Below are 72,089 nucleotides of genomic sequence, written 5' to 3'. Positions count from 1 at the left end.
TCGTGCAGGCTCTACAATCTCTATCTTTCGATTATAGCTTACCTACTATAAAATGTTTATTTATTTTACACTTCACTATGACCTACCCGATTGTCAGCCAATACCCCAGAGTGGCTACGTACTAGTAGATCACAAGGATTTACATCTACATAAACTGAGCATGACGCATCGTTCAGCACTGTATACAAATTATTGCAGCATAGTGCTAAGGCGAAAGCTTTATATGCCCCATGAAGCGGAAAATCCGGCGTCCGGCGTTAACATCGGATGGAAAGAAAGCTCACTTGACCAAGTTATGATGTCACGTTCCCGGCGCTGAACTTGCTGCGGCTCGCACTGAAATTCCTCGGCGAACAACCACGGCGTCGGCCGGAAGCCGTGGCTTGTACCCTGCTCCCCCTCCCCCCCCCCCCCCCCCCAAAAAAAAATTATGGCCCACTCCCAAAATTGGATTAAAGTGAATTAAGGGGAACTACAATGGATTAATGTGGAGTTTAAATTTAAGATGATAACTTAGACAAGTCCTCATGATTTCGCCTTCAAATCACGTAAGGATACTTAAGTGACTGTCAACTTCTTGTTGGGTGGCCCCCATCGCAAAACAGTTATGAAGTTTTGCTACTGTGCCGAACCGGCATGTTCATTATCTTTCACCGCTTGCTGGTCACCACGTAGGGCCCTTGTTGAATAGGCTACATCGATGTCCTCCTCGCCAGCGGTGGGGGAGGACTTCGAGGCGCCCTGTGTCGACTGCTTTTGATTGCACTTGTATTCTCGGTGGCCAGCCACTGTTGTAGCTTATCGCGTCAGCTGGCACGACCAGTTTGGGCCACATTCAGGACATGCTGCATGACGCGGTAGGGACCGTAATACTTCGCGAGGAGTTTGAAGGAAAGACCTGGGTTGGTCGAAGGTATCCAGAGCCAAACTAAAGAGTCCAGCTGATACGCGCTGGTGCGTCGGTCGTCATCACGACGGAACTTTTGCTGCCATTGGTCTTCAGTCATAAAAGAACGGGCGAGCTGGTCGCATTCCTCGGCGTATCTGGAGGCCTCAGACAGCGGCGTGCACTCGGATGAACCAGGTCTGTAAAGGAGAATCGTGTCAGCCTACAGGAAGGTTCACGGCCATATACGAGGAATAATGGGAATAACCCCGTCGTGGCCTGTGAGCAGACACAGCCAACAGCCAACATAGGGCCAACATAGACAGCCAACATAGGGCGTGAGCGTCGGTAACGACATCGAAGAGACGGCCGTACAGGTGTGGTATAAATTTCCAAGCGCCAAAATAATAGCTAAGCACTCGTTTTCAGTGAGGGAGTAAGTCGATTCGGCCTTGGTTAGTGTCCTGCTCGCGTAGGCTACTACGTATTCGCCGTATCTATTTTTGCGTTGAGCGAGCAAAGCAGCAAGTCCTACGCCGCTGGCGTCCATGTGGACTTCTGTGGGAGCCATGGGGTTGAAATGACGCAGTATGGGCGACGATGTGAGCAGACGGCACAATGTTGTAAACGCGTCGTCGCAATCTGGGGACCAGGTAGAAAGGCCAGTGACGCCTCGCAAGAGTTGGGTCAACGGAGCAATGATAGTAGGAAAATTCCTTATGAAACGGCGAAAATATGAGCAGAGCCTGCTGAAGCTTCGGAGTTCCTTCAGAGACGTGAGTTTCGGGAAATCGGTGACGGCGCGAAGTTTCGAAACGTCGGGTAAAATGTCGTCTTTAGAAACCGCATGTCCGAGTATTGTTAATTGCTTGGCTCCAAAGCGACATTTCTTCATACTGAGTTCGAGGCAAGCGTTAGTTAAGCATTGCAAGACCTGCTCGAGGCGACACAAATGAGTGGTGAAGTCAGGAGAAAAGACAACCATGTCATCAAGGTAGCATAAGCACGTTTTTCATTTTTAGCCCACAGTGGAGATTATCAATCATCCGTTCAAATGTAGCAGGGACATTGCAAAGACCAAAGGGCACCACGTTAAATTCTTACAGGCCATCTGGTGTGACGAAAGCTGTTTTTGGGCGATCGACCGGAGCCATGGGCACTTGCCAATAGTCAGAACGTAAGTCGAGTGGGGAAAAATACTCAGCACCTTGCAAAGAATCGAGGGCGTCGTCGATGCGCGGCAAATGATACACATTTCTACGCGTTATCTTGTTAAGACGGCGGTAGCTCCACGCAAAACCGGATGGATCCATCTTTCTTTCTTTACAAGGACTACAGGGGATGCCCAGGGTCTGTTAGAAGACTGAACAAATCTGTGCTGAAGCATACCGCTGAGTTTGTATTCAGTAACTGCCCTGCGGGTGATGCGCGATAAGGTGCAGCGGAGCGTGGGTGCCGGTATAGATCTCGTGATGGACCGTCGATGTGCGGCCCAAAGTCGCTTGTTGATAGTCGAAGAAGATGAGTACTAGTGAAGCAGGTTGAGGAGCTTGGAACCTTGAATAGGGCTCAGCAGGGCATCCATAGAGCGGTCGAAGACGACCGGCGTAGACAGGGAGCAAGTAGGCCAACAAGCCAGTTCGCTGATTTTGGAACAGGTGCCATCGAGAGACGCGTCGAAGATGTACACCGAGTCGATGGGCTCAAGACGTCCAAGGCACTCGCCGCGACGCAAAGTGAGGGGCGAGGCACAACCGTTGGAGACGAGCATATGAGTGAAGCCTCGAAACGAAGAGGACATCGTCGACGAGCAAAAATAGGCGACAGTGTAAAAAGGGTTATGACGTCTGTAGCACAGTTGGAGTAGGCAGGCTCAATCATACAAGAGTGCGGAGGTATCGTAGTGTCATCAGCAACGAGCAGTTTTTCTACAGAATCATTAGGATCATTTGAATGGGCGTCAGGAAATGGCAAAAATTCGACTTCGGCGCGAGAACAGTCAATAACGGCCTTGCGATCGGAAAGGAAGTCTCATCCCCAGATGATGTAAGAACATACAGAAAGAATAACAAGTTCAACTGCGTACGTGAGTCCTTGAATGGTGATGCGAACAGTGCATGCAGCAACAGGGGTAATGTGCTGTGCGCTTGCTGTACACGCTTGCTGACAGCGCAGACAATCGTGTCAATACTTTCTTGAGCGAGCGACAAAGTTTTTCGGTAATTAGAGTAACGGCGGCTCCTGTGTCGACTAGTGCAAGTGCAACAATTCCGTCTACACATAGTTCGACAACGTTCGTCGGGAACGAGCGACGCCTTGTGCTATTCGACACAGAGGCAGAATTCTTGCCTCGGGAACTGCGGCGACTAGTTTTCCTGTTCGGTAGGAGTGGAACGACGACACATTGTAGAAAGCGAACGTCGTCGATGAGATGGCGAGCGGCGATCATGAGCAGAGGCTATGCGGCGCGGTTCGACCTTGTGTGAAGTCGGATGCGATTCAGGAAGCGACGAGAAGAACGGAACTGGAGAGGCGTAGTAGTGTGTAGGTTGGTTAGCTCGGGGAAGCCATGAGCGACGTCTACAGAAGCGTGCCACATGACCAGGGATGCCACAATTGAAACATATTAGCAGATTGCCGGGCGCACGCCATGGTCCAGTGTTGGCTGGTAACCGGGTGGGAAATGCGAGAGGAAATCGACGTGATGGTACAGGGGGCGGCATGGGTGGCGAGAACGTCGGCGGCAGGGTCCGCGATACAACTGCGGCGTTGGAGATAGGTGCAAGTACCGGCGGCGGTGTAGGCGGGGAGGGAATAGCCTCAGATACTTGCTGCTGTATTATTTGTCGCAGGGTTGGAGTCAACGATGGCGTAGAGCTTGGAACGACAGTGAGTAGATACAGCTGCCGAGCAACTTCCGCTCGAATGAACTATCTCGCAAAGCAGAGGGCCGCAGTCGGCACTGAAGTTGAGCTCGTAATCAAGGCATCCTGCGTGGAAGAACGTCTGATCAAAAGACGTTGTCTGCTGAGTTCATCATAACTCTGACAAAGGTCAGCGACCTCGACGACGGTTTGTGGGATTTTCAATAGGAGCATTTGAAAAGCGTCGTATTCGATGCCCTTCACGATATGGCGGATCTTGTCGTGTTCTGTCATTGATGCATTGACGCGGTTACAAAGGTCGACGACGTCTTCTATGTAGTTGTCGAAGTTCCCACCGGGCTGTTGGGAACGGTTGCGCAAGCTCTGTTCGGCACGAAGCTTGTGCACCACGGGGCGATCAAAAACTTGTGTAGAGCTCGTCTTGAAGTCGAATCAGTTGCGAAGGCCAGAATCGTGGTACCGGAACCACACGTTCGCGATGCCCGTGAGGTAGAAGACCGCATTGCCCAGTTTATGAGTATCGCCCCATTTGTTATGGGTACTCACACGTTCGTAGGATGAAAGCCAATCTCCGACGTCGTTTTCGTCGGAGCCGCTGAAGATTGCTGGATCCCGCTGACGCAGCGAGCCGTGACACAGAAGGGTGGGCAATGCCGGCGGTGATATTTGGCTTGCGTCGTCAGGCATGATGGGCGGCAACTTCCGACTGCAGAGTTCCAGGGTTGGGGAAAGTCTACCCTACTAGAAAATCCTATTTGTTTTCAAACGGGTTTCATCAAATAGGGTTATGGAACGGGACCCCGTTTGATCCTGTTCAGTCCTGACCTGTTTAAATCCTGTTTATTCCTGTTTAAACCTGACCCGTTTAAATCCTGTTTAAACCTGACCCGTTTAAATCCTGTTTGATCCTGACCCGTTTAAATCCTGTTTAATCCTGACCCGTTTAATCCCGTCCTATCTAACCCAGACCTGTTTGCCCCTGTTCAGACCTATATTTTGCTGCATTCATACCTGGTCCTTTCAGAATGGATTGATGTTGCTTAATATAATTTACTCTTAAACCTATTTTGTACATTTGTGTATTTGCGATCAGCATTGAAGAGAAGTAGATCTGCATTATGTTTGCAACAAGAATGCCACTTTCACATGTAGGTTTGCCTGGTACATTGCTTGATACGAAGATAAACACAATTTTCGGCATAAATTGATTAGCACTACCAACACTGATGTGATACATCATGAACAAGTTTTGTATGACCCACGAGTACGTTCTCTATGTATGACCTACAAGAAAATGCACCCTGAAGAAGACTGTACCTCATTTTCATATTTACTACTAGTATGCAAATGTAATTCTTGCAGATTTAGTATTTGTTCGATTACTTGTACTCGTTTTAATGCAGTGCTTTTTGTTGTAATGGTTTGTTCACAAATCCACAGTAAAGCGTAATTTTGGGGTGAAAAATGTCAGGCAAAGTATTGGCATGTACTTGTAAGTGAAAAAGACAAGTATACTTTACGTAGGTATTTCTGTACACCAACTTGAGCTTTCATTAAGCCTGAAGTCATCCGGCTTAAAAAAAAGCATGTCATAAATGTCCCAAGCACTGTTTATTGGACCTTCTAACGGTATTTCGATGCATCCAGTCTGCCGAGAGAAGACCGCTGGAGTGGGTTGCTTGGGTGAGAGCGAGCAGGGCACCTGAAAAAGTAAAGCCAATAATTTATCTTGACTCATGCAACAGGTTGGCACATAGGCAAATTCGCCTATGTTCCCACAGATAAGAAAGGTTCAGCATTCCGGTCATAGGAGATAATGAATAAATCTTATTGAAAAATATGTGGTTTCATGCAATGCCTATGTTTCAAGGGAACATGGAGTACTGTGGGAGAATAAGCTGTCATAATTAGCAGGCGATTGAAGCAAGTGTTATAGGAAAAAGATGGACACATCGTTTGATTAGCAATAATTACTAGTATTGAAGCAACAGAATACAAACATGAAATACCTTTAAAAACAACACCGACAGGTTGAGATAATAAATTATTCAGAAACTAAACCCTTCTGCCAGCAAAATACCGTAGTGTACTGGCTTTGACATTGCGCTGCTCAGGCAGAGGGCGTGGGATTGAATCCCGGCCACAATGGCTGCATTTAGATGGCAGGGAAATGCCAAAACCCCTATGTAAGGTCTATTGGGTACACGTTAAAGGAGACTAGGGATCCCGCCAACTTGAAGTTATAAAAACCGGGGTAAATTTCGAGATAAGCAAACTCACAAAAGTAGAAGGCCCTGGCCATGCGAAGACCATATAAAGCCTTTTAAGGTAGGTGCCAGCAGCCGCAAAATTTCTTCCAAAGCGAAATATAGCAGAAGCGGTATTTTTCCGTAGATCACTTTTGCAAGGTATTTTACAACTTGACACCCGACATGTTGGGCATCTACGGGCAACAGCAATTCTTGCACAGATCATAGCAAACACTGTTGCACCTAGGTATACATAGACACATAGGTATAGGTACAGTCGCCGACTGATTTTCCGGACTCCGAAAATTCGGACTTGATTACTCGGTCTGCTTCACGGCACCGCCATTCTCCCCATGGACCATATTGTATAACAACTTCCGAAAGTTCGGTCGCCTTGCAACCTCTCGTCTGATTTTTCGGACACTCCTTGAGCCAACTTGATCGAGAGCACCATGCACCGACTCTGACAGTTGCATGGTTCTACTTGCTGAACGACATTTTTGTTTTGAACGGAGCCTCCTTGCTGCCCCACGAAGTGGCGCTACTGCAAATCCCTGCTCATCATCATCGTCTCTGCCTGGTTTGTAGCTACAGCAGTTCCGGTCTCAGCTTAGTATGCCATGTCAAGACAATCCAGCAGCTGATTTGTTTGTTTCTTCGTGCACGACGCTGCGAGTAGGCCAGGTTTTTTGTTTGTGCAACTGATGTCGGCGTGACGATGTTTGATGAAGCAAGATGGGCCAATTCATTCCACTAATATCTAGAATAGCTACCTGTAAGCACCACCTACCTTTCAACAACATTTGCAAAGCAAAAAACCTCATCCTGAAAAGTCTGCACATGACGACATCGGTAGCATCATCAGCGTGGGGCCTCAAGACAATTCGGCAAGCCAAGAAATTACTGACAGCACGAGTGCAAGCATGCCAACAGGAAATCAGCGGCTGAATAATGCACCTTCTACCAATTGGTAGACAGTGCATTTTCGCAAAGCCCTAACTATAGCAGATCATTGTTCAGGAGTTCCCGAATGCACAACTCTATGCCATTTTCACACAGACTCTAGGGAAGCACCTCTGCACAGTTGCAAGAAAAAAAGCTAGATGCCCCAAGAGAAATGAGCCCACTCAAGCCATGGAAGTTGTGTTTACCTTGTCTTCCTACAACTACTCAAAACCTAGGACTGCTGTTTTGCACAAGGGAACAAACGTCAACATTGGTGCCTCGCCCAACACAAGTGGTCTGCGCTGTAGAAGGTGCCATAAGTCAGCCCACAGATGAGGCCCACACCAGTGCTGTCAGTGTGCTGTACAAATTGCAGAAGCACAGCCTACAAGCTTGTCTGCCTTAGTGTGATCGCACCAATGAACGAAAACTAACGAATCAAGTTTGTTTCGTGCCGAGAACAGTTGCCTCATGCTGACTTGGTTTGTTGTGTAGGCATGTAAATAATGAAAAGGCCTGCATCACGTACAGTACACAGGTGCAGTGTCTATCACATACCGTTTCGTGCAGTAGAGGCTACATCGGATAAACCGGCCAATGTATAAATGACTGGCAGCGTGACCAAGCAAACTTGATGCATGGGTCAGTTAGCAGTGGTAGTGCACTGCTCTCGGCGCACATGCACCTATGTTTGAAAGCTGCTTGATCGTGACAAAATATAAAGACAAAAGCGCTGGAGAGATATCTGAGGCTTTTCTTATATGTATGACGAGGAACCTAGCGCTAGCTCCCCATGCAGAGAATTACTAGACAGTGAGACTGCTTCTTATCATTGTAAAACAAGTGTCACGCTCACCATGTTTCTGTGCGAACAGCATGTATTCAGATCTATTCTCCCCCTTTCACCTTTTGCACAATATCACTGTGCGAGCAATAATACTGAACTGTTAGTAGCACTCTGTCCTGTTGCCTCCTTTCTTTCCTTGTGAATTGTGTGCTAAATAAGGCTTTTTTTGGTGAAAGAGTGCTAGTTTAACGCATAAACTAGCGCCATGGCACTTTGCAATAAAGGACTGTTATAATTCTCTAAAAATTTGTCCATGCAGAACAGTGTCAAAAGAACACCTTAAAGAAAGAACATGAGTGTATCTATCATAAAGACCAATCCTTGTCTTTTTTCCTTAACATAATTTTCAATACCGATATTGAAGTACAAGCTCACCATATTATATCACCTTGTCAATGAAGCAAGGCACAATGGTGCCCAACTGTCGCGGGACCAACTTGGATGTGGAGATCAGCGCAGATCAGCAACATAGCATGGTCTGCTTACACTTCTTCTCCAGGTCCAGCCATACCTACAGCAGCTATAAAACAAGTGAGCTTAGAATCACAAGCGAAACAATATAAAAAGTGACACTGAACAAAGCAACTTTCGTTAAGCATAAATAGGATTGAAATGCTGACATTATGCCCATAAGTAACTTCACTTTGAGCAACAAAGCATCCAATTTAAGAAAGATTATATGTATCAGCTATCTATGTGAGAAAGATTAATCGAACGCCCTCTATTTGCCATACCCCTCCCCTTATGCATGGATGTCTCCCTGACTGAGTGAGCTGATCCCAGGTATAGTGTAATTAAAGGTTGTCACTTGGTGGGCCAATCCCGATACCATTGCATGACTTGTACAATAATTTTAATGTGTTGTAATGCTGGCCATCCTGCAGGCACTGCAACATTATAGCACCCATAAGGCTAATGGTATTACCTGATAAGGTTAACTAATAGGTGTCCCCAGAAGCATAACTCGGCATGTATACTCGGAGGCCATTATTATAAGAGAAGCAATGGCAGAGGTGAAGCTTTATCCTGTGCCATATGCAAAATGGCCGAGCACGCCCAGCTTCTGGTTACATTCTCACTTGTGACCACTGCAACAGGCTGACTGACATGCGTAACCAGCAGTTTGTAGGACCACATTTTCATACCCTGCAATTTGTTTTACATCTGAAGAGATCAGCCTCAAGCTCCATGATGCGCTGCACTCAAGAAGCATTATAAACTGGCAACATTTAAATGCTATGCTGCATGGTTTGTTGCATGCTTTAGGAATTTACTTATTTATTATACACATAGCTCATAGGCTCCAGTTGGAGTATTGCATGAGGTGGCAAGAAAACAAATTCTGAACAAGGAGAACATTCAACAAAACAAGTCAGACCAAAGAAGAAAAAATAACATACTCTCCTAATGGGACTATGTATCTGGCAGCTAGCTTCTAAAAAAGACAATTAGGAATCTTTTACTACTGGTAGCGCTTTAGGGGATGGAATGTAGAATTCCAAGCTTCATACACTTTTAAGCCACCTTTCGTGGCTTATTGTTTTGAACTCCTATTCTCTGTACTATTATAGAAATGAATACCCCCTCCAAAATAAAACAAAGAAAAACATGTAATGCACAGTAATGTAACACAATAATGTAATGCACAACAGTGAATACTTAGAAAAATGTAATTAAGAACATGGAGTCTATGTGGGCACAGATGTTAGAAGTCTACATGAAAGCATAATAATAAAGGTGGGCAAAGCATTTATGCTTTTGTCGGGCAAGCTGCAGCAAGACATACAGGTAAAGCATGCCTCACAACACAGTCCCTAAAAATATCTGTCACAATACAGTGAGTAGGTATATCATGCATATCTACAATAGCTCCTAAGTATATTTAACTCAGAGGGGGCTACCTATGTAACTTGATCAAACTGAAGGTGGGCCAAATTCTAAATATACGATTCAAGTAGACAGAAAATGGACGTTATGAAAATGCATCTACAGCAAAAGTGTTGTACACATTATTGTTGTACATTATGTCATACCTGCCAACCTGTGAACATAATATTTTGTAAAAATGCTGCAGACACTAAATTCTTTGTTGGGGACATAGCACACATTATTTTAAAGCTTGCTCTCAGCACCCCCATTGTTGCATACACACACACATTATTAATAAAGGGAAAATCGCACATCTACCGGCTCGTAGCAATTGCTACAAAAGAAACCCGTACGGATTCCTCGAAAGGAAAGCCTCACAATTGAAAAAAAGAAACCGTCCAGGTCTGGGACTCAAACCCGGGACCACCGCCTTTCCGGGACAGCCGCTTTACCATCTAAGATAACCAGGCGGCTAGCAGATGGCCGGGCCAAGTCGAATTTGTCGACAACATGAAGCAAAGGCAAGGGTCTGACGTAATAGTTCTGCGGAAATGCGCAAGGTGTAGAGAAGTAATTAATAAAGGAGAAAAAAATATTATGTCAAACCCTTGCTTTTGCTTCGCGTTGTCAAGTAATTCGACTTCGCCCTGCCATGTGCTAGCCAGCTGGTTATCTCAGATGGTAGAGTGGCTGCCTCGGAAAGGCGGTAGTCCCGGGTTCGAGTCCCGGACCAGGACGAATTTTTCTTCAACTGTGCGGCTTTCCTTTTGAGGAACACATACAGGTTTCCTTTGTTGCAAATGGTACGAGCGGGTGGATGTCTGATTTTCCCTTTATTAATTACTTCTCTCCACCTCGTGTGTTTGCGCAGAACTATTACGTCACACACACATTATCAACCATTATTTAACTTGTCGTGCAGCACGAAAAGCAGCAGCGAACTTGAAACCAGTAACTGACAACATTTTTTTTTAGATTACAGAGCTTTACGCTGCTTCAGGAATTTATCTGACTAAACTTCCTAAAAGCACGTGCCCCTCTGATGTTCTCGTTAGAGATATTGCATCGCTAATAATAAAGCAGTACAAGTACCATTATAATTAATTTTTTACGTGCATTTTAACAATGTCATACCGTCAATCTCTCAACAGCTTTAAAACATCTTAACCAACACAACTTCATTGTCTTTCTAAAATGACATTAATAAAATTGTAAAATGAGCCCACATGTGTAAACCCACGAAAAATTCAGGAGTTTCCAAACATGGATGATACCAACAAAATCTGCAGCTCTTGTAAGTGGCAGCAACTGCTTTGCACACACCTTGTCACAGCATGCACATCAGGTACTTTTCCGTGCTGTTGAGGCTGCAGAAGTGCCGCAGGTGCATATGTGGAGGTGCCTCTGGTTCACAAAATCTTGCCATCCCTAAACAATAATAAATACTTATTTATTGTAATCCCTGCTGAAACTGCAAACTTGTGATATAAAAAGATCACGTCATATTTTGAAAAACGTCTCATACAACCAGTTACATGAAGCTGCAACTGGTTGTGCAAATATCTGATTGTAACATCACAGGCGGTTAAATAACACGTAAATCGAACTGTAGAGAACATGAATCTACTATGAAACGGTTCACACAAACGTACAGCTGTATAACGTGAAATGTGAATTGTACTATCAAAAAATTCCTTAGGACATGAAAAGCGTTCCAAAACCTAACTTGTCTATGCGGCGCAACAAAGCACTGCTGCCAAAGGACGATGCGCTTAAAATTACAACAGACCACCTCATTTCTGGAGAGACAATACAGAAAAGAGAAAGATTTTTCGATTAAAAAGAAACATCGCTTATGTAATTTCGGCTTCTCTGCTAGATCGGAATCCTTTACAAGTACACGAAAACACACAGGACACTAATACACGTCATCTGACGACACACTATAAACAGAAGAATTTCCATACAAGCTAAAAATCTGGCCATGCGTCGACGAAGAAATCGGGTGCTATCTCGCGCAGCTGTTAGCTGTGACGACGACACATCGACGTACTACTTCTAGAAATGACTATACCATTTCTTAATGAAAAATTATGTACACAAACAGTAACTTTCTTTGCTTGAATTTTTGTGCCCATTTAGATCAAAGAACCACCCGCGCTAGCGTGCTTCATAGGTGAAAGTAAATAAACCACAGATAGAGCTGTTGGTAACATGAATACGTTTTAGGGCAATTTCCGTGGAACTTTTTGCTAAATGTGCACTGCGACATGAAGAACAACCATTTGAAAAGCACATTTATAATTCTTGCTGCTTTACAAATCCGGATCCGGTTGTTGTACGGATCTTGCGATACGTACAACAACGCACACTTCACGAACCATAGACAGGAAGAATGCGCGCAAGCGCCGGACTTACCTTTCTAGGCGTACTCGGAAAACGCTCCTTTTAGCGTCACAGGTGCCGCGGCACCGACTGCACCAACGGTCCTTCCGGCGCACACACTGTTGAATTGCGGATCAACTACAGGACGTAAGGGCACAACTTTCACCAAATTCTTCCGTACAGCGCGATACGATGCGACAGTGCCAGAGGAGGAGATCCTGTTCATGAGCCCGGAACAAAGGAAGCGCGAAGGGTCATATCTTCGACATCGGCGCACCACACGAAGGATACTGCGGGCTACATTACGCGGTCCCAGGGGTTTTGTGATTCTCAATGCATACAAAATGCACCACAATTTCTCTCAGCACAGGGTACACACGATTAAACAACTACATCGGACGGCTTCAAAGCAGCAAGCACTCACATGTGGCGACAACTGAGGACGGCAAAATAATATCACCTGTAACTTTACCGGCGCTACCTGTGCTGCCATCTGTAGGCCGCCACCGAAAGCGACCGTGCTTTCGGTGATCTCATGGATGGTGACGGCGTTGTATTTCGATGTTATGCGAGTCGTACAGCGTCTTGTACGACGTGTTTCAGCAACGTTGCTTTTAATAGAGAGGACAGCAATCTGCGTATACGCCGTATAGACGTCTCACCCACTTGAAAAACACAACAGCAAATTTTCAGTCTGTCGTATTTTGGGACGTTGTGACTGTCGTTCTGTTCTCTGTAGTGTGACGCCCTGTAGTCGAAAATTCTGTAGTTCCTGATCAATATTTGATTAAAAATTGACAGAGGTCATTTTAAGGTTATGTAAAATTATTAATACGAAATAAAATAAAAAAATAGAAGTAGAAAAAAAAATGCCTTTTGTCTAGGATTCGAACTTTGGACCTGACGGTTCCGAGACAAGCATCTTACCACTGCACCACGCCGAACATCACTGCTGGCGTATGTTGAAGCTATGTCAAGAGTGTAAATTGCTGTCTGGGTTGCTGTTTACATTTGCATTTTAAAAGCCACGATGCGCTTTCACTTCAACGCGTCAACTGCCGCATCTCTAGATGAGCAAAAGTGTTGTTACCATCGACAGGTACATCGTGGAGTGCTAGACCATCGATTTTGCTGTAACGATATCCATATTTCATACGAAATTCAGAAACAGACAACGGTGACCGGGGACACTGAGGGTTGTTACTGCTAATTTCGACAGTTGTCTCTTGCTCTTTACACTTTTGAGCTCGCATATAATTCGTGTGTTCAATACAATATAGCTACATAAACACTCGTGGGTGAGTCTTCATCTCGACAGAATACTGGCTTCTCACGGCAGCGCTGTACCAGATTAATGAGACCCGAGCGAGACAGCTTTTCACGCAACTTTGTGGAACAATCCAAAACTTCTTTCCCGCTTCGCATATGCTTGTGCAATATTTCTGGGAAATTAACTAATGTGTCAGTGTAACCGCACATGTAAGTCCACAGGCCTGTGTGCCCCATCTTACCAAATAAAACAAAGCGGATACGCAGCCATTCCCGCAGATGGTATGATTTTGATCAGCGGCCGATTTTGAGGAGGCCGGTAGGGCGTTGCTGGTGCCGCGTCGTCACGGCACAATTATAACAATTGGCAACGTCGACTTTAATGCCGGTGTCGGTGCTATCAGTACTGCCGGCTCCAAGGAAGGACGATTGAATACCGCGCAAGAAAAAAAGTACAGTGTACACCACCGATGCGAAGCTGACATTTTAAAGGGCCGCGACGGAAAGTGCTTCTGTTGCGACTTCAGAACTCTTGGCCGTCGCGACCGAATGTTTCTGTTGCGACGTCAGAATCGCTGTCGTAACGTCAGAAATGTCTGTCGCAACTTCAGAAACGTTAGGAACTTCTGTCGTACAACAGAAATTGCTGTAGTTGCAGCAGGAATTCCTGTGTCTTTTTCAACTGGGCAGGACCGGGAATCGGTTTGAAATTCGCAGCTAGCATATCGCAGTTTGGTCTGTGAATGTTCCGAGGTGGTCACGCAATTTCTGTAGAGCTTGATAATGGCCCCAATTTAGCACTAGGGGCTAAATTGTCAGGATGTCGAACAATAAAAAGTTCCTCCCCAGTTCTATTCAAGCATTAAACTCGTATGCATGATACCATCCAGTATGGTTGCCACAAAGCTCCAGAATAAACCAGCTTTTGTGCCAAACAGGCGACCCTATATGGTGCCACTGTGTCCAGTATAAGCCAGTTTAGTTGCAAATAGGGCCCCTTTAAGACCCATTTCTGCTTGAACTGGTCGTGCCTATACCTGCTTGCATGCCAAACGGGACCCCGCTCAGCCCTGTTCATGTGTGAACTGGTCCAGTTTATACCTGTTTGCATGCCAAACGGGACCCCGTTCAGACCTGTTCGTGTGTAAACTGGTCCAGTTTATACCTGTTTGCATGCCAAACGGGACCCCGTTCAAACCTGTTCGTGTGTAAACTGGTCCTGTTTATACCTGTTTGTTGCTAAACAGGTCCCTGTTAAAACCAGTTTAAACCTGTATAACCCAGTTTGAATTTAAATAGGATTTTCCAATAGGGTAGCAACTTACACCAAATATGTAACGCGGTTTAATCACAAAGCCGGAATGGCAGGTCGGTTGGTCTAGCGTCAGGTACCGAGCGCGCGGGCTCTATCCTCGAGCGAGGCGTTGACGACGCGCCTGTCTCCGCTACCACACGTTTTTCTTCTGCGTGTGCGAAAACCGTGGGCCGATACCGGAGGTAATGCAATACCGGGCAGGCCCGCGGCGAAGGTGAAGCAAGCTGCAAGCACTCCGCCAACTTGCAAAAATAAGTTTAATATCTTGGGTCCAAATAGAACCTGTATCAGATGTTAAGCTAATAAGAACAGATGCTACACTTTGACCCGCGTCGGCCATGTCTACGTTCGCACCGCCTTCTCTTTGTCGGCGTTCCAAGCCGCTTGCGTACCTACTTTCCTTTCCTTCCGCTCTCCCGTGTTGGCGGTCCCGTCGAAACGTCACGCGTGTCTAGTTTCCTCCCAACAGTGCATGCTCGGCTCTCTGCATGTGTAGCAAGTATGTGACGCCCCCTCGGACATAATCTTGGTTAGCCCGCCAAGCTCGGTGGCCTGCTAAAGCTCGGCAGGCAACAGTGGTCACCCGCACCACAATAAACACCGACGAGCACGGCAGCTCGCCGGTCAGTAATCTTTCAGCACCACCACGTTGAGAAGCCCTCCCTTGTTCACGACACGGGGTGGATCGTGACACTGGCGACGAAGATGGGATCCTCGTGACTCTAGCGAAGAAGCTGGCGACGAGTACCTACGGAGCGTCCCACGCCGCCGCGAGCGGCGAAACACCGCCCCCCGTTGCTGTCGCCATGCCGCTGTACGGAAGGCTCGAGCCGTTCGAGGGAGATGGGTCCGCCTGGCAAATTTACGAGGAGCAAGTCCACGTGTTCTTCCGGGCAAACGACACACCCGAGGCCAAACAGCGGGACATTTTCCTGGCCAGCTGCGGGACCCGCGTCTTCAGCCTCCTGCTCGACCTTCTGAAGCCAGCCACGCCGCACGTTAAGACGCTGGGTGAGCTGCTTGCCATACTGCGCTCGCATTTTAACCCAGCACCGTCCACACTAATGGAGCGTTTCCGCTTCAACAACCGGAGCCGCCGGGAAGGAGAGACCCTCGGGCAATTCGTTGCTGCGCTACGAGGGTTAGCGAGTGCCTGCGCTTTCGGGGACCAACTGGACTCGCTGCTCCGGGACCGTTTCGTCTGCGGAATCAACAACCCCGCCATGCAGACGCGACTCCTGGAGCTTCCCGACCCGTCGCTGGACGACGCCGTGAAGGCAGCGCTGGCAATGGCAGCTGCCGCCAAGGACGCCGGCGAGATTGCACGTGCGACTGGCTCACCGTCGGCGGAAGCGGCGGTCAACAAGTTCGCGACAAAGGGCAGTACCTGCGGTCGCTGTGGTGGTGCCCACTCCCCTTCACAGTGCCAGTTCTCTCAAGCACAATGCTTTACGTGCGGGAAAACTGGGCACCTGGCACGTGTATGCCGAAGTGGGAGGACGAACAGCAAGCAGCAGCCGGATTCAAGCCCAGGTACAACACAAGCCCGCGGCCAGGGTAGCCGTCGCAAGGGTACGCGGCGGAGGCATGCGGCAGCAAGCTCAAGTTCTTCCGCGGCCAGGCTCCACGTCGTGGCCGAGGACCCGCCGATTTTCGACATGTGGCACACAGGCTTTGTACCATCGTCTGTGCCGCCATACATGCTGACCGTCGAAATATGCGGGCACCCCATTTCCATGGAGCTGGACACGGGGGCCAGCGTGTCTGTAATGGCCGGGAAGCTCTTCAAGCGGACTTTCCCCGGCGTGTCCGTCGAGGCTTCGGGCGTGATGCTGCGCAGCTACTCCCGGCAACTCTCCCAGGTCCAGGGTCAGGCACAGGTCAGCGTTCGTTTTGGCGACAGGGAAGCAACCCTTCCCCTTTACTTAACGAAGGGGTCGTCGCCGACGCTGCTGGGCCGAAACTGGATTCATGTACTGGGCATTCGTCTGCCAGAGTACCCGGAAGCCAGCTTGCATGCGATGCAGAGCTGCCAAATCTGCCAGGAGCATCAGCGAGCCTCGCGTAATGTGGAAAGCACCTCCTGGCCGTTTCCACAGAGGCCCTGGTCCCGCCTACATGTGGATTTTGGGGGCTGTGGCGGTGGTGGCGGAGCAGCCTCCCTGCGCTTGGAGGACCTGCAGAGCCAGCTCGAGGAACAGAGGGAGCTGGCATCGGCACGGCTGCTGGAGCTGGAGCAGCTTCAGCTTGACCACAAGGAGACCCTGAAGACGGTGAAGCGGCTGCGGATAGAGCTGCGGTCGCTGCCCAAGAGCCTGGTGGTGAGCACGGCAGAGTACAAGGGCCTGCAGAGCCAGTTCTCAGTGCTGTACAACGAGAGCCGCAACAGGCAGCTCAAGAGCGAGGTCTCCCGCAGTAAGCGCAAGCTGCGCAAGGCTCAATCAGAGAAGCTGAAGCAGAAGCTGGCTGCTGACCAAGGATGCCGTCCCGGGCCTTTGCCAGAGTCGGGAGCTCCAGTTTTCGCCAGGAACTTCCGTCCTGGCTCACCCTGGTCTGCCGGACAGGTGGTGTCTCCTGCCAGCGCCTCATCGCTGCTCGTCCGCATGCCAGATGGGGCCATGTGGCATAGACACGCCCACCATGTCAGACCTCGCCTCGGGACCTGGCCAGCACCCTCGACTGCCACTGAGTTCCAGCCCGCAGGAGGACTAGCGGCAGCACCAGTCGCTTCTAGCGGAGTACCACCTACCTCGGAGGCGGCAACCGTAGCCAGTGGTGCGGCACCCGTTGGACCGGTGTCTAGCTCGGCACCACTCACGAGGCCGACCACTACGGACCCTCCGGATGGAGCGAGGCTGGCCCAGGCAGCACCCGGCGTTGCCACACCCGACCCGTCGACACCGGTGCCCAGGCGGAGTACTCGACGGCGGAGGCCACCAGACCGTTACTCGCCTGGGTAGCAGGCACCGTCGACCCAGCTAGGGTGGAGGCAGAGCCTCATAGTGTGAACTTGGACGTTTGTTTTTTTTATTTAACAAACAAACTGGGGGTGAGGGGTTGTAGCAAGTATGTGACGCCCCCTCGGACATAATCTTGGTTAGCCCGCCAAGCTCGGTGGCCTGCTAAAGCTCGGCAGGCAACAGTGGTCACCCGCACCACAATAAACACCGACGAGCACGGCAGCTCGCCGGTCAGTAATCTTTCAGCACCACCACGTTGAGAAGCCCTCCCTTGTTCACGACACGGGGTGGATCGTGACAGCATGCTCGGCACATGTCCACGGAAATCAAAGCTGGAGTCGAAGAGTTTCATTGAAGAGTGACACATGTCTCGGTCCACTCTATTCTCAGATAGCATTCACCGTCTTGCTGCCACTACGAATATCCTCATACGCGTCCAGTGGGTGCCTCGAGCAGCCCTGCCGGGCCTCCTTGAAGCAGATATGGCAACCTACCCACAGATTACAACATACCCACTTTCCTGAAGACGCCTGTGGACGACTGATCCGGGAAAAGGAAAACCTCCGACGTACCACGCGAGCTCTCATACCTCCGTGTGGGTCAGACCTCCCTGGTGGGTTAACCCGCCGAGAGGAGGTTACGTTAAGGAGGCTACGTATCGGGGTCGCGCTCACCCCGTCTGTGACCGCTCTCTGGCCACAACAGTACCATGGTTCTTACGGCTCATCGTGCCCATTTTGCAACACAGGAATCCAAAATGTGACAGTGACACACCTATTATGGACGTGCCCAGGACTTCATCTAAGCCGTCTCCGCCACCTCCGGGCAACAGACCTTCGGCCTGGCCGCCCACCCGACCTTGAACGTTGGATTCATGGACCCCATCATCGTTCACTCCTAGATTTTTTGCTCGAGTCGAATCTGTTCGTGTATTTTTAACATCTTTTGTATTATGCCTAAGGGCATGCTTCCGAATTAAAAAAAAAAAAGAGTGACGTATAGACAGTGACCTCAGTTGGCGTCAGCCGCCAAGGCGTTCACTGAAGAGTGACACATACCAATGGCTCATACCGAGTGACGCGTACCAGTCCTTTTAACTCCTCGGGATGACGACAGCTGGACCATTACCGAACCCGGAGTAGCTGAGCTGATACACTCCACTCCCACAATTCCAGTAAATTAAACGCTTTTCTCTATAACTACATGTTCACTAGCGCTTGCGCACGCCTCCTATGAAAAACATATTGTTGCGCGAACGAGAGATTAATACACTGAAGACAATTTACAAGGTATACAGGGCGTTTTAGGGAACACCTTAATTTTTTTTTCTTACCTGTAAGGGTCAGGGTCGGGGAGGGTCAGGGCTAGCTAGGGTCAGCAGATACGCGACGAACCCGATTGTCCGGAATGCGAAGATCCCTTCTGCACTTTAGAACACATGCTCTAGCAGTGTCCCTCGTTACGAGACCACGGTCGCCTCACCACGGAAGAAGAGTGGGAGGAGGCACTCAAGAGCTCCAACCTCGCCGCTCAGCTACGGGCCATGCGGAGGGCCCGCGGCGCAGCGGTCAGGCATGGCCTGCCCGTCCCGACGTGGGAGCGGCCCGAAGCGGCTCCTCCCTCGTAAGGGGGTTTCGGAGTCGCTCCTCAGAGCCTACATAAAGTTCACTGCCTGCCGGCCTGCCTGCCGGCCTGCCTGCCGGCCTGCCTGCCTGCCTGCCGGCCTGCCTGCCTGCCTGCCTGCCTGCCTGCCTGTGGCAGATAACACAATTCTAGTCCGTGAGCTGGTCTACTCGAAGAGACGGACATTACTTGCACAAAAAATTGAAATGCATAATCGATTATCAACAGAAATTCACTAATTAAGATCTAACTGATTCCCTTATGGCACATATTGTAATTTACAAATTCTAGATAGTGAGACTGTAAGGCATATCCACTTGAAAAGAAGTGTATCGATGACACCATTTACGAGGTATGCGCCGTCAAACTTGCGGTACAGCGCAATTGTAACCGGAACACCAATTCATTTCTCCGCAAAGTTCGGGAATCAAAAAATGACAACCATTCCACTCTGTGAAGATGGAATGGCAGCGAAAGCTGACGACAAAAAGCAAAGTGCTTTCGCTGCCATTCTATCTTCAGAGAGTGGAATGGTTGTCATTTCTTTGTGTTTCGAGTCTGGCGTCTTTGCTCGTTCAGAAGTGCCCGGGCTCGCGATTGTAGTTTTCGTTCAGCATCGCGGAAACGTTCTCCGTCGGTGGTCGTTTCGCGCCGGCGCCATTTACATTCTCGTTGCTGTTCCCTCCGGCGCTCCGCGTACGCATGTTGTCCTTCGGGTGTACGAACTATATACGTCCGCCCCATCGATAACGCAGCTGTTTTTAGCGCCGATACCTCTCCTGCTTATACACTGCGATAACGTTGACGTCGCGTTATTGTTTACGGCGAGCGTTCTAATCAGTTCCGCATTTTTACATCTGCGCCGCCGCACTGCACCCGTATGGGTTTGTTAGAAATCGCTAAGTCCTTTTCTGTTGCCGGACGCCGGAAAATCTACAGAAGGTTAATAACATACAGATTTCGCTGTAACAGCTCTCAACCGCATGGTGTCATCCTGAGAACTCGTTCCAAATGAATCCACCTTGCGAACTACCCGGCCAGAATTTGTAAATTACAATATGTGGCGTAATTTAATTAGTTAAAAATTATTCGTGCATTTTGTTAATTAGTCGATTATGCAGCTAAATTTTTTGTGAAAGTAATGTCCGCCGCTTCGAGTAGACCAGCTCATGGACTATAATTGTGCTATCTGCCACAGACAATTTTTATGCGTTGCATATTGCAATCACTCAGTTCAGCCCTTGGGCGCGGCGTGGGCGCGGCCGGGCAGCCACCATTGACCTTTAGCGCAACCACGTGACGTGACGTCACGACAGCCGGAGGAAAAGCTGCGCCCCAACTCGCGCGGTCGCGCGCGGCCGCAGCCACCACCTGACTCCCGCTCCTCCCGCTAGGGGCGCTGCGCCGGCGCGTGACGTATCTGTACAGGCAAAACATTGATTCACAGTGGAGGAAAAGAACTAGGAAGCTTACCAGCAAGTATGTGGCCTGTGGGGTGGGCAACACAGCAACAAAGGTCAAACGGAAAGTCAGAGAGGCTGAATTAATCTCATGGGTGGCGGCAATGGAAAAGAAACCTGCCATGAGTAACTACTTAAGGGGAAAAAACGAAATTAGGAAAGAAACCATTTATGATAACTCAAAGGGAAGCTCATTACTTTTCGAAGCGAGATCGGGATGCCTTAGAACACACGCATGTGCTTGCTGCGGTAAAGCTAGGGAAACGACGGAGCATATTTTATTAGAATGTGAAGACGTCTATCCAGCGGTCGATTTAGGCACTGGCCTCCTTGAAGCCCTTGGGTTCAGCGGGAGCAGTGGTAAAGCAAACAGGTCCGCAATAGACATAAGTAAGAGGCGATTGGAGGATTGGTGGAAGAAAAGTAGGGAAACGACAAAAGACGGAGACGTCCAAAAGCACAGTTCGCAATAGGGTATCAGAAAATTTGGACGTGGTAGTTCATAGTGGGGTTTTTTTGTTTTTTTCATTGGTTAACCTAGGTAGGATATTAAGCAGCATAGTAGCAAGAGCTTGGTGGCGCAAGCCACCGCCCCGTTCCAAAGGGGACGCTCATAACATCCATCCATCCATCCACGTCACGGAGGAAAAGCTGGGCCCCAACTCGCGCGGGGCTGCAGCCACCACCTGACTCCCGCTCCTCCCGCTAAAAAGACCGCGCAATATGCAACGCATTCTTGACTTAACCAAGCTAAGCCTGGCCATTTTTTTTAAATTTGAAAGTGTTCCCTGAAATAATTGGTATTTATGACAACTGCAGCGCCGATGTGTTCAGCCGACAGCCCAATTTCGGTTTGGTTTGGTACCATGTGGGTACGGTTCAACCCTGTGGGGGATCGGCCATGAATCGGGCGGCAGTAGGTAAAGAGGGAAGAACACTTAAATGGAATTTTGTAAATTTAGAGTCGGTGGAACAGTTCGACTTCGTCGTCCTAGCGCCCCCGCGCATCGTCCTATAAAGAAACACGAAATGTGCATGTAGCCTCTCTCTGTTGAATCCTTAACAACGTTAGAAATAATGTTACGTACTATTTTTTCGCGCACGTGCTGTTATATTCTGTCACATTGAGAAGCAAAACACATTGTTATAGCAACTTGATCTCGGCAAGTCGGTTCATCTTGAATGTACCTTGAAGCAGCGCTTAGGGAAGAAGAGAGGAACAAGAAAACAACCTTGACAGGGCGAGCGCTCGCTGCCAACTGAAATTTATACGAGGAAGCACCAGCCATTCATATCTGTCGAAAAAAAAAGAACGACAATTATCAGGATAGAGTGGCATGTGCGCAGGGGCACTACACGACCACGTGTTTATAATATATATATATATATATATATATATATATATATATATATATATATATATATATATATATATATATATATAGCCTTGATAGGCTAAGTGATACCGCTCTGATGCACTTCTGCTTTAGCAAGGCAGTATACTTCTACAATGTCTCTTTTATTTCTTTTTGTTTTCTCTTTTACAGATTATAAATTGCTTCCTCAAATAAAGTTCAGTTGGCAGTCGGCGCTCGTCCTGCCGTGGTTGTTTTCCCTTTCCTAATACTCGATCTTCCGTTCACGCTGCTTCAAGTTATATTCGCATTGTTATGTTTTGCCGGACGATTTTTCTTTCTTATTTACTAGCACATTTCAACCGGCATCATATTTTTCCAGCACACCTCTGTGACCGCCAGTTATCGCGATTTCTGGGCATAAAGTGTGCGAAAAATACATGGCGCATGTTCCAAATCACCTTGGACTGACACAGGGTGCAACCGTTTGCGACAGTGTTTAATTTTAGCCTCAATATGTGTGTCGTAAACCAAGCTATCCTCTTGCTAAATTGAATCAGTCTTGACAAATGAAAGTTACTGTCTTTAATTGTGCTTAATCCTTGTAACGCAGAAAAGCTTACGGGGCTTCATAAATGCAGAATGTGTAGAAATGCCGTTTTGTTTGTAATTATAGCGGTAGAGGCAGTCACCTGTAGATATATCAGTGAAAACTGAGCGATATAAAAATTTGTCTAGTTTAGAGTAACTGCAAATGTACTGTAGTTTTGTTTAAAATGAACGTTTGGCACTCCACTGTTGTGTGCCCATTCCATTCGAACTCATTACATTCCTATTCCATCTCTCCGACTGGTGCCATCTCCATTCCATTCTGAGAGTTTCGAAATATATAATGATTCCTGAATGATTCCAACTTCGAAGTTGTCACTCCACGACGCCGGTACCCGGTGAGCCGATTTGGCGAGAAAGGAATGCGGTTCGATCCGGACATTGATGCATGGATAGCCGAAAGTGTCAGAAGTATATCCTAAGAATGATAATAGCATCAATATCGAACATCTAGGTTCTTAATTCTTTTCGCGCATTTCGTCACAGCCGGCCTTTCACAGTGCAGTTACGAGAGCGTCGTTTTAATCTTTGCAGTGTCGGTACTCTTCCGCAGTTTCACTTGAGGAACGGTCACTATATCGCATCGCAGCTAATGCATGCGAGTAAATGTGTGGTTTTTCCTCCCCGGACGTCAGTGTTCCGCTTCCGTTTATTTCTCGTTTAACGGAAAGCCGCCCTTAAACACGCACCGCGTCTTGCGCCAAGTGCGTGTGCATGCTTCCTGCGGAACTTCCCGAGATTAAAGCGATATGTCCTTGCAAGAGCAAGTCCTGCTGTCTAAGCAGGCTACACAGTAAGAATGTTAAGGGCGCCGGTTTGCCGCTTGGGTAAGACCCTCACGTTTAAAGGGGAAGATCGAATAGTTGGATGAGGGACCAAAGAAGTTTTCTTTTTGGCTACTTTTCGCGCAAGTAAACACGACTACTCGAAAACTGACGACACGATAAATGCATGAAACAGTAAACAGACAACACTAAAGCTACATGAAATAAGCTTTCATAGATATCAAGCTCTTCTGTCACATATTTCGGGGAGTCCATGTGGTCAGAATTAGTACATAGTATTCAACTATGGCTCCTCTCATCGCAAGTGCAGTTAGAGTTCGTTGTGGTGTAGCAGTAACAGCAGTAATAAACTTTATTTATCGAGAACGCCGCCCGCCTCGAGTTAACATGTCGCCTGTTCTTCTGATAAATAAAGTTTAAAAAATTGGAGGACGCTTGAGCTTCGCCTTTATGAGAGGAACGCGATAGCCTTCACGGACCCCTGACTGCTTCTCACGCTCCTCGGCAACTACAGCTTAAGTAACCGTAATGTTTTCCTAAAAACGCCGGCGGCAAAAAACGCTATACACGAAGGCGAGCTCTCTGGTTCTTTCTTTTTTCTCCCCCCTCCTTCCCCGGCGAGCGCCGCCGCTGCCGTGAAACCCCTCTTAATTAAAGGTAGCGCCATCACCCTCGCCCACTTCGCGCTAGTTTCTCCTCGCGCACTTTTGCTCCATGATGGTGGCGCCCCCTTGTCTGATGCAGCGTAGCAGACGATGCCAAGCATTAAAGGGCCCCTCACCAGATCTGGCCATTTTGAGCTGACAAGCGCAGAGGGTACAATGGGGGATAGCGATCGTGTTTGCAAAGTATTACATCGCTACGCGCCGCAGAAAGCTATGAAATTTCAAACCAAACGCCGTTTGCCCTTTTCCTCGCGGCCGCCGCGCTCCAAGCCGGAGAGTGACGTTCTCGTGCCAGTGCGCTTAGCTGTGACGTCGTTCGTGGTGACACGCGACTTCGAGAATTATACAAGGCAACATCTGTTATTAGTGTAACATGTTGCTTGAATAGACAAATAAAGCCTAGAGAAGCAAGTGGAGAGAGCGTATATATTTGCGGTGAAGCCCGCCTCTTGAAATAATGGGTTCACGGCACTGAAATATTTCTATCTCGGCTATTAGTGAGCCGATTTGAAAAATTTTTGCGGCAGAACGCTCCCCAGAGGACACGTAACATCAATGCATAACTGAAGTTTGCTGTGTGGCCTGGTGAGGGGCCCTTTGCCTTATTTCAACCATGGGAAGAAAAAGCGGTGCTAAGGAAATCTTAGGGGAAAGAACATGTAAAATATATATGCTTTGGAGTCACAACAGGGATAGCGTTGGAGCACAAGTCCGCGTCTATGTACAGGTTTTTGATGAGTACGGTTTGTGAGTCGTCGCAATAGCTGTGAAGCACGGCTGCGGTCATCAGAAGCAGAAGGTACAAATGTGTTTTGAGTACGGCCGACTGGAACTGCTCAGTTATATAGCTACGTCGTTAAAGCGAACGGAAGCGGTGACTGAAGCCACATCAGCCATTCGGTCATGATGTGGCTAGAGCCTTACAATAAAGATTAAAATTTATTACGTTGGCACTGAGTGTGCGCTCGGCTGATAACCTTAGTGCATACTGGGTACAGCATCCGGCTTTTTGCCCAAATCGCGCTTAATCAGAAGCTCAAATTGGTCATCCGAAAAATGATCATATTAAACAAAAGACAGAAGCGTCCTACATGGATTAAACATCATACGCCCCGAAAACGATTCGTCGTGGACAAACATTAATGAAAAAACTCAATAAGTATATCGTAAATTTTCATCGAATGAGCAGCGTTTCCCACAGAATTTTCAAAGCTGGAACACCATTTTTTTTCTTTTTGCGAAGTTTTATCGTGTGCAAGTCTGGTTTGTTTCTTGACTATACCAACAGTTTAAATGCCGCTGTACTTCTTTTTAAACACACGTGCTTAAAGGCGCAAATTTTAGTCTGAGTATGCCTCCTTTTTTTATATCAAAAAGCATGCAGATCGCACCAGATCGCACCAGGGCGCCCTGGGGCAACGACGATTGGATGAAACGGCGCATTGGGGCACGCCGGTGCGATTTGCCGAATTCGCGATAAGTATGCGTAAGCATTATGATAATATATGGTACGCGGGAGTTGGAAGCATAAACATATGAAGACAGTGCGCCGTGCGGTGGCGAAGAGGACCATCATCATCATCGACACCGATTTGGGAGCGTCGGCAATGGCGCCTCAAAAAGGGTGGCGCGAGAGAGTGTGGCCCGGGGCCCCGCGGCGGGAGCAGTGCGCGAGGTTCGGTGTTCGACGGCAAAGAGCTTCCTCGCTAGGCGTCTGGCCCATAGGAGCTATCGCCGCCCGCGCCACTACGCCACACCCGAGTAAACGTTGTCGCCCGCTGAGAAGTTACCTCGCCCCGCTCTTCCGCTGGGCAACTGTTTCAGAAGGACTGGCAGTCCTGAACTGGGGTGATCGAGCGTTCGGGTGAGCGGCCACAGGGCTACCCCGCCAGCTGTGGACGCGACCCGGTGACTGCGGCCGTGGGCTCCCGAGCTCAAACCCCGCCGGAGGGAAACCGGGAACGCGGAGGCTCCCGTATATCGACTGTTGCGCAGGGCCACCTGAGCCCCGCGAGGCGGTCCGACCCTGTTGTCCGACCCGGCTGTCCGACCACGCTGGCCGAAATCGGTTCCACGAGGTCTCCGACACGGCGACACGCGCTTCCGCCTGAACTGTAGGCCAATTATAATTGACCGATACATAGATATAGCTGCATGTCGTCTATGAGGTATTTTGGGGAACTGTCACGTGTGTGGGCCGTTTTCTGTGTTAAGTGCGTCAATACAAGTCTGATGGGTGTTTGTGCTTCCGCGTGCTGCTTCTCCCTTCTTCTGGAGTGATCCGGCACCCAATAACATCACAAGCATACTCCCAAAATTCAAGTTGACCCCCCCCCCCCCCCCCCCTACTCTTAGCTTCCCTATACATTTTCGACGGAGCCTTATGTATCCTATGGGCATTCTATCCGATCATTTTCATTTTTTATTAAAATTGTTCCATATAACTTTAAAGCTGCCAATTATCTACATTTACACTACTACAACGATCAAATGTCTTAACTTCGCAAATTGCGCATTTTTGTGCAGATGCAAGGCATTACACTTTTCGCGTGACGGACAAATTTTCATCTGGTATTCGCCAAACAATGCTTACGCATTAAAAAGAAGTGCGCACTGCTACTCAAGGAAGAATAACTCCGTCGACATGGTGCCCTACGAAGGAGCGCACATCCGCGGTAGCACCGCGCGGTGTGATAGCTTGGGAATGAATACCTCGAATACCACTGTTATTTAGAAACCTACTTACCTCACAAAGGCGCGCGGATGGCGGCCCGTCGAAGTTTGCGCGACCGATCCGATGCATCCGTATCTTTCTTCGCTACACGTCATGCTTGCCGGACGGCAGCGTAAAACGCCTTTCTTCCTTCATTGAAGCGATTACAGCTACCACAGGCACAGCAACCCATCACGAAGAGTACAAACAATGCCAAGGAAGCGCGCTGTTCTTAACGGCGCGCTCACGACGAAAGCTACCGCCACCATATAAACCGCACACTACGGCGCGTATTTATTCATTGCATCGAAAATGGCGCGGGAGAAAATGGCGCGCTTTCTTCTCGGATGAAAAAACAATATGGAAAAGCGCGCGCTGCTCTTAAAAGACCTCAAACAGCAGCTCGAAAATGGGGTTGTGTTTGACTTCCCGCACAACAGAATTATGTTTTCTCGTATATTCAAATTTCAATCCGACGCTATCATGTCTGGAGGTTGTAAGTCGTACTTTACGAATTTTCTAACGCATCTTATTTCAGGAAATTAAATTATTTAGCAACGCCTACACATCACGCGGAGGGCCTGAGTGGATCGGGATGCGTGGTTCGCGGAGGTTTCTCTCATACGGACAACGTCACCACTGCCGACGCCAGATTTGCTACGACACGGGGCTCTTATGGGTCCACCCAGGCGCCTTTTCTATGTCCACTGATCTTAATTTTTAAAAAAATCGCAGTTCCGCCCGAAAGGCGAACAACCAATTGCAATAGCAAATTAGTAGATAGCTGTACGAAGTAGGGATAGTAGTTTTATCGGCCGTATAAACTTGTAAACATTCGTGTACTAAATTAACAATGATAGAATATGTAAGCGTGACTCGACGAGTACGTAGAAAGAAACAGCATAGAGAAAAAAAAAAAGGAAACAGACACACGGAGAGAGCGCTGTCTTTGTGTGTCTGCTTCTACGTCCTTGTTCAGTCGCGCTTACAGATTCTATCACGTATTCAAACCCACTAGCCCACCAACGTGCTTTAACTAAAGTAACTAGCACGGTGTCAGGCGCGCACAGATAAACATATCTCGCTTGATGAGCGCGGAAACTCGCTGTCAAAATCCTGGAGTGAGGAATCGCGGCAGCAGCAAGCGAATTGACCTTCATGCATCCCTCGCTTCAACGCGAACGAAACGTCGAAAACACAGCGCATACGAAGCTACCGGCACTACGCGCACTTTGGCCACGTCATAGATAGCTTTCAAGACACACGAGCGCCGACAACGCGTCCCTGCGGCGCCCGCGATTCGCGTGGCAAACGCCGTAGTAGACGCCGCGGTTGTCTCCGCTCTGTACGGAGCGGCGGGCGAGGAGGACATCGAGGCACCCTAGCAGCCGCCGGAGAACGCCCCCTCCTCACTCGCCAGAACCCCCTGCCTCACGCGCGACAGGTGCGGGCACGCATCCAGGCCGTGTTCCTCGCTCTCGCACGCGAGACGGAACCGTGTTCGTTGGCTCACCCTCACACGCTTTCACTCATTCGAAACATCACGGCGACGCCGACGGCAGAGTGCGACTGGAGTGTCGATACAATTGCTATTGCAACAAAATATTGAATATTGTTCTCTTTTGCACTCCGATTATATGTGCTGAACAATATGGCTGCAAGTCATTTAGTTTTCCTGAGATTGAATTTTAAAGATTAGTTGCGTTCTCGACATGACTTTCTACTGACCAACCTGCTGTGTTTGTGAAGTCAGAGACTACACCGCCACTGTCACTGAAATCGCCACTGTCTAGTTCGGAAGATCTGTAAAAGCTCCCCGTGTTGTCAGGAGACATGAGCTTCACTTCTTCCGCGTGAGCACTATGTGTCCCGAGTGTTTACCACGCATTCTGCACATTTACATCACAGTAGTGTGGCATCTGACGTCATCAACTCATTGTGACTTCACACGAAGCAGCTACCTGGTTTTGGTATCTCATTTATTGGTTATTAAAGCATATTGATGAATTTCTTAGCAAGTTGAACCACCATACCGGTGACAGGACTGTCAATGTAATTTGAAAATGACAATATCCTAATATAGTTAAAAAAATGCCGGAGTTGCCCTTTAACGCCATCGCATTAATAAAGCTGAAACAGCTGAAATTTCAAACGAAACGCAGCGTGCCTTCCCTCTCATGGAAGACCATTCCCAGCCAGATAGCCACGGTCACACGCACAAATGCCTCTTCACAGTGTGTGTTATATCACTCGCCATAACTAATAATCCATTTGTGGAAGGCGCAACGCCGCAAAAAAAAGGAGGCGGACCCCAACGTCTCGCCACTCCGGTATGGGACCTCTTGGGTACGCTACAAGAGGCAGAGGGAGAGAGTGTCTCCGTTGCTAAAACCCATTGCCAGTGATGCCCGCCTCCTGGCAGCATGTTAACAAGACGGTTATTTTCTAACACACACACACACACACACACACACTATCTCTCTCTGTCGCATGCGCATGCATGCCAGCACTGCAAGAAAAGGCAAAGCACCTTCGAGGGCGCAAAGAGGGGCTGACGCTTATCGGCTTCTGCTTTCCTTAACGAGCATGACACCAGGTGAATTTCCATTGTCGTGCTTGTTACGTAATACACTAAACTAATTAACGCTGCAAAAATGCAAATAAATGTTTCGTTTACAATAGAATGCAGCAGTTTTCAGTTCAGAAACCTAACTGCCATTTGCAGATTTATTTGCGAGTGGAAAAGCTTGGAACACTTGGGCATGTGGGGAGCAGCACTGCACTTTTGACATTCTCACTTGTCCCCTTTTTTTTGACCCTGCTTTTTGCACTGCCATGGTGGATCCAGTGGAATAGGATGTGGAAAATGTGCCCACTACGCTGCTTCGGGGCATAAATGTGACAGAACACGTGCTGCACATGCACAAACCTTCCACAAATATAAGCTAAAAATAATTGAAAAATCTAACCTCCTTGAAGTGAAGACCAAGTTGCATTTATCGACGACAATTCTAAATTAGTTCACCTTATGCTAGCTGCCCCGTCCCCCTATCTATGAATGGCTCCTTAAACCAACAATGCCACCCACTCGGCAAATCGCCGGCTTTGGCAGTATGGCCCCAATTCTCATTATGCCCGGCAATTCGACAGCTATGGAAGCCAATGGGTTAATGTACAAGTACTAGAGGAACACATGTACTGCAGTGAACAAAAAAGCTACAATATTTTGCATTTTGGGTCATGAAGCTAAACTGTGAAGACTTGGTTCTGTTATGCCAGACAATTAGACCAGGGCAACAGTCTCTAGGAAACCCACTGCAGTGTTACGTTTGTCACACTGCCCCGTCCCCCTATCTATGAATGGCTCCTTAAACCAACAATGCCACCCACTCGGCAAATCGCCGGCTTTGGCAGTATGGCCCCAATTCTCATTATGCCCGGCAATTCGACAGCTATGGAAGCCAATGGGTTAATGTACAAGTACTAGAGGAACACATGTACTGCAGTGAACAAAAAAGCTACAATATTTTGCATTTTGGGTCATGAAGCTAAACTGTGAAGACTTGGTTCTGTTATGCCAGACAATTAGACTAAGGCAACAGTCTCTAGGAAACCCACTGCCGTGTTACGTTTGTCACACTGCATAGCCCATCTATCATGGATACAACTTGTGTAGTTCAAGAATGTATTAAAAGGAAAGTGTACGTAGAGGTGGAAGTGGCCAATTTTCAAAAGCAGTTATGACGTGTAATCAGAGTGCAACCTGTCCTACAGGAATCCATGTACACAAGTATGATGATGCTGCCATATCATACTGCATGTGACAACATTGGTGCTAAGTTGCATGTATAACGGTGCTGTCCTGCTCATATGCATTTGAAATCAAAAGCTGTGTTGCCGTAGGAGTTAATAGCAACAATACAACCTATCACGAAGATGAGCCTAAATGTCAGCTTTTTTCTAATTAAGTAATCTTGACACAACTCACAAGTGTGAACCAATCCACATGTATATTTTCTAAAGTAACTGGAGTGTGCTTGAATCTTTTCGTAAAGCTCCACAAATTGCCAAAAAGAGGAAACATCCCCTTACATTCAATTTGCAAACGGCTATTGTGCACCATACAACATTAAAAAATGTATGATACAGGAGAGAATAGCAAGCAAGAATTGATGATTGGAACTTCATTGGTGGGCCCATGATTGCTCATGGAATCTTTTTTCTAAGATTCATTGAATATAATTACATAGGAGAGGAACTGAATTATATAACTGATCCAGATGCAGCATTCCTACTCTGGCTGCATCCGTGGAGGTGCAAGTCGAGCCGGGGAAACTGAAGCTCTAGCTCCAGTCTCTTAGCAGCAGACAGCAGGTCCCGTTCTGCAAACCTGGGAGCAATGAGCTGCAGGCTCAGTGGGAGACCATTATGTGAGAGGCAACAGGGCAGGCTGACTGCAGGAAGCCCAGCCATGTTGACTGGTTGTGTGCAAAAGTCTTCAACAGAAACTCTCTCCCTGTTGTCCTTAAGTGCCCAGCCTGAATACTTAGGCGCTTCGGTGAGAGTTACTGGCGTTAAAATTAGTTGAACACCAGATTCGAACACCCTCTTGAAGTCATCGCATATCAAGCGACGCACTTGCAGAGCTTTCATAAAGTACTTGTCGTAGTTTCTGCGCAGCAGGAAAAAGTTTCCAGCCAGTATTCGGCCTCGAACGACTTCATTAAATCCTTCGTGTCTCGAGGATGCGTACAGGGCTTCCGTTGAAGAGTCGATGTCGGCGCGGTGCCCGTACTCGAGACCGTCGTAACGAGCGAAGTTCGATGCCACCTCGCAACAGTTGAGCACCGAATAACACTCTGTTGAATACTGAGAGTGCGGTAAAGACACCGAGGATACAACGGCGCCTAGAGAATCCAATTTATCGGCCACGTAGCGCCAAGTATCTACTACTTCGGGCGCCATGCCGGGACAGTGGTACTCCCTTGGAACGCCAACTCGGACGCCGGAAAGCGATGGCTCGTCGTCCAACTCTAGATTCCGCGCGTGCTCTGGAAGATGCACACAAGTGGAGTCGTTTTCGTCGACGCCAGCCATAACATTAAACAACAAGGCGGCATCGTCGACTGTTTTCGTTAATATGCCGGGGACGTCCATGGAGTTAGTTAGCGGGATGAGTCCATGCCGAGAAAGTGCTCCATACGTGGGTTTCAGTCCGATAACGCCGCACCGTGACGCTGGGTTGCGCGTGGAACCACCAGTGTCAGAGCCCAAAGCAGCAAAAGCAGAACCCGCCGCCACAGAGACGGCACTGCCGCCCGAACTGCCCCCAGCAATATACCACTCATCCAACGCGTTCTTACCCAGGTACTTCCACGGATTCCTAGTCGGTCCAAAAGTGGAATCAGTGGCACCGGAGCCCATTCCAAACTCGTCCATGTTCGTCTTGCCAAGGATGACCGCGCCTTGTTTTCGAAGACGCTCGACGACAGTCGCAGTGTAAGGTGGGTGAAAATTGGCGAGCATTCGCGATCCACATGTTGTCCTTACACCAGATATGCAGAAGTTGTCTTTCACAGCAATTGGAACGCCATCCAAGGGCCCTAACGGTGCATTCTTGGCCAACCGTTCGTGGCTCTCCTTTGCTTGCTCTTGGGCATTCTCAGGTAACACCGTTACAAAGGCGTTCAGATAGCTGGTTGCTTTGATATCTTTTAGACAGGCCGAACATACTTCCAACGGTGAATATTTTTTGCTCCTAAAATGCGCGGCAAGCTCTCTAATAGTTAGGGAAAGCATTATAAACGCACAACCAACAAGCGAAAGTGCGCTTTGCTGTATCCTGCCATGTGCAGCAACGGATGTTGAATTCAGCGCTCGCGCCACCTATTTCCTTTCAAACAACAAACGCCACTAGAGGGCTGAACAAAAATTAAACTGAAACCGAAACCGCAATTGTTTTTCGAATGGCACGAAGGGTAAATCTGTGGCGCAAGTTTGTGGCAATAACGTGCCTAAATAAGCTTATCACTACAAAACCTTCATCACAACATAATATAGAAACAACCGATGGAAACAATTATGAAGCGTGCTGATAGCCATGGCCATAATGACGTAGCGATGCATTTTTCTATGCCATTCGTTTTCGCGCTTTGTCAGTGGTGATATAGCCGGTCAGATCAACACTGTCCGTGTTATCAATGGGATCAGCCGTCCGTGGACTGCAGCAAGTAAGAGTGGCATATAATCGAATGGAAGGACTCGTTACAAAATCGCGGCCATGATTTGGACAAGAGGTCATTTCGCCTTAAACATGCTCATCTGATTAAAAGAAGAGTCGCATGGGCATCGTAAAACATTATGGGTGAACTTGAGGGAATGTCAGCAGGGATGATGTTCTTGAGCAATCACTTTCAGGGATAACATGAGTCACGTGAAATCTTGTGAAAGTGGTCGCTCAAGGCTCAGGCTGTCGTGTTTTCGCAGCGCGACAGTTGCACTACTTATCCACCGACCATAGTTATTACGCAGACTGCATTAGTTATTACACAGTTAATACCATCACTGATGAACCAGCTTTGACCTTAAACCTCTACAAGTTCAACGGCGTGATCCTCGATGAATGACCCTCAACCCATATACATTCAAAAAATTTTTTTTTTTTTACCCATCTCCCTACCCTACTCCCTTTAACAGTTACAAAAGAAGGAGGTGTAGAAACATTAAAAAAAAAAAAAAAAGGGACAAGCAGGTGTCTTTCTGCTTGTGCGGAAGGCGCCGTTAGTCCAGAGCTCCATAGTTTCCACGGGAATGTGTCATGCTGGTACATAATGTGTATGTGCCAGCAAACAGTGTGTTTCTGCATTCAAGAAACACTGTCTGATCTGGTGTTATTACTACAGCATTTCATAAAGCAAAACAACAAAATCGCAACCTCAATTTGATGCATTTGAAAGCTTTTAGCTGCAAGTGCAAGTTTGTTAAATTGAGGTAATAAACTGCAACAACCGAGTTTTAATATAAGTTTAAAGGGGATGACCAAATGAAATTAAACAGCTGAGCCACCTTCATTCAATATACTTTGTACCAGCACCTTGAACCTGGATATGTAGGGGCATGCGCTGTTATCCCCTTCACTTCTGCCCGTTCAGCGCTCCACCGCACCTGGTGTTCCACGGCACATTTTCTTGCTTTGTTGAGCGTGTTCCTTGTAGGAAAATTACTCCAAGATCTGCTACAGACATCGTATATACAAATTATCCGATTTATTTTGTTTGCAAAAACCTTCCACATCAGATGCATAAAACAAAACAAAACTAGAAGAGAAAAGGTTCAAATATGCAGGAACGCAGAGTGTACTTTTGCATTTCTGCACTCTGAACTCCCCTTGGACTTTCAAACGTGGCCCTCAAAACTCAAGCACTGCGTCGAATGGTTCTTCTTAACAGTTTTCGGTGGTATGTGCTGAAAAAAATGAGCTCGCTCGGAAGCCTGTACGCTTTTTTTTTTAGCCTCATACTCTGCTTGCAATGGCTACAACAGAGCAGTCTGGTGAGCAGGAAGCTTTCCATCTTTTTACAAACTCCTGTTGAAAGTGTAGACAAATATGTCCATCTAGTGTAAGAAACCCAAAACAACTACAAAATAACCTGCAATGTGGTGCTACCTATTAAATATAGCCAGAAGCCAGTCATGCATTGAGTGGCTGGCGAATCGCCGGTCACTCCAACTTTGGCGTTGGTCATTGCAGCCGGCAGATTGCCAGTGACTTATGCTTTAGAAGTTCATTGGAAGTTGGAAAACTTTATTGAAAGTAGATACTGACAGGACCAGACTGTTCACAGTCTTGCTGCAATGATCGTGCAGCAATGTAGTTACTATGAAGTCAGACTGCAAACTGCATGATATTTTAAATGTTTATTTTTGGGGTATAGCAACAACTGATGAATGCACAATGAGTAAATCTACAAACAAAAGAAGAAGGCAATGTGAAGTTCATGAAACATAGCGTGTCGCTAAATATTATATGACATTAGAAATGTGACATGATTAGAACCAAGCTCTGCCACACCGATGAGCGAAGCCATAATGGCGGTGCAGTCCTCGTCTTCTCCTTTTCTGGCTTTCCGTATCAAGCATGCATGCACAGTATATCAAGGAATATGTATGGTAGGCTATTTAAAATGGTCTTTGAAGTATATCACACCACTGAAAAAAAAGAAAGAAAGGTCTCGGCCTAACAATCCCAGCGTGACTTTCTGTTCTTCCGCCTTTCCTCTTTAGATGTGCTACTCGGCTGCTGTCCTTGTTGCTGCACAGAGTCAGTGCCAAAAGATCTAGGCTGGCTCAAACTGTCCTGAGAATGAGGACGAGTGTTGGAGTCATTCCCTTGTGAATCTCGATGTGCCTCGGTCTTGGAGGCTGGTGACGTGAAATGCACTGGTGAAGGTACAGCAAATGGAACAGGAGGAGTGAACGGTGTGTGGCGTGGTGGTGAAGGTGGTCGACGGGGTGGTGAACGTGGCAGTCCGAGCTTCCACGAAGTGTCTGTAGCTGCTGTGAACTGAGACTTGTACTGAGCCTGTAAAATACAATGCACAGAAGGTCACTGCATGCAATGTGTTGCGAGTCAAGACATAGCTGTATGTAGGAAACCGTGACATTTCTGGATTTTACAACAAAAACGAAAATAAAGGCAAATGCTTGTATGGTAAGCTATTTGAAACAACAAAATTTTAGTTATACGCTTTGCTTCATTAGGAATCTTGCATATACATTTAAATGAGAAATACAAGGCCCATGCAGTAACCATTGTAGCTAGAGCAACACAAATTTTGCAGACAGCTAGAAAGTTTATTACAACTGACATAAACATTGCTCCATAATTAATGCCATCTAAAGATTTATTAAAATGTGACAGTTCCAATATTAATCTTGTATTTATTGAAATGAAATACCTGCAGCCACAACTGGGTGCACAACATTCTGTATTGTACCAGAATGTCTTGGGTTGTTTGGTTTAAAAGAGCCAAAAGAACACTGCAGTAGAGTATGTCAGTAAGAATTGGTTACACATGCATTCCTTACACACGGTTCAGCTGGCTTGACTGCTTTGAGAACATTGCAGTAAAATGTACCAAATAATTCATCCTATTTAATAAATGAGATGTCTGCAAAAAGACAATGAAGAAAGTCATTTGGGGATGGATTCCTAGATGCAGTGCTGACAGCCACGCGCAGCCATGGCTTGGCTAGAGGAGGAGCCACAGGCTCAACTGCAACCATTCCCCCACCACCACTGCACGCTTTATCATGCTACCACCTTTTCCAATTTCATCACCCCACCTAATTTTCTGCCATCCTTGACCGTGCTTCCCTTCCCTTGACACCTAATCTGTAACATTAATGGTCCACCAGTTATCTGCCCTACACATTAGACAGCCTTCCCAGCTCCATTCTTCCTTCTTAACGTCATGTAAAATATAGACTACACCTGTTTGCTCTCTGACCCATATCGCTCTCTTCCTGTCTCTTCACGTTATGCCTAACATTATTTGTTCCATCGCTCTTTGAGCCGTCCTTAACTTGTTCTCAAGCTTCATTGTTAACCTCCAAGTTTCTGCCCCATATGTTAGCAGAGTACAAACCTTGTTAATTCGGATTTCATGAGACCAAAAAAAAGATTTCAGAATTAAGCGAATGTCGAATTATTGTGGTTATGACGGAAACAATAAACAAACGATTACATCAACACACTTTCATTTACTGAATGAATCAGCAAATCCCGTTTCTATTTTGCACAAAAGCAGTGCGGAAGCTGCAATTCTCGTCATCTCATGACTGATTAGCACTGCCAGTGGCGAAGGCCTCGCGGCTTCCTTTGCAGCGAGGCTGTGGCGCACGTCTTCACATGAGACGCGCTTTTCACAACTGTGTGCACATCACAATTATTTATTTGCCAGTGGGCTGGTTGCCAACAGATTGTCTGTCCATCGAGATGTAGCTGGTGCTCTTCATCGGGGACAATTTTGCACCGAGTCAAAACGAAACTACTGTTGCTGCAACAATTGCGGACAAAACCACGGTCACTATGAACGCAATCATGAATGGAGATTACGCAGTTCTGAAGGCAACGCGGCCCATGCACGCACCGAGTCAAAACAAAACTACTGTTTGGCACAACCGTTGCGGACAAAACTGTGGTGGCTACTGACGCGATCATAGATGACGAATAAGCAGTTATAAGGTTCACGGCCAACGCAGTGTTATGCACAACATTAAACGGAACAATAAAGGCTTCAAACACACAAAGAGAAAGAAAGCTTTCTAGTATTGCTGTCATTCACATCCAATTTTAGCTGATCACTATGGCAATGTGGACTCCATCGCTTCGTTTCGGTTGTGTGCTAGCACCGTTATTGCTGCATTGCATCGCACATTTGTGCTGCTTGTCGAACTTCAAGGGTTGTCCAAATTAAGTGACGCACGGCCAAATACATCTGAATTAACAAGAATTTGATTGCATGAAATAATGCATATGGCCTGCTGGGACCAGGCGACGGGTCCACATTACCCAATTTTCTAGATTAATGAAGTTTTACTGTACCGGTGAATGCAATGATTGTACACCTTTGTTTTTAATGACAGTAGTAAGTTCCCATTCATGATTTCGAAATGCCTGCCATATGTGATACAATCTATTTTATTGACCTGTAGTAAAAGCAAAGTTGGTTGTTGTGCAAAAATTTAGGAGAAAGAAAAGATGCTTACCTGGAAAGCTGCCCGCATGGAGGACAGCCTATCTGTCTGAGGACCGGCCCCGTGGCGAGGCATGGAGGTGGATGAGGTCACGTTACTGCTGGCACTAATGTCAGAGGAAGTCTTGTTTCCTGAAGCAGCCACAAACCTCGGTCCTGAGAGCACACTTGCGGTATAGCTGCCCAGCCCAGACATGGGTCCAGCTGCAGGAGCCTGCCTCTGGAGTCCACCACTCTGTTCAGATAGGCAGGAAACAGAAAATGTCTAAAAAAAGTCGACAGTTTTACATGGATAGCTTAGCAAACAAAATTATATTTCTGCGTATTATTCCATGATTAATTCATTCCCAAACAAATCGTTAGGAATCTGCCGGCAAAAAATGTTGTCATTGGCGTTCGAGGCATCTTGCAGGAAGCATTGCGCCCTACGAAAAAGGCACCCTACGACTTCTGCAGCGCTACCGCGCCCATGCACAAATATGCAATGCCAATGAAGAATCTGCCATGCAAGAGTTTGCCGAGAAGAGAGGACTAGCTGAAAAGCTGGCTCGCAGCTTCAGTAAGTTCGAGGCCGCTGTTGTCGCTGCAAGGCCACCGTAGCATCAAACAAAAATAAGACTTTTGTGGCATGAAGTGAATAAATCCTGCACGTTTTTGCCCTTTCATCGCGCTCTCTCTGAGTTCTGTTTTAGACAGGTACGTCGGCGATCTCCTGCTATTTCTGTTAAGCAGTACTACCGTTTAGTACAGTACATACTTTTTCTGAGCTCCGGTCAACTACGGTTTAACGAGGTTTCACTGTATCACACAATACAGCAATCTACACTGCACAGGTCACGTGTGACTACTGCTGGGAAACCTGGTAGCGCAGAGACAACTAATGTGTGCTCACCCAAGTAAAGACTTGCAGTTTGCTACCTTTGAGTGATGTCTAGAAGACAAGCAATTTCAGAGTAGTTTAAGAAGCAGCTTATAGTGTCGGTCAAGTTCTTATCCCTGTGCAACTTCACTGCAGGATGCTTTCAAATTGCTTTATGAATTTACCATTTCAACCACATTCAATTTTAGGAGATTAACAGCCACAGGTGGCAAAAAAAAAAAGGAACAGTGTTAAAACTCCACACATTTTGGTGTGGAGTTAGTCATTAAACTTGGCAGCCACATGAAATGGACAGAGTTAAGAGAACTGTGTCATTAACCACCTCTCTTTATTATTAAGTGAAGGCATGCATAAAAATTGCATAGCAGCAACATTGATCATGGCAGCACTTTTCAACATGGACAGCTTATGCATATCATGTCTGGAAATTTGAGGCAGGATGTCTTTGGCATCCAACACTTTGGTCACTGTTAGACAATGGCCAATGTAATGTGCAGGCCTGCCACAATGCTTTTTCAGAAGAGGATGGAATAAATTGTCACACTTTGATCCTCTATTTTCACACATTACAGAGGCATGGTGCCTTCTGTCTGAGAAGCAAACACACTCACACTGTTGGCGCAGCCAAGGCCTGGCCGCTCCCTTGTTCTGAAACCAAGGCCATGGCCTCCCACATTGAGTTTCTTGCCACTGCCTTGTTTGAAGCGCGATTTCTTGAACCACTGACTCTGTAAAAACGAAAAATATTCCAATCCAGAAATTACTGCTTTGTACATATAATGGTCATGGCTCAGGAATAACTCCTACTCGTACTTCACAGCCTAATGCAAACATTAAAAGTATTTCACGATGTAACGACAGGCTTTCTACTTGTTCGTAAATTTGACAAGGTGTGAACTGTAAACAAGCGAATGAGAAAGATGGTGTTCAGAAGTAAAAGGAAACAAACCCTGAGTACTGTTTTAATTTGAATTTATGAGGACTCTACTGCAGATCTCGGCCTAACCTTGATTTACGTGTGAGGCACCCTTCAAAAATCACTTCACAATATTTAGTGGACTGGTGGTGCACAGGATAATTGTGCCAGCCTCTGGTAGGTGCTAATACAGCGCTTGTCTGTGGTACCGTATTTACTTGCATAATGATCGCACTCGCGTAATGGTTGCACCCCTGAATTTTGTCGTCAAAATTTGATTTTTTCCCTTCCCCACGTAATGATCGCACCCCAAACTTGCCGCAGTGATATGTCGTGTGCCAAGTCTAGCTAATTATGATAGTGCTTGCTATCTGTCAAAAGCTATGCGAACGACTCTTCAAGACATGCCAAGCGGTCTGCACGCATCAAATAGATTCTTAAGCAGATGCCCCATTTCATTCCTTTCATCACTTTCCACTCTTCCATGAAAAGAAAAACAAAGCTACAATCAAACTTGCCTTGCCTTTATTATTTGTAGGCTTTATAATGGTTGTGGCCAACAACAACAACAACAACAACAACAGAAAAAGGTGCCTTTCGGTTCCTCTCGTCTGTACTCGTGGGCACGCAACAAATCGCGAGCGGCAACAATAGTGAACCCGACTGATCTGCCGACGCTTGTAACACAGCCAAGATATTCGCCCACCCTTAGCGGAAACGTGCCGTATTAGGATAGTAGTGAAGACAAATGCCGCAGTTTTCACAGCATGCCCGCCATGTGTTTCTATGTCACTGGCAGCTAAGCGTGCCCATCTCTGTTTCTGTCCCCTCAAAGTGGACATGGCTAAGTTATTGTCACAGACTTGCCGCCAATATTAACTATATTATTCATTACTGATACGGAAGAAACTGTTTCAATGTGCACAATGTACTCACGAAAAGAAAAAAATCGCGTTCGGCGCGTTTGGCTTGCTCCGTCGGCTGCCATTCTCGTTTTGGTGTCCCACACTGTTACAGCGGCAGCCAGCTGTTTGCTGACCTGTTGTCATCCCGCAGCAAATGGGGGATGAAAAAGTTGTTTTTTTCTTTTCGTGGAAAATTTAACTCACGTAATGATCGCACCCTTGAATTTGTGTCAATTTTTTGACGAAAAAGTGCTATCATTATGCAAGTAAATACCATATTTGTTTCCTCACGTCCCTGTTTCATTCGCACTGTTCAACCTCAGCTTTAAATATGAACTAACTAGCCCTCATCAGGATCTTACTAGCACTAATACAAGCAACAAAACCAATATGGACAGCTTGAAAGCACGTGTGGTTATGGAATTCTTGACCCGGAAGGTGCCAACTGCAGCTGAAATACAGTTAAACCTCGCTATAGTGAAGTCAGTAAAATCGGCAATTTGCTTCGCTATATTGAAATTTCGTTCTATTGAAAGTTGACATTTTATGCAAATACGTACAGCCACTAATCAACTTTCCTTATACAGGAAGGGGCCAAAAAATTTTCTGAATTATCGGGCAATCACAAAAAGCTAATTTCAGCGAGAAAGCAATTGATCTTGATAAATTTTGGAGTCAGCAATGAATGATATGGTTTCATGCCACGTACGTTGACGATATCTTCTCAGCAGTACAAATTAAGCGAATCCAGCCACGCATTCGCGTGCACTCCGCCACCGCGGGGAATTAATGCTTTGTCTGCCTCCCCCTCAAACGGGCTAACGAAACTCGACGTTACGCAACCTCCAATACCAAGTGCACTGTAAGACAGCTTAAATTGATTGTACCACACCGTCTCGGCACACCCGCTATTTGCACACACAGCAGATTACCTATAAAGCAGGGTGTAAGGCTGCGTATGTGCTCAGCCGCGCTTACAGCCACGCGCAGCCACGGCCGAGATGCGCGCCAGGAATCGATACGCACGCCAACGTACCCCCACTGTGACATCAAACTTACTTTTGTGGGTGAGACACCCTTCAAAAGCTGCTGCATAAAAATTCCCCAAAAGGTAGTGCACAGGACGATTCTGGCAGCTGGATGCCCTTTTCTACAGCACAGTACAAAAATGAACTGCTGTACTCAAGCAAGGGCAGAATAGCATTGAAGACTGCAGGGTGTTGTTTTATAAGAGAAATAGTAATACACTGACAACCCGTCAGGGGTTACTTAGTGGCTATGGTTTCGCTCTGCTAAACACGAGGTCGCGGGATCAAATCCCAGCCACGGCGGCCACATTTCACTGGGGGCAAAATGCAAAATTGCCTCTGTACTTAGATTCAGGTGCACGTTAAAGAGCCCCGGGTGGTCAAAATTATTCTGCAGTCCCTCACTATTGTGTACCTCGTAATAAGATCGTCGTTTTGGCACTTAAAACCCCATAATTAATACGCTGACAAATTCTTGTTGGATAACAACACATGACACCCCCATCTGGCTTTCTCTCACTTAAGAGTCCTGTTCCAATTCAGGAGCTCTGAGACATGTTACAAAATTGCAACCACTGGCTAGATGACGTTACTGTAAAAATCCACATAGTATAATATGAGGATTTTCTATTATTAGTGTCCCAAGTTTCTGCCTTGTACTATCTGTGGATCCAAACCAACATGTCAGCCAGGAACTGAGCTCAAAGTTATGGTTTCGTTATTGCTGCATGGCTACAATGCCATTATCCTCAGCGGTTGAAGCAGGCATCGCCAGCCACACTGTGCAAGTGGATTGTGGACGCATAGGCAAGCATCCCAGAGGAGCTTGTGTGTTGCACTTTTAAGAAGTGCAGCATTTTGAATGCACTAGACGGCGCAGAAGATGGCTATCTCTGGGAAGGGCTCTTGGATAAAGAACTGTCTAAAGACAGTGCAACTGAGGACAATGCTTACTGAAGCGTGAAGTCCAATGTAAATAAATGTTTTTGCTGAGTTTGTCTCACTTGTATTATATGCGGATGAAACATTTTTGGGCTTTTCACTATCTGCAAATCTTGCTTCGTATTGATATGCATACTTGCTTATCTTTTTCTGGTGACTGTATTTCGCTGGTTAACAAATGTTAATTAGTTATCGCTCAGTGCAAGACGTGCATGTGCCGGAACATTCTCGATTGCTGTTGCCAATTCTACCCGTTGTCTAAGCCATCGCCGGACCTTGTGTAATCAGACTGCATGCATGACGCAAACAGTGTTGTACATTCTGGAAGGCTGCGAGCACCAGCGATTACGCTGAAATTTTTTACACATCATGCATAAATAGCCGACAACCTTGACCTGCAGATCAGATTTCGATGATTGACACATGTGTTTATCACTATCGTCCTGTCGAGTGTAACTTATTTTTGTGGGCACACATTCGGTCAATAGAAAGTTAATTTTCTGACTCACCTTCGTGCCACGGTCTCATTCTACATCGTCACAGAAACGTTACAGTGTTATATGAAATTCCATATAATATGCGGGTTTTTACAATAACTGCATGTGTTTGCTGCTTGTAGTTCCTCTCACTTTCACGTGCTCAGTACAAATTTTCTTGGTGCTTGTTTTCAGCAGCCACAATGAGGGCCTGTTCATCTTGCAAATACAGTCAACTACTAAGAGTGAAAAGCTGTCACTGTTGTCTGTTCTCACCTGCATGGCAAGGTCCATCAGCTGCTGAGGTACGTGCTGGCTGGCCCCTTCCAAGTTACGCACGAGGTGGCCAGCAAACTCCTTCTCCTTGTCCATGATCAGTGTGTATGCCACCCCTTTTTCACCTAGAAAAGAGAAGACAATGCAATGAGCAGTGCTCAGCAAATCTAGACAGGAGTTTCGGCTTAGCTATAGCTCTGGTAGTGACAAGCTCTTCTAAACTTAAACATGCTGAAGCACAAGACTAAACAGAACACCTATTAGCAAGACATTAAAAATGAACTCACTAGTTGAAATGCATGCAGAAAACAATGACACAACATGAAGTGCACTTCTGATCAGGGTTTTACTGGTGCCCTATTTAGCACATTGTTCAAAATATAATTTGTCACAGAACTTCAGAAACCAACTCTGCATGAGACAACTCCATGAGCTGATGAAAAAAGAAAATATGAAAAAAAAGGGGGGGGGGAAAGAAATAAGAATGGTGAACCATTCCACTCTGTGAAGGTGGATGACCAGCGAAGCTGCGTAGAACACAACAAAGAGGTGACACAGAATTTTGAACAAAGATACAAACACACTCATTGTCTTGATCAGTGGTCATCTTGACGAAAGATATGCACACACGTGCATTTTTATACATGCGCATTCATTCGTGTTATAGTAGTACATTTGTTATGTGCCTGCATTCGTGTTTTCATTTTGCGATATAGGATTGAGGCAAGGAATTTGACAACGAAGACCGAAATCACTGCACCACCTGGCAGTGGGCCAGCGCCATCAACACCTTCGCAGAGGGAGGGGCAGTATGGCAACACTAGTATGACGAGCTGCATCCGAGTCAGCTGTGGAAGAAGACGACGAAGGCGTGAGCGATATATTGAGGCAAAGAATTTGAGACCGGAATCACCACACTGACAGGAAGTAGGCCAGTGTTGTCAGCACCTTTGCAGAGGCAGAGGCAGTGTGAGAATGCTAGCATAAGTGGCAACGGAGCCAGCTGCGGGAGAAGATGACGATGACACACACACGAGCAGTGGCACGAGATACTGCTGATGATGACAATTTTTGCTTTCGCAGATTTGTTGACGGAGATGAAAAATGCACGGAACCCTTGCCATAAACAGCTTCGCTGTAAAAAAAAACTTAGATCAAGACTTAGCTCGACTAACTCCCTAAGCATGTGATAGGATAACCGAAATGTGATGGTTGTCATGTCTCAACAGGCACATATGTGTGCAACACGAGCAACCTTGCACACTCAAATTAATCAGTGACGTTTCTAAACCTTGTATTTCTTACAAACTTGTGATTTCATACACACTGCGAGGGGCTTGCATGTGCTCAACACAACTCGGGTTTTCTTTTAAATAACTGGGTCATGTTCGTGTATAATGCTATGTAGAAATGGATAACCAACAGTGAGATTGAACCTGTCTTCCAACAAAGCAGCCCAATGGTCCAACCATTAGGCCACAATTGCACATGTGCTTCTTTCATGCCAAAGTCACTCTGAAATGTCTAGCGTACGCGCCGTGTGCCAATTTCTCGGATTCTTCCCTTGTGACAGCTAGCATTTTGAGACGCTGTGTTAGACTGCACTGCCTTTGAGACTGGCCCATATTTTTCATCAGACGGATACCTACAAATTGCATGTGGTCCGCCTATAATGCTATTGCATTAAGGCCGTCTCCTCACGTATGAATGAGCAGTTAAAATTATATAAGCAAACATACTACCAGGTATAAGAACTTTTCCCTAAGAGTTCTCTAAGCTCACTTTAGTTGCAACTAATGCTTAGTACAATGTACAACTGTATAAGAAAAATGATGGTCAAAATGCAGCACAGTAACAAAAGAAAGCTTGCAAAGCTGTGAGGAAAAAAAAAAAAGCTTTTTGTTACCTGCACGGCCAGTCCTGCCAACTCTGTGCGTGTGGGTGTCGATGTCACGAGCGATGTCATAGTTCACCACAGTCTTCACATGGGGGATGTCCAGACCACGTGCTGCACAAGTAGAAGGAAATAACACCTTGAAGAAATGCATTTCCAACAGCATTTAGCACCAGTTTGCCATGCCTATAAGAGAGAAGCTACCATGGTGGCCAACAGCCATCAGGCCTGGTTTAAGTCGCAGCAGAATAGCTTCACCAAGAAAGAAAGGCAGACTTGGGGTTGGCTCTATTTGCAGTGATGCTTCCATGGTGCTGAACAGGCATATGGGTATTTACACAGAGGGAAGTACGTTTTGGACACAGAGGTGCCAACGTGGGAGCCCTATGAATTTTGTCTTTTCAAATATGGGGGTGCAGTGACACTTGTTACAGTGTCCGACTAAATGACTAAAGAATGGCTATGGGAGTCATTTAGCTGGACACTGTAACAAGTGTCACTGCACCCCCATATTTGAAAAGACAAAATTCATAGGGAAAGGAAAAGGTAAGAGGGAAAGGGAAATAGTAGAGGCTTATCACATTAGAAAGGAAGGAGATAAATGTGTGAGCACTCCCTCTCTTGCCTTGTCGGGAAAAGAAATAACATTTTTGGAAGAAAGATTATAATGTTGCTGATTTGCATATGTTTTTGCGACTGGTGTGCGCATGCCTATGCTGAAAAACGTATATATGTCCGGTGAATTTCAAATAAACTTCCAGTTGGCAGTCAGTGTTTGTCTGTGGTATTTGTTTCCTTGTGTCCTTGTCTTTTTCGCGCTGTTTAACCTCAGTTCTAAGTTAGGAGGAGCTCTCCGTAGCAAGCAGCATGTGTGTGACGGGGTAGGTGAGCCTCAGCTAGGCAACTGGCCAAGGCTGTCTATTGTTGAGCAATCGGGCAGTGATGAGGTGCTCTCCCTATGTCCATAATTATCTGCCAACTCCGTCCTTGTAGCCTTTTATGCGTGCAACACCCCCCTCTCCCCTTGTATCTATCACCCCATTCTCCTTCTTAAAATTCTTAAGTCACTGCCACATTTTTCAACATTCACAGGGTTGTTGAACAGCGCGGCGGCCACTAACATTCCTATATTTATGTTTCTGCATGGACTTCAAGGCTGCATAGATGGATAAGTGGAGGGTGAAATTTCCCTCTTGCCTTGATGTTAGACACCAATCAGATAGCCTTCGTTTGATTATTTCTACCTGCTTAAAGTCTATTTCGCCTTCATTGTCTCTAAGCCCTAATGCCCTCAAAAAATCAGCTCCATTGCTTCAAACTGTAGGGCAAAGCCATTTACAGAAAGGTATCAGGTGTTCATCTGTTTCCTCCTCCTCTTCACTCACACTGCCTAATGTGTCTATCCCTTGGTACTTGAGTCGGTACGTCTTAGTCTGCAATACTTCCGTCCTGGCTTCAAACAACAAAGAGCTTCCCCTAGAATTATGTATGTTTCCAGTGCTGATTTCGTTTGCATCCCCATTTTCCCACAGAACTTTCTCTGTTTCATTAACCTTTTTCTTAAATGATTTTTCTTGCTTTTCCCTCCGGGTGCTGTCCAAATATTTGCTTGACAATTTTCTGGTTCGCTTCTACCAGGAGTGGGGGGTGGGGGCAATCGACTCCCCCCCCCCCCCCCGGCTATGCCAATGTCGATGGCAGTAAAGGACAGTGATGGCGTATGTAACATCACCACTTTCCGCTTGGGCGCGGTGGATTTGAAATGCACTAAAGGTATGCCCAAAATATTCAGACTAAAAAAACAGAAACATGAAAGTTATGCAGACCCTTTAGATGCAATTCTCTTTTTAAATAAGTCTTTTCTTTGTACGAAACAAGTGCTGCAAAGTTTCCGGAATGGTATTTTAACAGCCCATGCTAACTTAATGCCTTTAATGTCCTTTAAATAAAGTTGAGGTCCAAGGTTCTGTGTTTTTTCTTTTCTTTTCTTTCTTTCTTCTTTTCTTTTACATTTCTTTTATCATGGGTGGGACTGTTCTACAATTTGGGGGCTCGAAGTACTCATACCTCTTATAGGATATGCTTAAAAAAATATGGTGGAAGCTATGTTGAAAAGTGGAACTTCATATGTGTAACTGGAAAAAATAGGCTGTGTTAAATATCACGTCATTCTATTTATTTATTTATTATATTCAAGTGGAACTTACTTCCAAGATATGCCCCTGCAGAGGGCTTTGAGAAGATGTGCTATTACTATACTTGTTCATTAATTAAGGATGTCACAAGATTCTGTGGTGGTACAGCTTGCAGAAATTAAAACTGATAAATATTTAATATAATATTCTAGGACAATGATTAGCAAAAGTCTAGACATTTCTCATCTACCAGCAGTACGAACGATGCTGACTACAGTACATATCTGCTGATTATATTTTAATTAAGTGCCATTACAGTGTTTCATTACATGTGTCTTAGGATAGCTTAGAGTGCCATACCTGTACGTTGAAGGTTGCCAAAACGAAAGTATTCCAGAGGATGATTAAATGTTAAAGTATATTAAACTAGCAATCTCATAGCAGATGATAAAAATTACAGCTAACAAGCTGAACTACTTTAGCAGGTATAATATGCCATTCTTTTAGAGCTCCCTAAGCATCTGGCAGCTTATGTATATTTTATCACTAGCTCAAAGTGCTTTATTTGGAAATTAAACACAAAGATCCTCTCTAGTACATATTGAAGTGACAGAGCTGGTATGGCAAGGAATTCCAGAATCCTCAGCTCAATTTTTCTAAGTTCAATGCAGGAATGTTCTGGGAAATAAACTGCACACCCCAAAATTGTTTTTAACATCTTAATTAGAACAACAGCAATAAGAACATCTTTAAGTAGAATGTTGCAACTCACCAGCAACATCTGTAGCCACAAGAATAGGAAACTCCTTTTTCTTGAAAGAAGCAATCACCTTGGTTCTGTCATTTTGTTCCATGTCTCCATGTAGAAGACCCACTGAAATATGGAAAAGAAAGTGCTTTTGTATTCTCGGAGCAGTTCACTGGAACTTGTTCACATTCTCACAGACACACAAGGTTGAAGTGCTATAGTGTTGCTGCGCCAGGAACTGTGAAGAAAGTGGAAGTGAAAGGCCAACACACTAACTAAACTCAGCAAAATGTTTAGCTGGTCTTGCTACCTGCTTAAACAGTGAAGTGTAAATATAAAGCAAATACAGGCAGCACTGTTTTACACACATAAACATGCATGCACAAATAGCAGCCTGAATAACTTTATGTGAAGCTTTACAAACAATTTTTTTCACAGGCTAACATTAGGCACCCTTCCCAAATTCAGATGACCCATCCTCAACAATGCCGGGTTTTGTTTTAGCTAGTAGCAATCCACGATTACTTTTTGTGCTTGGGTTGTGTCCGTCTTTTCAAGCAGAAGGCGATCCTGGGTTCCAACCTGTCCGACAGAATTGATGACTCGGTTATGAAGAACACTTACCATTGTGGTCGTGAGCTTTGAGATTGTTTGCCAGCTCCTCTGCATTGGCCTTCTTGGTGACGAAGATGAGAACACTGCCAACTGTGCCACAGTCCAAATGGAGAGGAGAAGTAAATGAAGAAAGAAAGAAAAGCCTATTTCAAAGCAACTACACAACTGCATGCATGCATGTACAGGGGAATGAAATAGCAAAGGGAACACTTGATCAGTATTCGACCAATAATTACAACAGACGCATAATTTCGAACTCTGTTTTACTAGCTGGTATATACATAGTAAATATATAAAGAGCTGTAGCATTGAGTAATGCACACTGTAGTACTTTCCCTGTTTTGGCACAAGGGTAAGGACAATCAACGACCTTAAAGAACAAATTATACATGCCCTTTCATAGTTGTTTGCACTGTACAAATACAAAAATGCACCAGTACAAACAAAAGCGCCAATGAAAGCACACGCATATCACAATTAAGAAACGATGACATCACAATGTGCAGATGGGCTGTTACTGATGTGAGATTTTGCAAGAAAAACTTGATTCTGAGCTTGTCCAATATTGTACATTGAAAAGTCTCACAAAAGCAAGAGACAAAAAAATATTTACAAAGAATTTAAGAGTTTGATGGTAAGAGTAGGAATAATGCTTGCAGCTCGCTTACCAACATGACTGACCTGCAAACTTTTACATTTCACAGTAAATGCATGAAATGGGAAGCAGTGTATGTGGTACTAACAAGCTTTAATACCATGCTCTATAGAAAGTACTACATTTCGTCCCAATAAAAACATGGGCACTTTGATTGAGGACTCAAATGGCGTTTTTTATATCAGGAATTGTGAGGACCTGAATGTGAAATCTCTACAGCCCTTTAAAAAAAGGATTCTACATACTATGCAAAATAACCTTCTCAGTATAAGCAACTTCTGCTTCCCTATCACATTACCAGCTCTTTTAAAGTGCTATGTTAACAAGAGAAACTACAGAAATCTCATGAACAGCGAGATAAGATTTGTCCCCACCTGAGGTGAATTCCACCAAGTGTGTGGTGAGCCAGTTCCATTTGGACGTTGGTGGGTTGCTGGGCATCACAAGCACAATTTGCGTCACATCTTCATTAGCTTCTCCCACATCACCCTGAACCACTTTGATTGGGTCTGTAAGCACATCACGTGCAAGCCGCTCCACCTTACGCTTGAATGTAGCACTGAACATGAGAGCTACAAGAACAAACAAGAAGGTCATCTTACACTCTGTAATTCACTGACACGCACAAAGAGATAGGTAAAAGAAATGCCAAGTGCACTACAAACATCAGGCTCTTCCCTTAGAAGGACAGCTGGTTGCCATGTGAGTATGTCTCAATGCTCAAGCGTAGGACCTAAATATAGGCTGCTCAATGTGCAAAGATGATACTGTATAGCACTCCTGGGACTGATGGAGTGCAGTGATGTAAGTTTGGGGCACTGCTGCACTATTGCATGGTGAGAATTACATTCTCCATGTCCCAATTACTACCAGTTTCTGAGGCACAGACCACACTGAATAACCTTTAAAGCTACAAAAATGAAAAATGCACCGTTTTATTGGTTTCTAACTGCATCAAAAATGTGATAAGGAATTAGTACGAAACTTCAAACGTGCCACGCTAAAGGCCTACATAGGCTGCACACATCTCTTGACAATCGCCACAAATTTAGTATGTACTAATAAGAGAAACTGAGAAGAGTACCATGACCAATAATTCCACTATTGTAGATCTGGACTGTGAAACAGTTTCCGTGCACAGGCGCGGCCACTGCTAGCGAGAACACAGAGCCCATGGAATTGCTTTGCAGAGTGCCACACCACCTGTGCCTCATGAAATCTAGCACTGCAGGTGCAATCGAAGCGATTGGCAAAAAGCATGGGGAGTCATCTGCTATGGTGAGTCATTTGCCAAGACTTCACGAGGTGCCAGTGGCGGTGCTCTGTGGTGCGCTGCCACATGCTCTCGCATTCTCGCTACCAGTGGCTGCGCATGTGCATGTACATGGGCCTTAAGGCACTTTCTAGCAGTTTGTTACTGCTCTTTGCCTGAGGGACTCCCAACTGTCGTTGGAAAAAGAGTTTTGATGAAGTGATTGATCGTATCCCTCTCCATTGCAGCAATGTGCATACCCTTGTGCTTTCTGCTTTCTTCACGAAGCAATAAGAAACTGCCAGAGGCACATTTGGTGGCATCTGCTTATTGCCATGGTTGCCTATAATCTTTCTCAAATACTGCTGTCAATCCATTGCAAAATGAGAGAGAGAGAGAGAGAGAGGCTGACATAGATTCATATTGCTGGCATGTGCTCATTTTGACAGTGGCGAGCTGTGCATTTTTTTTTTTGTCTTGGCAAAGTTTGTAGATTTTGGTAGTATGCACCATTGGTTTGTGTTAGTGTTGTTATGGCAAGGTACTCACTCTGCCTGTCAGGACGAACATGGTCACAGATGGAACGCACTTGGGGCTCTGCAAGGAATTCACAGATAGCACAACTCACAAGATAGTCAGGAAAAGAATGTAAGCGGTAACTGCTGTCATTACATCGATAAATCACAACAATGACTGCAACGTGGTTCCACACAAGTGAAACATTAAAGTGCAGTCAACTTCTTATAATTCGACCCCGATAGAACAGATGAAATTGATTGAATTATTGGTGGGCCAAATTAAAAAAGTTTAAGAAAAATCGCCAAATAACATCCCGATTCATTTGCCAGTATAGGTAGTTACACCTCAACATACCCAAGTTGGTAATACTTACTTTACTTCGTTACAGTGAAATTTGACCTTTTATGCAAGTGAGTATAGTTGCAGACAGATTTTTCCTACATGGAAGGGGCTGAGAAATTTTCTGATATAGAGCAATCAGAAAAAAAAAAAGAATTCACCCAATAAAAAATTCAGTTTGTTGAATTTTAGAGTTGACAACCAAAGGTACGGTTTCATGCCGTGTTGATGATGTCACCACTTCGGTGGTACTAAGTGTGTCCTGAGAAGCTTTCGCATCCACTCTGTCACTGTGGCTGATAGCATTGCCTGCAGTCGGACGACACTATCGTGAAGAGTGCAGGCAGGAGGAGGCAAACGATTTGTCTGCTCCTTGCTTCAACGTGTGCTTGAAAGTCGAGAGTGTGCCCTTCACCAATAAATGCATGGCCAAACTGAGCACATGAAGCAAACAGCTGTTCGGCAAAGTGTCGTTAGTAGAAAAGCTATGCAAGCATTGGCACAGCATGTCATAACATCCTTTAGTTTCCTTCATTGCAGTCATAGAACGAAATTCAGGACTTTTGACGAGAGGCTTCAAACCATTGGTTGCCCACAACCCAAGGCAGACCTACGTGCATCATAATACTACAGAGTTCTGAATAATCTGCAAGTGTGCACAAATATCTGCACATGAACATGGACTATTTCAGCTCACCCAACCTCTGTATCCACCGTGGATTATCCTTAAGATAGGGCACATGGGCTGCATATGAGCTCAGATGCACTGAGTCATGCACAGCCACATTAACACTAGAAGAGGAGAGGCATCTTCACTTGAGAAGTGTGTTCGTAAGCAGCCGCATGCAATTCAACGATTTCACTTTCTGTGTCCGTAGCAGGTTTCACTTGTCTTTATATTCCTAAGCAGCGGCAGTGAAATTGAGTTATATTGAAATCGTTTATAAACACACTTACTTATATTTGGTTCAAAATACGTTTTTTTTTATGGACAAGAACTAATAAAAAGTTAAATGTTTTGTAATATTTAGAATTTCTTTATATTGAAGTTTGTTATGTTGAGGCTTAACTGTATTTGATTCTAACATGTCCCCAAATCAAACGTGTATCTACTTTATATGTGCAAAAAGTAGAAAACTAACGGAGAAATCTCACGTGCACCCTATTTTTTTTACCAAGAAAAATGGGCCTGGGTCTAATATGTATTGCTTGACGGCGCCCGGTTTCATAAAGTCAGCTTCGCCGCAGTACAGCCGTGTTATGCGGTAAAGCATACGAACGCCGTCTGTTACGAACGCAGTCTGTTTTATATTGGATTGCACTGCACAGGTAACTTTCGAGCCAGTTTCGTTGGACCCCCTCCCCCCCTCACACACACATACACTGGAGGGGTCAGGTGCATGCATGCTCACTGGTAACGCTTAAATTTTCCAGCAAAAACTAATTTTAGGATAAAATTATGAGTTTGGGCCCACAGAAATGCATGGGTAGCAGCTGGGATCGAATTAACCGGAGCCAAATTAATGGAAGTCTACTTTATTCTCTCTGCAGGCATCCCCTTACAGTCAGCTGCTGCTGCCCGTAGTAAGCAAACAGCCCATGAATTACTGCTGGTTTCTAAATTCTTACAATTCAGAGAATCCCATGTGCTCCTGCAACAGTCCTTTTGTGTAGCATATTTTGAATCGGAATGTTTAAACAAGACTTCAACAGAAATTTTGATGATAAGAACATGAATGGAATGTTCAGGCTCAATATGCACATCTGCACAAACTGTACAAATGAAACTAAGACAAGGCTGCTGAAGTGTGAGCAGAGTGCTCGACAGTACTCGGGAATCACCAGTTGAGGTTAATACAGTACCATTAAACATTTTGTTACACTCTTATTTTTTCAAAGTAAGAACACTTGGAAATTCTAGCTATTCTTGCTCATACAAAAATATAGGCTGTTACAGTAAGCAGCTTACCAAAGCCCATGTCAAACATGCGGTCTGCTTCATCCAGCACCAAGAATGTAACACGCTCCAGGTTAGTGGCTTTCATTTTGATCATGTCAATCATGCGACCCTGTACATGAGAAAAGCTCATGTGAATACATGTCATTTATTTAAAAAAAATAAACCTGCACACAGAATAAACAGTGCAATACATGTGATGCCAGTTTGACACCTGCATTAGTGTGAACAAGAATAGATCAGAGTGCCAATTCTCTGGCACAGGTAAAACGTTATAACGACCAAGAAACTCAATGCGTGCTACCCATTGTTGTGTTATGGTAAACACAGTGTCTAGATGATTGTTCCATCACTGTAGTAGCCATGACTATGGAACACATTGCTTCAAGCATCCGGTATGTGCTACCAAAACTTCTTGCCCAGATATTCCCGACTCCTTACCATACCATCTCCCCCAATTTCTTAGCAACATTATCTGGTTGCTGAGCTGCCCCAACACGAATGCCCAGTTCTTCCTAAACGTTTTTGCCTTTTTGCACCACATAATACAAAACAAAAACACAGCACAAGGTCAAAAGTCTTACAGGGGTGGCGACAACAATCTCAGCTCCTTCCTGGAGTGCCTTGGACTGCTCCCACTTACTGCCACCACCAAAACAACAGGCAGCAGCTACACCATACACCTTGCCGAAGCGTTTGGCTTCGAGATAAATCTGCAAGTATAGAGTGCACAAGGTAGTCACATGCTTCAGAGCTTCCAAAAGAGGGGGTTGGCCTCAATGGTATGACGCACGCATGCACACACACACGTACGGACAGACAGAGCTTGCCCAACACCTACATAATACTTCACAGGGCCTGCAGCCAAAATTCTGACATCGCAAGCTGTCGGCAGACAGCACAGCTCGAGCAGCAACGACATCACTCTGCTTGCTTTCAACGCGGTTACTTCGCTTGGCTGAGGGTTCGTTGCTGCCACTGAAAATGCGGTTCCTTTCTTGTGTGTTGTGCTGCACTTGTGCTCCATCCGTAGCATCTATCGTGGATATATTTTCACTTCACTTGGCTGTTAGCATTTGTTGCTGCCGCTGAAAATGTGGTGTCTTCCTTATGTGTTGTGCTGCGCTTGTGCTGCATCCATAGTGTCTACCATGGATATTTGTTCGCATCGTTATGTCTGACGACATGCAAGAAGCCGAAGTGCTGTGTGCAGACATGCTTGGGCAATTTCGATACCGAGAAAAAGCTGCAAGTCATTTTTTTCCCCAAAGATGAGGACACGTGAACAAAGTGGATGAATGCCATTCCCTGAAAGGATTTCGCATCAACTACATATACTAAGATAAGACATTTATATCAATTGTAATTCGTGGTGCTATTATTCCTCAGCACGCGTCTTTCTTTGTAGGTGAATGTAATTCGTGTTCGTGCAGTTAGCAAACGATACAAACCATCACAAACTTATCGCATTCGTGGCATCGCTATTTTTCTGCATGCAAGCAAATGTTTTTCTGAAAGACAGAATTTTATCTGTGCAGGTATTGCGTAGCAGTCAGCCTGTGTAGGCTTTGTGTAGTTATCTGTGTAGGTACCTGTGTAGCAGTCAGCCAGTTTGCTAGCAAACTGTGCGGCTAACACACTTTTGAGCATCCTTTACAAGCAGAGGAATGACCTTGCAAATGTTCAAAAGAAGAGAGCACAAAAAGAAAAGGAAAGCTCGTTTATTTACTGAGAAATGAATATTGGTAATTCACTATCTTGCAAGGCTAAATAGCATATTTCATGCATTTTGGTTGTTGAAAAATAATCATTGTGAATTTGATGCACTTACTGCTTTATTCTGACTTGTTTGCTTGTGTTACAGTCGAACCCGACTATATCGAACCCGTTTACATCGAATTATTCTATATATCGAACAATTTCTGGTCACGGTATAGTTACAATGAGCATATATAGCAAAAATTACGCTTACATCGAACAAATATTGCGGTGACTCCCGATATATCGAACGTCAAGCGGCGGAAAAGTGCCCCCAGAAGTTGGCTTTCCCTCGCGGTAGCGGGGAAACCCGGCGGCGCGGCTCCATCCAACCGCTCTCCCTACCGTGACCGCGCTGCCTCGGGCTGTTCGGGCGAGCCGTCGACACTCCCCGTGTCGCGCATAGTGGAGTGCATTAGGCCACATCCTCCCTCTTTTTCTATCATCTTTCACTTGCCACCCCCTCTCCCCTGACGACGCTTCGCCGTGCTCCCACACGGGTTGCAGAATCAAGCGTCCTTCCTTTCTTTAGATCACTATCTAGCGACACTCCCCAGCAAAAGATGATCCTGGCCCGCCTACAGCGCTTGCTCAGACAGCCAATCAGAAGCTCTTGTGCTCTCCGTGCAAGATGGGGAAAGTGCGAGTTGTTTGGCTGCTTCTCTGGTTTATCGTGTTTGCGCCTTGTGGGCCTTCTCCCGCAGTGTTGCCGTGATGAAGCGGCAGAATTCGCCTTTCGTCGTGAAGCTCGAAATCATAAATCGCATCGAACGCGATGAGAAGTTGGATGTCCCCGCAGCGTGCAAGATTCCGAGGTGCACTCTCGGCACGATTAGGGCTAAAGTGGCCAGACTCGCAACCCGGTGCCCATGGCGCCCGACGCATACGCACGGCCGTGTACGAGGGGTTCTTCATACGTGCGGTTTCCGCGTGCTCGGTGAGGACTGTAAATTCTGATGAATGCGACGAAGCCGTTGCCGGTGTAGCCGAAGTTTGGAGCGAGCTGTCAAAATTTCCGGGACATTCGAATCAACGGTGGACGAGTTCCTGAGTGCAGATGATGGTGTCGCGACCACGGTAGAGCCCGGAAACGAAGACTACATCGCCGACATCGTACCGAGCACAAATGACAGTAGGCACATTGAGGAAAGCAGCTACGGTCCTTTGCCCATATCCTCCGAAGTGATTGGTGCACTCGCATTAGTCCGGCGCTTCTGCGCGAATGCGGAAGGTTGCGGCCTCAGCTGCGCCGACTCCTTAGACAACGTGGGGAAGTGCGTGCGTCGCAGGCAGCGAAATTGCGCAAGCAGAGGAAAATGCAGGACTAATTTATGCCAAACTAAGCTAGTTTCGTTAATAAAGTGATTTTATAAATGGTATGTGCTTTTATGACATCCAATTATTTAGCAGGCTTATATCGAATTATGCTCTATATCGAACTGATAGGCGTTTTTTTGCGAGTTCGATATAGCCGGGTTTGACTGTATCTGTATTGTGGGCTCCTGATGGCAACTAAAAAGAGTGCATATTGTGTGCAGTTGAGTGCCCCCATATTTTAACTGTATATAAGCTTTCTTCTCTGCTCTCAGTATTTATGCACTCTGTGTGAACACTACTCTGCTGGGGTATAGTGTTCAAAGATCGAACGCATTTGAATGTTACTCTGACAAACTGATAACTGAACATTATGCATGAATGCACAATGTATCTAATTTATATCACGTATATTTGAGAATGTTTTGGATATATTCAGATCCTCAATCCCTACCTGAACAGCCTTGTATGCATGACTTAATGAAGTTATTTGAATTGAATATGATATAGTGGAACATTTTAAAGCACTAATTCATTGGTGCTTAATTTGCAAATTGTGCCATTCTGAATACTCTTGTTGCACTGTGTTGATGTTATTTTCACTAAAGCATTGTGAATAATCGAAATAAATGCTATGCAATGCAATTGTGATACAAGTGTACTTTAACGAATGGGTTGATTATTCCAACAGTAACAATGTCATTGTTAAAGGGCCCCTCACCAGTTCTGGCCATTTTGAGCTGACAAGTGCAGAGCATACAATGTGCGATAATGATCGTGCCTGCAATGTATTACATCGCTACGTGCCACGGAAAGATCTGAAATTTCAAACCGAATACTGTTTTCTTTTCTCATTACGGCCACCACGCTACAAGCCGGAGGATAACGTACATATGCTAATGCGCCTATGTACATGTGTTCACGCTGCGACATCGCTCGTGATGACACGTGACTTCGAGAATTATTCTAGGCAACATCTGCTATTTGTGTAATATGTTGCTTGAGTAGATGAATTAAAGCTTAGAGAAATAATGAAACACACAAACCGAATGTCTGCACGCTTTTGTTTTACTTCACACCGCAGCAAAAGAGAGGTACTTCCGTTTCATCTGCTTGTTCCCATGTCGTGCAGTCACGCGCGCACACACTCAAACTGTGTCATTTTTTACCATGCTGCAGCACGGGATCATGCTCTGTGATCCGCTTGTGTCTGCCTCAGTATTCATGTAGCACAGACTTATACCGCTAATCAGGTGTCGTGCACAGCGCACAAAATCGTGCACTGCACAAAACGCGACAATCTGCAACCGCTTGCGCACGATGCCGGCAGCGGAAGTGCGCTGCACTGCAAAAAAGCGAGGAGGAAAGAAAAATGAAGACAGGGCCCATGACTTATGTGTCACGCGATCCTCGATGTTCAGTATGGGAGAATTCAGGAAGGAATTTCGCTTGCGGAGGCTAGAAGGGGCAAGTGGAGAGAGTGTCTCGCTTGGCAGTGAAGCTCACCTTTTGAAATCAAGGGGTCGCGGCACTGAAATATTTCTATCTCGGCTATTAACCCTTTCGCTGTCACCGACGTACCGGTACGTCATCGCGCTTCCCCCCCACGGTGTCACTGACGTACCGGTACGTTCTCTATCGTGCGTTCAAAATTACGCGCCTAAGCGCAAAGCAGGCGCTCCTGGATTGGCCACGCCATCTTTTGACTCTTTCTACAAGTTCGTATATTCGCTCCGACCTGTGTTAACCCATGTATTGAAGAGTACGGTGCGACTGCCACTCCCCACTTTCTCTTTGCCGAGTGGCGCGGTGGCTCCGCGTTCGCTGGATCATGCGTCGCGCGCGTGTGGTTATGGGTTCAAGGGTTGTTCTGTAATCTCCGCTGGTTTGAAGGTTTTTATTTTTCTTCTGTTGGTGTGCCTGCCACGGCGCGTCAAGTTCAGGCGCACATGCCGTTGCCTCTCCAAAAAGGGTGACTCGATTGCTGCTTTCGCTCTCTCGCCGAACCCTCGCTTCCGACTTGCAGCAGTAAACGTAAAGCCCTTCGAACTTTGTTTAGCCTTTTTCCATCTCCCTCTGTCTTCTTGATCACGCAACGTCCCATTTCTCTTCGTTGCGCGGGCGACTGAAAGCGCACCCTCCCTGCGCGCGGTTACTTTCGGATGGCTCGGCGCGCGGGACCTTCGTCTGCTCATGGGAGCGGTGGCTGAATTCCGATTCAGAATACGAGCCGAGCTCGGATTCGGACAAAGTCGCATGAGAGGAAGAGGGTTCCGCATCGTCAGATTCGGATGTTGAACGGATTTTATAGTCAGGCTGATGATGATGATGATGTTTACCAACAACAGCTGCAGAACACTGAAATGTGCATATTGCATTGACTATGTTACTTGTATACCAATCATAATCAAAAATAAATTGCTATGCTCATTCCCTGTTATGCTCGTTCCCTGAAACCAAGCCGACACTGGGGGTGCGTCACGGCCAGAAACGTCCGACAGCGAAAGGGTTAATGGGCCGATGCGAAAAATTTTTCGTGACAGAACGCTCCCTAGAGAACACGTAACAACTTCCAGCATATAACTGAAACTTGCTGTGTGGCCTGGTGAGGAGCCCTTTAAAAGGTACCTCAGTGAACACCACTCGGTTTCAATCAAGTAGAGCACAATGTCTTAATGCTGGAAACAGCCTCTCCAACTTTCATAATTGAATATCCTAGCCCCACTCAGGCACCTTCCATGCAAGAGTGAATTGTTTTTTTATCGAATGCTAGTGCAGAACAGAACTGAGAGACTGAATTGTTTGTAAAGAGAAAAAGAAGACTCTTTATGAAACTGGGCAGTATCACGCATTCAACACGCGAGTTGCAATGCACTGTGCTCAAGCAGGAACGAGCCGGCCAGCGTGGCGTGACGTAGCCTACGTCATCTTACGTGGCGTGCGGGCCTGAAAACCTGTCTAGGAGGTGTTGGCTTCCGACTGCTGTTGTTTCCACGCTGTACTCATACTTCCTGAGAAAATGTGCTCACCTGTTGGGCCAGCTCCCTGGTTGGTGCTAAAATTAGGCCAATGGGACCTTCCCCTGGTGCAAGCTCCCTCTGTTTATAAAAAGAAACAATACGATAAGATATATGTCATACAGGTTTATGTTGTTGATATGAAGTATTCCTCCAATTTTCACTGAGATGGAGCATGCAGTTCAGGATATGACGTATTTTGCATCTACACTTCCTTCTCGCCCTTTCAGCATTGACATTACAAACAAGCAAAAGTACTTAATTAATCAATGACAGCTAAAGACTGTTCTCACTGGCAAGACAATTTTCAATTATACAAAGATATGCAACATTAAGAAAAACATGCATGGGTCTAGCTTCTAAATTGACACCACTGTATGAATGTATGTATTTTATTATTACTATTTTTTTCATGAATTTAAGACAGAGCATTGCAGTGGCATGTTTAAGCTGCACATGGCTTTTGTAACTAAACATTTCCTTGCAGCTCCCCCCTTCCCCCCATTAAGTTTAAAGGCTGGCTAGCAAATATCAGGGATACTCGTTCAGGTGTTGGTAAAATCGAAACTGTATAGAAGAGGTAGCCAGCAGCAATACTGTTCTTACGACACTGCACAGACAACATGCAAGCCTGCACACCAAGTGGCATGATGTCATCTTCGAAGGTCAACTGCACACCAGTCATGTGCAATGTCTGCAATGCTTGGCACATTCATATATTAAAGCAGCAGCCACGTGCACACAACATTCAAGCGACAGCAACAGGCAGACCCCATTGCGCTGTCACGTTGCAGTGTGAGGAAACCACATGGTGTTAGATACGGGACCTTTTCCTGAGCCTCCTTCGAGTTCACCAGACCACATCGAATCGCGCCACAGCTAATTAAGGAGCGCAGAAGCACATCTACCCCGTTCCCGAGGCGCAGCACGTGCAAACGAGTTGGCGTCCCCAAACTCGTGCGCCGCAGGTGGAGCTATTCACTGCTTGACTCTTCCCGAAAGTGTAGCGGGAGCCTGGCACGGTTCCAGGTAATGCAGGTGCCGAGCAAAGCTGCTTTGCAGGACTGAAACATCGCCCCCTTCCACCTATTGTGACGGCGCTTGCAAGCTAGCAAGGCAATACCGCAGAGAGAAGTAAGCCCTCGGACAATTGGGGCCCAAGGAGCGACCCTGTGCACCGGGTGTGACACAATCGCACGGGCGCCTACCATTGGCCAAAAATGATGCCACCTGAGTGGGCTCGCTGATTGGCCGAACGTGACATGACTTCGAGACACCGAAACGGTTAAAAGCCAGAGACTGGGAGCAGCAAGGGAGCATTCCTTCATTCATCTCTTTTGAGCGTCTTGCCACGGGCCGCAGCATCCGAGTTGCTGCCGGCCCGTAATGACTTTATGACTGTTAATTTCTTTGTACTCTCACTGTAAATAACATAAATAAACCTCCAGTTTTCATCCTCCTCAATCTCGGCCAACTCCCGCACACAACGACAAGGTCCAAAATCTGGGGGACAGCAATTGGGATTGTCCTCCAGATCCAACTGGTTGACAGCGGTGGTCTCCAAATGCAACAATGGACACGACATCGCAAAAGAAAGTTGCAACAAATTTTCATTGTAGTTCGAATAAATATGCGCATGCGCTCATAAAGAAATCACAAACGTACCAGAAGGCCAATGCCTTAACTAAGCTGTATTAAGGCCTGCTCTAGTACGCTACCATCACCAGTGGAAAGTTGTTCCATGCCACTAGGCTGCCAGCGTGAAATGCCGTGGTGCCCTCTGGTGCACGATTGTATTTATTTTGAGAACAATGTAAATTTCTTGCGACCTCTTTTTTTGTGATGGAGCGCCTATGCTGCTGCTCCACGCCGTGGCAAGGTCTGCCCATCATGTCACTTGAACATTGCGTGCATGTGGTTGCCGCATAACAGCGTCAAAACATACAGTTGATCTCAATAATAACGACAAGCCAACGGCGATACTTTGACTTCTGCTTCAAATGAGATGAAGCGATGGCTGATTTTACTGTTTATTTTTCTGATGTCACGGAAAAGAGAAAGTTGCAACAGTGAATTCGCTGTTTAGATTTCTGGGTGACAAGCAAAATTTTCTGGCTGACCAAGAACTGGCGACGTGACAAGTGACAGTGATGAATAACCTCCTGTGATGGCAAAACCTGTCACTCGTCACCATCCCTCAAAAATTGTGCGCATGTGACTGCAGTGTAATGCATTGCTAGAATGGAGAGTCATTGAACCTGCCAGATGATGTCATGCTACGTAACAAGTAGGCTTCGTTATTCAAAAAAGCTGTCATTGCTAAGTTTTGTATGTACAGTGCAATGCTATGGAAGCTACGTCTACTTTGTGCACTGCTCACATCTGCAAACTGAATGTAGTGTTGCAGATGTTTGCAAACTTAAATAAACCTATAAGCAATAGGTTCATCGAAATTTTTAATTAAATATATCTAAGTATAGCAACAAGTTAACAAGTTATAGTGTAGGTTGTGCCTAATTATGCTGTATATATTTAAGGCGCAAACCTTAGCTCATGGGATGAAAACTTGACTGCCCGGTTTTATGGCACCAAAACTGCGAGCCACAGCCTAGTCCTCTGTGGGAGTTGAACCCACGACCTTTGGTGTTAATTATGGCAAAGTGAATGAAGTCACAGTTCATTAAGATAAAGTTAATTAAGGCAATCGAACCCACAACCTTTAGTGAGAGTTGCACCCACGACCTGTGGTGTTTAAGGAAGGTTAATTATGGCACAGTTACATAAGACAGAGTTAATTAAGGCACTCGTAACCGCAACCTTTGGTGGGAATTGAACCCACTTGGAGATATGGGCAACGGGCCATATCTCCAAGTTCGATTCTAAGTGACATCATGAAGGTTGAGAGTCGAAACCACAACTTTTGGTGGGTGTCGAACCCACGACCTTTGGTGTTAAGGTGAAGTTGTTTAAGGCACTTGAACCCACGACTCAAGATGGAGATATGAGCGAACTGGCCCTATCTCGAAGTTGGATTCCAACTGACATCGTAAAGGTCGAGTGTCGAACCTGATACCAATGCCATTAATTAAGGCAATTTTAAGGTACGGGTAATTAAGATATAGTTAATTAAGTCAATCAAACCCATTACCTTTGGTGGGAGGTAAACTCGTAACCACTGGTGTTAATTAAGGCAAAGCTAATTAAGGTACAGTTGATTAAGGCACCCACACCCGCAACCTTTGGTGGGAGAAAACAATAGAAGTAACAGCTCATTAGGATGAAAATGTCAAGTAATATAATGAATGTCTTGTGAGCCCGCAGGCTTTTACTTTAATCATCTTTCATCATCATCAGCCTGGCTACACCCATTGCAGGGCAAAGGCCTCTCTCATACTTGATCATCTTTAGCGTATGCTAAAGATACTTCTAACTTTTAATTTTTCATTTCTCTATTCTTCTCAACAGCATTGCACCAGCATTCCACAACAGACACAATACAATAGCTTCACAAAGTACCTTGCCCAAACGTAGGACCAGTAAAAGAAAGATGTGTAATAAAATGGTGTGATACAAGCACTTTACCACATGATTTGAAGCAGCAGACTCCATCAGATGTCACTCACCTGATCCATGATGTGTGTCAAGAGGGGCCAGATGAAAGCGGCAGTTTTTCCTGAGCCAGTCTTTGCAATGCCAATCATGTCTCTGCCACTCAGTGCAACTGGGACTCCCTGTAATGCATGTGACCATTACGATACCCTTGAAAAGTCAATCTTTACTTAGAACTATACTGTTGAAAGCCTCAAGGCATCATTTCAGGAGAAGCATGAATGAAATAGTACTGGTGCTAAAGAAAGAAATATGAGTTTGCTGAATAACACACATAAACATTCAGCCACAACTCTGTGTAAATTTTACAAAAGATACACAAAGTAAAGCAAGCAGAATGAATTACATCTTACCAGTAACTTAGTACAGTAAGAATTTTGGTGTTTCTCACTTGTTCTTCTAAGCATAGAAATAGAATGTATTTTGCCTTTAAAATGCCCTTTGCTAACAACCTCTGATGCATGTACATGCTGATGTCTGCCACCTTTAGGTTCGATGTAAACTCCTTTTAAGTCAAGGACTTTACATGGCATGTTTCCCATGAATGTGATTTAACAAAGGTCAGCAACTCACTGCACAGGAGTGCACACAGTTTCAGTGACTCCAGCGAAGGCAATTCATTAAAAACACACAAGGGCAAAGCTGCATGAAGATAGTGTTGCTGCACATGACAGCGCACCTGTGCTTGGATGGGCGAGGGTTGGGTGTACTCTGCCTTGCGGATAGCCTTGAGCATCGCTTCGTCAAATCCCAGGTGACCGAAGCTCGTCACAGGTTTTGGTGGAATAGCTCCTGTCACTTTTACGCCCAACGTTGTGCGTAATTGATCCACTTCAGCATCACTGAGTGCAGCTATTTCTTTATGTTCCTCATAGAAGTTCTTGGTGAATTCCTTGTACTCGATGGTTGAGTGATCGATAGGTGGCAGTGGATCAATGTACTAAAAGAGGAAAAGAAAAATTGAGCCTTAAAAAGAGCAAACTGAGTCATGCATGTAGACGAGAATGTGTGTCAGTTCATTTTTGTTAGGCACTGTCCTTATAAACAGTGTGGTTTACTATTAGCTCTTGAATGAAGTAATATTACTGCTGTAACAGACCAATGCATAAGTTTAGTAAACATGTAAAAGACCCTCGCAGATAGCCTCTGAATTCAGGTGAAAATTTGAGAACATATAAAAAAAAAAACATGGGAGAGTCCCACAAATTGTCAACAAAAACCAATAACTAAAGTAAGATGTTTGGGCTTTCAGCTTAATCCTTTCAAATTTGAGTTCTCCATCTGTATTTGTGTACTCCCTAAACTGCACTTTCACAGCTCTGTAAATAAAATTGAAACTGAAATTTCACAAGCTAGCCAGTGTCTTGAACCAACAAATCGTTGGCCTGCTCGGAATGAGTATTAATTACTGCACGACATTTATGCATGGCTGATGTCTGCACAGCACAGCAATGCCCATATTTGTTGAACATTATGTCTGACGTGATTTTTACGCAGTGGGCCATACGATTACTATGATGGTAAGAAATTTGCACCCCCTCAGAGCTGTGGTGCATACATCCCACTTCTTTTGGTGCAGCTCTTAATCCAAGCTACATAATTAGGTACTCCACAGAATAACAATGAAGACTATGCAGGCACGTGCTACAGCATGCTGCTGTTCTGTTAAATAAAATGCTACCTGAAAAGATTAACATACTATAATCAATTCTATGTATATATTTGGCAACAAATAGAAGTACACAAGATATCAGCTTTAATGGTTGGTAGATATCACGGTTTCATATGTCTTGTGATGAGACCACATCAATCATTCTTTCCTTTTTTAATAGCACAGTGGTGCACAAAAAATGAGAGATGAGCAACCTTTCCGAGGTCATATCACATTGTACTGATTGGATATTGCTAGGAAAGCGGGTGTAATGTTATGCACATAGTCACAAAACAGTTATAGTACTTTGCGTGACTAAAATTTGTCACCCAAGACCACTTGCAAGCTCTTGTGTGAATAATATACGTAATCACAAAAAGAGACAAGAGAGAAAGATATAAAATAGCAACCTCTGAAAACCAAGCTTTTGGGTTAAAACCGAACCGATAAGTTCATTTTACGTGTGAAAAATAAAAAAAAATTGATAACAATAAAGGCTACATGTCACGGAAGTTCACAATCAGCTTCAACACAACAGATACAATGCATGTAGCTTCAGGAAGCTGTACCTTTGACTTGACAGGGGCAATTGGATTGCCATCCTCATCATACTCCAGTTCAATGTCACTGTCGTCTTTGTCTGCTCCTGCATTAGGGTTCTCTTCAATGTAACGATAGTAGGATTCCTCATCGTCTTCATTTTCTATGTCATCACGAACACCCCTAAGAAAAGGAGGCACGAAAGTGAGCGCAAAAGTAAATTACAACTCACTTAATGACAACAGCACTACAGAAATACACAAATCACCAAATTCTACCTTCAACCCACAAAAAACTGCATTCTAGTTGTCAGCATTCATTGCACTACTAAGAAGAAGTCAGCTTTATTATCCACTGTACACTAAGAAAAGGGCATGCAATACATCTGGTTATGCTTACTTCAGTTCATCCTTTGATTTGGTTTCCTTTTCAGGCATCTTGCTGTTCTTGGATAACGATGGTTTCTTATCTTTGCTCAGTTTTTTCTACAAGCAGACAACATGGAGGAGTGATTGTTACACCCTGCACCAAAATTATCCAAACTTTTGGGGCAAAATCTAAACACCCTACAGCCTGCAAAGATGTGAATAAGCTCCTGTATTCTTGCAATATGACCCTGCCCCCATTCTCAGTTATAAATACAGTGTGCCATGGTACGATAATAAGCAGTTATATCAGATTTACCAAATCATTACTCAGAGATCACTTTAGAGAAATAATAAGAAAGACAACATATACAATCAACCCACATTAATTTTTGTTTGGCTTTGGTAAACCTATAAAACTAAAATTAGGAGTTTTACACAAACAGTTTTTTAATGCAAAAGAATCTTATGTCTGCTTCTACATATTCTAAAGTGAAGTGAGCTGCAGACATAAGTCTAACGGACACTTCATGAACAAGGACAGAAGGAAGAGTTCTTCACAGATGCACATCCAAGATAACATAGCCACAAAGCTTGACACGGAAGCACGTGCTCATGATTCTGGCACGAGTGGGTCTGTGGTGCCCGCATGTTGTGGTCATGTTAACCCTTTAACTACCAAGGATGAGTTGTATTCATCCAGGCCACAACTTCTCCTGCTCTGCTTGCCGGAGATGACCCACACTTGCCTGCTTAATTCCCATTGTGCATTTGAGTTCTTGTCCTCGAAAGCATTCTTTGATGTTTTTAATTCGTTTTATTATCTGTTCAGATAATTACATTTGAAACTTACATGTGTGCTGAGGGAAGATTCTTTCAGCCCAGACGTCTTTCACTGATATTTTAGGTAATAGGAGATAAAATGCACATATATTTTTAATTCTGCATGTAATGTGTAATAATATCCTGAAATAAAGCTTTGTAAATTTTTTTTTTTAATGAAACAACTTGGGAGATAATTGGATACCATTGACAGCAGCCTGAGTGGGACTGTGAGTGCAGCTTGATTACTCATGCCCTTTTGACTGTCCATCTCACAGCTATTCCTGGCTGTGTTATTCTACTGTGGGAAGGCAAAGACTGAATTAGGCAAGAGTGCAAACAAAAATCTACTCAGTGCGGCAATAGTGGCATTCTGTGGCTTTCTTTTTAAAACCCAAGATGTGCTATTAAAATTGTACATTTAACAGCTCTCCCAATGGTGGCAGCTGTCATGAAGCTGATGGCTCAAAATTACACACTTATCAAAACTGACCAAGTGAAAGTCACTACAACGACAACTTCAAATCTAATTCCCATGAAATGCAAATTGCCCAAAGTCATTTTGAATGTAATACATAGCACTCAGCTATGTGAGTTGCTGCTTGCTATTACTGAACTTTTATACCTGTTTCGATCATGCTATCGCTTGACACGGGTTCCTTTACATGGCTGTTCCCATTGTAACATACGGTTCTGGAGTAGCACATTCAACACAGGTGATAATGCAACACACGCACAAAGCCTGGTCATATAAAGTACCAACAAGCCCAATGTGCAACCCTAGTTGTTTCTGCAGCCATAAGTGTACAGTAACAGTCCTCAAGTCCACCAAAAATCTTTTTGATGTTGCACTTTTTAAAGGAATTTGTCACGACACTAACGGACAGCCTTTTATGAGGGTTTTCATGCTCACTTTCCATTTTTCGAGCAATGTCCGACTTTCCCAACCAAAGAAAAAGGAAGAACTTAGACCTGGAGTTACTTCAATTTCAGAAAATACATATAGGTTGCTCACCTCAATATCAGCCATGAAAGCATCTAAAGGGTCCTCCTCGCTCTCAGAGGAATCCTGCTGTTTCTCCCGACGCTGCTGCTCATCCCATGTAGGGCTTCCAGGGGCAGGTATATATGCCAACTGCCCTCCACGGCCATCCTCCTCATCCTGTTCAAAGTACCTGCAAGAATAAACACAGTCTTAGCCACTGAAGACAACTAAACAGAAGCAAACCCAAGAATATCAGCCAACGTTAACGCTTTGTTTGAGCTAGTAGTTTGCTTTAAGCACACATGAAGTAGCATCGTCATTGTCTTTATGATTTAGAGTGGATGATTAACTTATAGAATCCTGCTGTAGATGCAAATCATTACACGAATTAGCGTAGATTCAGTTTTTAAAGTTTGCGCTGACAGGTGGTGTTGTAACGCAGAAATTATTTCGGCAAATCGCACAAATGGCGCATCGAACAAGTAATCTCGACACAACCCTGTTTACAAATGCTAGATCAGCTACGAAAAATTACCGCGGCATATTAAGACTCGTTGCAGTTTCTGGCGTGTAATTTGCCGACAATCCCGCTTACGTACAACAAGATACAGGTAACTTTGTTGCGCGCTCACGGCAGCCAAAACCTGCGTCCACGCTGGTAAAAGGCCCGCGTTGCTGCTTTTACCTGCTCGCGTTTCATTTTTTCCACGGTGCATCTCTCTCAGAGTAGTGACAGCATGCTTCGCGATAGCGACAATGCGTCCTCTTTTGGTATGTCTTTACAGTACGGAGACAAGACGACACGTGATATTTAAAGCGCAACAGGAGATGAACACTTACTCTTCTTCGGTCTTCGGCCGCTTGCGAAGGTTTCCATAGTTGATATCCAAAGCGTTTTGAGTTATGGTGCTCAAGCCAGTGTAGCCACGCCGGTTAACAACCGGCAAAGCGGGCACAGGTGTCGTTTCTGGTTGCAAAGCGCTGCGACCAAGCTGCGAATCGGGTTTCTTCGATGAAACCGCGAAGCTTCCGAAGCCAAAACCTTTCGGCCGCCCTTCGCCGCCTTTGTGGAACATGCCGCTCAGTCGACGCAGCCAAATACTACGAACCGTCGATTACGCTAAGACCGTCGTCACCTGCGTATGAGAGCAAAACTAGCAGCTAGCAAAACAAGAGCATGACAAAAACACAAGTCGCAAACATCCGTCCCGGTGCTTTCGCTTTAGCACACGGAGGAACAAGCTGTATATGGCGAAATAGTGTATTGTCTTACCTACAGCGCCTTGGAGCTATCGAGCATCATGCGAAATGATATCGAAAGCAAAAATGCGAATCTTGTCCAGACATTGAGATTTGTCAGCAATCCGGCAAACCCCTCAACGCCGCAAGCTTAACGGATTGCTTTGGTTCAAGTTGGATTGGGCCCGTAGGGGAGACTTGCAGCGATGACGATTGGGTTGATGCTAGTGCTTGTGTTTAGAGCGGTTTGGAGCTTGTGTCTTACACTCTTAGGCAAAGTTACACCCTTTGGCTTGCCCCTTCTGCCACACAACAATAATCGTTATCTGCCTTGATGCGTTTCCTTTCTTTAACGCTGCGAGCCCGGAACTTTCCAGTAACGAACGGCATGCGCGTTATCAGAAGGGGCACTCCAAACGGTGTAAACTGTTCTATGCTGATAACACGCGTGCCGTTCGTTACTGGAAAGTACCGGGCTCGCAGCGTTAAAGAAAGGAAACGCATCAAGGCAGATAACGATTATTGTTGTGAGGCAGAAGGGGCAAGCCAAAGGGTGTAACTTTGCCTAAGAGTGTATAACGGTCTTATACTATACTATACACTTTTAAGCAAAATTACACCCTTTTGCCACATAACGATAATCGTCATCTGTCTTGTCCGCATTTCCTTTCTTTAACGCGGTGAGCCCGGTTTTTTCCAGTAACGAACGGCATGCGCGTTATCAACATGACATAGCATTCCCGACAGGAAAGTAGCGGGCACGGCGTTTTCAAGAAAGGAAACGCAAGCAAGGCAGATGGGAGGCTTTGGGGTGTATATCTGCCATACAACGATAATCGTCATCTGCCTTGCTTGCGTTTCCTTTCTTGAAAACGCCGCGCCCGCTACTTTCCTGTCGAGAATGCTTGTCATGCTGATAACGCGCATACCGTTCGTTACTGGGAAGTACCGGGCTCGCAGCGTTAAAGAAAGCAAATGCGGACAAAACAGATGACGTTTATTGTTGTGTGGCAAGATACAACCCAAAGGGTGTAATTTTGTTTTAGCGTGCACACTCTTAAAACAGTTTGCACCCTTTGGGGTGTACATTTGTCCCACAACGATAATCATCATCTGCCTTGCTTGCGTTTCCTTTCTTGAAAACTCGGCGCTCGCTACTTTCCTGTCGAGAATGCTGCGTCACACTGATAACGCGCATGCCGTTCGTGACTGGGAAGTACCGGGCTCGCAGCGTTAAAGAAAGGAAACGCGGGCAAGACAGATGACGATTATTGTTGTGGGACAAATATACACCCCAAAGGGTGCAACTGTTTTTAGAGTGTAGAGCTAAAGTGTATTAGCAGTGAAAGACCCTGGTACTGGAATAATTAGTACGGTGTGATGAGCGCGGATGGCGGTGGCTAAGAGCATGGATTTAGCTAGGGCATATCTTTGGGGGTGCGAGGGCTTACCCCCTCCCAGGTCGCTCCTGCCAGCTCCCTCAGAACAGACGTGGGAAGAGCTGCTCAGAACGCCGGATGAAAAACTACGAAAAGCCCTCGTTGCCTGGGCCGAAAGGGTCGCTCCTCGTGAGGGGCCATCCTAAGACTCGGGCCTGCCACTGAGCAGAATCTCAATAAAGTTGTTACCACCACCTAGCTAGGGCATATGAAGAGGTAGGGGTACCAAAACACACATTTTACGTCGCTGATTGTTTCTGGCATCCGCTATCTTTAATCGATGTTCTTGGTAAGCTGATACCAGGCAGGGTCTTTCAATACTTTTCTTCTGGTCACGCTATGGGAGAACTTCGTAGAGCACCACTCACTGCGGCGCTGACGCAAGTATAGAAGGGCATCAGAGCAGACGCCCGACGGACGCCACAGGCGTTCTGTGCGTGCGCGGCCGCTTACGCGTGAGGGTCTACTGACATAATCGATGTGTGAATTGTCAGTACAACATGCAATTCGTCGCTCCGTTCCGTACAAAGTCCAAAAAATTTAACCTGTACAGTTTTGGAACTACAACGCGTTGTTTGTTTCATTTCCAAGTTCACCTGTAACGGCGGCTTAATTCCTAATTCAGAAGGTACACTTGGGACTATTCCGTCATTAGAAACAGGCTACAGAGCGATTGCACGTTGCACTTTTATGTAATTAGGCGTAAAAGGTCCGCGTTGCTGTTTTTACCTGCTCGCGTTTCAGTTCTTCCACGGTACATCTCTGTTCGAGTAGTGACAGCATGCTTCGTGATAGCGACAATGTCTAACATATGTTGTGTGCCTACTTGTCCGTCCAGCTGTAGGGTGCCTCAGTAGCCTAACTATACTATTTAAAAGGCTGAACTTACTAATTAGCTGAACTAATTATATGACTAAAAAGATTAAGCTAAATAATCAAGCTAATTTTGAGCTTAACCTAGCCAAATTAAACCTGACCTAACTAAGCTAACTGACAAAGCTAACTGAACAAATTCGCGAATTACCCTACTAGAAACTAACTATACAAACTAAATCAATAACGGAACTTACAAATCTGACTGGACATATAAATTACTTAACTAATACGTAAACTAACTAAAGAAGTATTTTAATGACTGGAAAATGTAGAGAGGTCGGCCAGATAATGGAGCATCTGGCCTGCTACTGTACGTAAGGGAAGGGGAAGAGGGGAAGAAAAAGGGTCACAGTGGGGGATGATAATGGGAGGAATGAGGTGAAGGACACATCACACAACTGGTATCACAGGCGTGAGTCCAGACCCGTGTCACCTAGGAAACGTGAAAGAGCACGCATTGTCTCTGTCGTCTGCCAACTCTGTGGCCATGCGTCTAGCAAGAGGTCCTCCGACAGTGGTCCATTGTGTAAATGTCTCAAGGTATCTGCCATTGTCAGTCTTTCGCGCGCATACTCAGGGCACACCACGAGCACATGGTCTATAGCATCAACAGCGCCACACACTGAACAGTCCGGGGAGTCTGTCCGTCCAATAATGTGCGAACATTTGCGCGTGAAGGCGATGCCTAATCGCAGTCTGTGTATCAGGCATGTATGAGGGCGTGGAATTCCACGCAGAATAGGAAATTTCATATCGGGATCCAGCCTTTTAAGGCGGACGTGACAAGCGTCTGGCTGGGCCCAGTATCATCTCGTAGCACTCCTCATTAATTCCGACAGGAGGCATGTGATGTCCAGTCTGGAGAATGGCACTACAGTTCGCAGTCCATTGCTGAGGGCGCGCCTTGCTGCAGTATCGGCCATCTCATTACCGTTGAGCCCACAGTGTCCCGGGATCCATTGGAACACTATGCGGTGGTGTTTTTCGTGAGCGCATGAAAGTAGCTCGGTGATCTGCAGTGCCAGAACCTGATATGTGGTGTGGCGCAGGAAGCATCCCAAAATTTGCAGCGCGGGTTTTGAGTCCGTGAAAATGCACCACTCTTGAGGTCTTTCCCCGCAGATTTGGCGTATCGCTTCCCGAATAGCCACAAGCTCTGCAGCGGTTGATGTAGAATTATGATCTAGTATGAAGCCTCGAGTCATCTGTTGGGCTGGTATGACCACAGCTGCTGTCGATGCCTTTGGTGACGCGGAGCCGTCTGTGTAAACATGAACATATGTCTGGTATTCTGACCAGATGTACGCGAGAGCAAGTTGTTGTAGTCCACTGACGGGAACCAATGATTTCTTTAGTATGC

At 45.8% G+C, this 72,089-nt stretch overlaps 2 protein-coding genes, 1 long non-coding RNA gene and 1 pseudogene across 4 annotated transcripts; all 4 read right to left on the bottom strand.

The window, feature by feature from the left end:
- Window positions 1-5,363: 5,363 nt before the first annotated feature.
- On the bottom strand, window positions 5,364-12,455 carry LOC126542055 (uncharacterized). Of its 2 annotated transcripts, XR_007601748.3 has the most exons (4): window positions 12,100-12,455; window positions 11,005-11,109; window positions 8,188-8,332; window positions 5,364-5,473 (listed from the first exon to the last, which is right to left on the bottom strand). It is a non-coding gene; the product is annotated as an uncharacterized lncRNA (long non-coding RNA). The 2 variants fall into 2 exon arrangements; XR_008614775.2 differs by lacking the exon at window positions 12,100-12,455 and having other exon boundaries at window positions 11,005-11,211.
- A 2,355-nt stretch (window positions 12,456-14,810) lies between these two features.
- LOC126542102 (U2 spliceosomal RNA) lies at window positions 14,811-14,990 on the bottom strand (annotated as a pseudogene).
- Window positions 14,991-30,811: 15,821 nt separating this feature from the next.
- GatA (glutamyl-tRNA(Gln) amidotransferase subunit A, mitochondrial) lies at window positions 30,812-32,691 on the bottom strand. Its single transcript, XM_050189009.3, has one exon. The coding sequence runs from the start codon at window positions 32,617-32,619 to the stop codon at window positions 31,084-31,086; it is 1,536 nt and encodes a 511-aa protein (XP_050044966.1). The 5' UTR covers window positions 32,620-32,691; the 3' UTR covers window positions 30,812-31,083.
- A 2,031-nt stretch (window positions 32,692-34,722) lies between these two features.
- Window positions 34,723-68,585, bottom strand: LOC126542027 (ATP-dependent RNA helicase DDX42-like). The gene is made up of 19 exons (XM_050188993.2): window positions 68,449-68,585; window positions 68,016-68,311; window positions 67,206-67,365; window positions 65,403-65,488; window positions 65,033-65,186; window positions 63,492-63,752; window positions 62,827-62,934; window positions 59,216-59,284; window positions 53,699-53,827; window positions 53,127-53,226; window positions 50,849-50,896; window positions 49,422-49,619; window positions 48,402-48,482; window positions 47,802-47,903; window positions 44,907-45,008; window positions 43,001-43,125; window positions 39,069-39,185; window positions 37,591-37,812; window positions 34,723-35,401 (listed from the first exon to the last, which is right to left on the bottom strand). The coding sequence occupies exons 2-19, from the start codon at window positions 68,249-68,251 to the stop codon at window positions 35,057-35,059; spliced, it is 2,643 nt and encodes an 880-aa protein (XP_050044950.1). The 5' UTR covers window positions 68,252-68,311; window positions 68,449-68,585; the 3' UTR covers window positions 34,723-35,056.
- Between the last annotated feature and the right edge of the window lie 3,504 nt (window positions 68,586-72,089).

The sequence above is a fragment of the Dermacentor andersoni genome, chromosome 2 (genome assembly GCF_023375885.2).
Source record: "Dermacentor andersoni chromosome 2, qqDerAnde1_hic_scaffold, whole genome shotgun sequence".
Taxonomy (NCBI): domain Eukaryota; kingdom Metazoa; phylum Arthropoda; class Arachnida; order Ixodida; family Ixodidae; genus Dermacentor; species Dermacentor andersoni.
This window is presented reverse-complemented; position numbering and strand designations above follow the sequence as displayed.

What these genes read in the sequence shown, in the direction of transcription:
- GatA (XM_050189009.3), bottom strand. Translation starts at nt 32,619, where the DNA reads ATGCTTTCCCTAACTATTAGAGAGCTTGCCGCGCATTTTAGGAGCAAA.
- LOC126542027 (XM_050188993.2), bottom strand. Translation starts at nt 68,251, where the DNA reads ATGTTCCACAAAGGCGGCGAAGGGCGGCCGAAAGGTTTTGGCTTCGGA. An exon ending in CCTCGCCCATCCAAGCACAG is followed by an intron (nt 62,935 to 63,491) that starts GTGCGCTGTCAT and finishes CATGCATTACAG; the next exon opens with GGAGTCCCAGTTGCACTGAG. An exon ending in TGATGGACCTTGCCATGCAG is followed by an intron (nt 39,186 to 43,000) that starts GTGAGAACAGAC and finishes TCGTTTTTACAG; the next exon opens with AGTCAGTGGTTCAAGAAATC.